The 67,749-nt window shown below is 34.4% G+C and overlaps 2 protein-coding genes across 4 annotated transcripts; both read right to left on the bottom strand.

The window, feature by feature from the left end:
- Positions 1-37,168: 37,168 nt before the first annotated feature.
- Positions 37,169-47,401, bottom strand: LOC133790807 (phytyl ester synthase 1, chloroplastic). Its single transcript, XM_062228586.1, has 13 exons — positions 46,707-47,401; positions 46,479-46,530; positions 45,935-45,990; positions 45,104-45,262; positions 44,887-44,991; positions 44,378-44,484; positions 43,860-43,981; positions 43,406-43,514; positions 43,001-43,134; positions 42,241-42,610; positions 41,951-42,064; positions 41,462-41,547; positions 37,169-41,370 (listed from the first exon to the last, which is right to left on the bottom strand). Exons 1-13 carry the CDS (start codon positions 47,131-47,133, stop codon positions 41,070-41,072), a joined length of 2,142 nt encoding a protein of 713 aa, XP_062084570.1. The 5' UTR covers positions 47,134-47,401; the 3' UTR covers positions 37,169-41,069.
- An 11,048-nt stretch (positions 47,402-58,449) lies between these two features.
- LOC133790806 (uncharacterized) lies at positions 58,450-67,307 on the bottom strand. Of its 3 annotated transcripts, none has more exons than XM_062228582.1 (19): positions 67,151-67,307; positions 66,578-66,687; positions 65,571-65,729; positions 65,294-65,359; positions 65,079-65,168; positions 64,598-64,903; positions 64,325-64,422; positions 63,793-63,828; positions 63,552-63,672; positions 63,174-63,410; positions 62,948-63,043; positions 62,775-62,840; positions 62,521-62,559; positions 62,309-62,443; positions 61,769-62,130; positions 61,399-61,492; positions 60,695-60,886; positions 60,343-60,466; positions 58,450-59,047 (listed from the first exon to the last, which is right to left on the bottom strand). In XM_062228582.1, exons 2-18 carry the CDS (start codon positions 66,674-66,676, stop codon positions 60,368-60,370), a joined length of 2,295 nt encoding a protein of 764 aa, XP_062084566.1. In that variant the 5' UTR covers positions 66,677-66,687; positions 67,151-67,307; the 3' UTR covers positions 58,450-59,047; positions 60,343-60,367. The 3 variants fall into 3 exon arrangements, with proteins under 3 accessions (XP_062084566.1, XP_062084568.1, XP_062084569.1); XM_062228584.1 differs by having other exon boundaries at positions 66,578-66,755; positions 67,151-67,282; XM_062228585.1 differs by lacking the exons at positions 58,450-59,047; positions 60,343-60,466 and having other exon boundaries at positions 60,722-60,886; positions 61,399-61,473.
- Between the last annotated feature and the right edge of the window lie 442 nt (positions 67,308-67,749).

Here is a 67,749-nt window from a genome sequence, read left to right as displayed (position 1 = left end):
TCCTGTCATCGACATCAGTCTAAAAATCTGAATCGGTGTAGCCTACAGGGTTCAGAACACCACCCTTGTAGACTAACATATAATCCCTAGTCCGTCTCAAATACTTCAGGATATGCTTAACTGTTATCCAATGTTCTGGTCCTGGGTTTGACTGATATCTGCTCACTACTCCCACTGCATAGCAGATATCTGGTCTAGTACACAACATGGCATACATCAGACTTCCAACTGCAGATGCGTAAGGAACTTTTCTCATTGCGTCTTCCTCTTCAGGAGTCTGGGGAGACTGCTTCTTTGAAAGATGAATTCCATGTCGGGACGGTAGACGCCCTTTCTTGGAATTTTTCATTGAGAAACGTTCAAGCACTTTATCTATGTAAGCTGCTTGAGATAGAGCTAAGAGTCTGTTCTTTCTATCCCTGATGATCTGGATACCTAGAACATAACTTGCTTCATCCAAATCCTTCATCTGGAATTGAGTGCTTAGCCAATTCTTCACATCTGATAATTTCTTAACATTGTTTCCAATGAGAGAGATATCATCTACATAAAGAACCAGGAATACCACTATTTGATTTGCCTTCAGTTGGTAAACACAGGGCTCATCAATATTTTGTTCAAAGCCATAGGTTTTGATTATTTCATCAAACCTAAGATTCCAGGAACGAGAAGCTTGCTTAAGTCCATAGATGGACCTATTTAACTACAAACTTTTCCTTCTTGTCCAGATACTTTAAATCCTTCTGGCTGATCCATATAAATGACCTCATCAAGCTTTCCATTAAGAAAAGCTGTCTTGACGTCCATTTTCCAAATCTCATAGTCGAGAGCGGCTGCTATGGATAGGAGGATGCGAATGGATTTGAGCATGGCTACCGGACTAAAAGTTTCCTCATAGTCCACGCCTTCTCTTTGGGTATAATCCTTTGCCACTAATCGAGCTTTATAAGTCTCGATATTTCCATCAACACCTCATTTCTTCTTGTAGATCCACTTGCACCCAATGGCCCTAAAGTCACTAGGTGCTTCCACAAGATCCCAGACGGAATTTGAGTACATAGACTCCATTTCCTGTTTCATGGCTTCGAGCCATAGTTCCTTTTCAGGGCTAGCCATTGCCTGTTTGAAAGACAATGGATCATCATCACTAGTGTCACCAACAACCATATTGGTTTCACCATCCAAACCATAGCGAATTGGGTTTCTAGAAACCCTCCCACTACGACGAGGCTCCGTGACTGTTTTCTCAGGAACAGTGGTACTTTCTTCATTTAAATCGACTTGCGTCGGTTGTACATGAAGAGTGGGAATTTCATCATCAACACGCGTTGATGACGATGGAACATTGGTTGGAGTCAATTCTTTAACCATCTCCTCTAAAACTACTTTGCTGCGAGGTTTAAAGTTCTGGACATAGTCATTTTCCAGAAAAGTAGCATTTGTAGAAGTAAACACTTTCTTTTCTGAATGACTGTAGAAAAGTCCACCCCGAGTACCTTTAGGATAGCCAACAAACATGCAAACTTCAGTTCGCAGTTCTAGCTTTCCCTCCTTTTTCCTCAGGACGTGAGTGGGACACCCCCAGATTCTATAATGGCGTAAACTAGGTTCACGACCATTCCAGCGTTCTAAAGGTGTTTTGGGGATTGATTTTGATGGCACGACATTGAGAATGTCATTTGCGGTTTCAATTGCATGTCCCCAGAATGAAGTTGGTAGAGTTGAGTAACTAAGCATGCATCTAACCATTTCCAATAAAGTTCTGTTTCGGCGTTCCGCTACACCATTTTGTTGCGGAGTACCGGGGCAGTAAGTTGTGATAAAATCCCAAGTTCAGTTTAATGATCTTGGAACTGCATATCCAAATATTCTCCACCCCTATCAGATCGCAAAATCTTTAACCTTTTACCTAATTGGTTCTGAGCCATTGCTAGGAATTCCTGAAACTTTAAAAATGTTTCTGATTTCCTATGTATTAGGTAAAGACATGAGTATCTAGAGTAAACATCAATGAAAGTGAAGAAATACTCAAAACCACCCATGGCTTGTATATTCAAAGGTCCACAAACATCTGAATGCACAAGACCAAGTGGTTCTTCGGCCCTATCGCTCTTTGCAGAGAATGGACGCTTGGTCAGTTTGCCTTCTAGACAAGATTCACAAACAGGTAATTCACCTAAGGTGAGTTCCCTCAAAGGTCCGTCCTTTGTAAGTCTTTGAATCCTATCATAGCCAATGTGACCTAGTCTCAAGTGCCATAAATACATCATATTTTTATTATCGGTCTTTTGACGTTTATTGGTCCTAGGTTTAGCTACTTTGAATAAATCATTGTTAAGAGAGAGGGGTTCGTTAGGTCGCAGAATATAAAGCCCGTTTTCCAAACATGCAATACCCAATTGTGATCCATTGAAATAAATAGATATATTAAAACTTGTGAAAGTCATAACAAATTGTTCTAATTGCAACATGGAAACTGAAATTAAATTTCTACTAAAATCCGGAATAAAAAATACATCTTTTAAAATTAAGTATTTATTTCCAAACTTCAGACAAGCTCTTCCTCTAGCTTGGACCGCAATGAATGCTCCGTTCCCAACTCTAAGCTTTAAGCCGCCTTCGTTCACTTCCTCCCACGATTCAAGAAGCTTTGTTTTTCGCTGCTAGAAACTTAGGGCAATCTCGTTTCCAATGCCCCTTCTCTTTGCAGTGAAAGCACTTATCTTTACCTTTCTTGTTTTTCTTGTTCTTCCCCTTAGGCGTCTGTGCACTTGGTTGTGCACTCGTCTTTGCAGCCTTTGCAAGCTTGGGGTTGTTTATTTGTCCACATTTCCTCTTGTTCCAGCTTTCGAAGACGAAGCTTGGTTAGCTTCAGCCTTAGCTAGATGAGCAGCAACATGAGTAGTCTTATTTTCACCTCCTTTACTAGGTCCACCCATGACAGGTTCAATAATCTGAAGCTCGTTCATGAGTTGCGTCAGACCATAGTTGAGTTGATCACGAACGTGCAGACACGGTGCCATCCGAGAATTCACGGTTCCATCACGTTCGTGTGGAGACGGTGTTATCCAAGCATTTACGACGCTATCAAGAACGTGCGGAGACGATGCTCGTTCTAGGGATTCCACAATCATGACGAACTCGTAGTTGTCACCAATCAACTTTATGTTGATATTCTGCTTCCAATTATGGAAGTTTTCTCCGGTGAGTTTCTCCATCGAAAGTTGAGAAAGGATGGGAGTAGACACTACTTAACGTAAAACTACAAATTATCAATAAAGTAGAAATCAATCACATTTGCTCAATAAAACTTCTAATCACACAAATTTCAAGAAATAGCACAACATATACCAAAAATATGAAGATATGAGAAAAAATACCAAAAACAATCATATCTCTATTTCTTTAGGTTTTTAACTAATCTATGATATCCTTGTCCTGGTTGGCGAGAGTCAAAAATACCACTAGTTAAATAGAGTTGTAAACTCATTTAATAATGGACACCATTATTAACAACCTACTATTCGATCAAAATAAGAAAACAAAATCTCTTATTTTATGAGCTAGACCCACGGTTTCAATAATCATAGATTTAGTCCTAGTAGTCACCGTAGGGGTGAGTCTAGTAGAATTTGACCTATAATTATCTATCTTTCGAAATCTAACCTTGTCAAAATAACTAATGAACACCTTCCGTAGGGGGACGAATCAAAGCGCCTCGAGGCCCCATTAAGCTATTGACTATGTTAAACCAACGGTGGAGATCGAATAAAATTCTTAAAATGAGCTCATTATAAAATTAAAAATAGTATTTTTATTATTTATTTTTAGAAAATTAATGACTATGGTTTTCCAAAAAAAAATTAAACAGATTAAAATTTTTAAAACCAAAGTCCTATAATTTCTTATTAATTCTAAAGTGTCACATTGAAACAAATTCAATTAATTTAGAATTAATTTGTTGTCAATCAATATTTAGGTTTAACTAATATAATGAACCTATACAATTAAGTCTAACTCAGGTAAATGGGCCTTAACAATTGGGTTTGTATGGAGGAGGGCTGGGTCCAGTATATCGTTCCCACTACAAAGGCCCCCTATCTTCCATACAAGGTCCAAAAGACAGGAATTTAAACCTTCATTTTATTAATTGTTATTAATTGATTAGGCCCACTATAGTCATGCAAAGCAAATGGGCCTTCACAAGTGGAATCACCCACAAGAGATGAATTTAAACTTTACATTTTCTAATGGGCCCAAATAAAACCTATCATTTTATGAATATTTTATTTGGCAAAATACCATATATCTAACAAACATATGGGCCACTATATGCATCTAAGCCCAATTGCAAAAATACCACATATAGGGCAAACAGACATGTTATAATTGGATGGGCCTAATCATGTTACTATATGAGCAATTCTATGAATTTATGCAAAAATACCACAATTTATTTCATTTGCAAAAATACCACAATTAATTATCTAGAATTTATCAAAAAAAAAATCAAATTAATTAAATTTTTACAAAAATAAGTCAATTTAAATGAAATTTATCAACAATTAACAATAGTTAATTTAAATTTCATTTATCAACGATCAACTTGGTTTTAGGTTAATTTGATAAAAAAAATATTAATTTAATTTAAATAGGATTTATCAACAATTAACCAAAGTTAATTTAAATCCCATTTATTAAAAAATATTTTTATTAATTGGTTGAAAAAAAAATTGATATTTTTCAAAATTTAACCAATTTTAAATTGTAAAATCAATATCTTAACTATTTTCTATAATATCTTGTGTTGTTACAACTATTATCTAATATTTTAACCATTTAAAAATAATAAAATACAAATAGTTATAACAAGCCTAAAATATCTCAAATAATTAAACAAATTCAAATATCCATAAAAATATCTAACTAACAATGTTCAAATTTCAAATAATTTAAATATTAAAAACTATAGAATAAAAAGATATTTATATTTTCAAATAAAGATTTAATAAAACAAAATCAAGAAATTAAATGAAAATATCTTAAATATCTGATATCATAATTCTAATATTTAATATATTAAAAGATTTAAAATTAAGTTGTTAGTTTATTTTTAAATTTGAATTTGAATGTTTGTAGAAAATATCTAATTATTTAAATCCCAACTAACAAAAATATCTTTATTTAAAAAAAATTAAATGATGAAACAAAAAAGATATTTTTGGTTTTGATTATAAATAATTTATTTCTACAAATTTTAATTATTATTTTTTTTTAATTTTCAAAAAAAAAAAAGGATGAATAGTACCCGCGGTACTGTTCACCGGTACTGTTCACGCGTGCATGCGCGCGGGTGGCGCGCTGTAGAGTCCAAGAACTTTACTTAGCTAATTGTTCAGTAGTATTATAGTATGTTTAGTATTATCTTTGTTACTGTGGATTTTTTGTTCAGACCGGGAATTATTTGGACACTCATAGTAGTACTTATAGATTTTCTAAGTTTAACCTATAGTTTAAGAATATTTAGTATAACCTAAGGTTTGATTAATGTGACTGATATTAAATATTATATTTATTATATTATAAGGTTTAGACATCAACCAATAGGATTTTAAGCACATGTTATGAATGGTGATTAAGGATTAAAGATTTTTGAGGATTTAATTTAATAAGGAGTAAAGTTTGAATGTTATAGGGTCAGTCAGCAACTTTGAATACGTTGAGGGCTTAGTCAAGGCTGTTTACTCCATTCAAACTTAGCTAAAAATGTGTAATTTCGTGTTTAATTATTCAGCGTGTGCCGATATATCGCTGCTATAGGGGGCGATATATCGCAGCACGTAAATACGGAAAACACGAAACGATGCACGGTCGCCTCGGGCATACTGGCCCAGGCGATATATCGCCTCCTCCAGTATGTTTTCAAACGTTTTTGAATTCATTTCCTTTCAGCCATTCAAACTCCTTCAACAGTCCAGCATCTTTTGAACGAGTCTTCAGCCTCTGCTGAACGATTATTCAAATGATTTTCACCTAAAAAGCCATTATTTTTATTCAAGTAAAATCAAGATACTTTCATTCCCAAACTCTATAAATAGGACCTAGTGCCCAGCCATTATTCACCTTTTTCTCTAAGTTCAGAAGCTGCTAGTGTTAAGTGAGTGTGAGAGTGTAAACACCTGGTTTGGGAAAACTATAAGCTTAAACATCATAAGCTTATCAAACACTTTGGGAAGTGAGTTCTATAGTATTTCGGTTGAGGTGTAGATTGGTCTTTCAAGTCTTTGAGGTAACCAAAACTCTAGTTCATTTTTGTATTATGTTATTTTCTTCCTCATAGTCTTCTACTCAATCTCTAACCTTAATCTTCATTTTGGTTAGGGGATCTAAGTTCTTGAAGCACATAAGTTTGGTAAGTGTGACTTTTAATGGTTTAGTCTTTCCATCCCTTTCATTTCATCTCCTTTCTTCTTTAGACTCACTCTTTCTTATGGTTTTAGGAGTGTTCCAAAAAGTCCCAACTCAGTCCATTATATCCCGGTAACTTTGGTAAGGAAAATAGGCTAGAATCAATATGTTATGTGCTTATGTTATCTATATATGTTTTATGTTATTAATGTGTTATGATATGTATGTATGTTTGTAGGCTTGGGCATATGACCCATATGACTAACAAGACCCCAAATGGGTTATGGGCATATGACCTACTTAGCTAGTAGGACCCCACTAATCCCATGGACATATGCTTGTTTAGTCTATGGGACCCCAAGTAATAATGGCCATTATAATAAGTGTATGTTATATGTATTATGTTAAGTCTTTAGGTTTTCTTATGAAATTATGTATATGACTATGTGTTGGATTTTCCTTGCTGGGCATTAGGCTCATTCCTTTTTGTTTTATGTGCAGGAAAATAAGCTTTAGAGGCGGAAAGGTTCGTGACGCTTAGAGGATGTGTATCGATGATGAATGGAGTCAAGGGGCCGAGCGTTATTCGATTCGAGGATGTAGTTTCGGTTTTATGTCTTTTTACATGTATTTTCCGCACTAATTATGTAATGTCTTATTATTTTAAATTATGTTTTTGTTTTAAAGACAATGGGATCCCATATCCGTTTTGGTATTTACTTTGTAAGTAACTCTTATTTTTATAAGTTACTTAATAAAATTATGGTATTTTCGCAAATGTAAGTTCTTTTAAGGATTTTATGTATAGTTTCGTTAATAGTCCAAATAGTCTAGAGTAGTGGGTCATTACACGCGCGGAGGCGCGCGGGCGTGCGCGCGGGTGGGCAGCCAGGCCAAAAATTTTCCAAAAATTTTTTTGAGCAATTTTTCAAACCAAAACAATTTTCTAATTAATGTTTACCATGTTTTACACAAAATAAAGCATATATAAAAATTAATAGCATAGAAAATACAACAAAATAACCTAAAAATTGCTAAAATTCACATAAAATCAATATGTTCATAAAAACATGAAAAACCATCCAATTATTCAAACATATCAAATAATCCAATTTTAAACATGTTCATGCATGAAAATAAAGATTACCAAAGGCTCTGAGGCCAGTTGTTGGAAAAAGCTTATACAGGATCTTTATTTATTTTCATGTATATCTAATATTAAACAAATTAATACGAGATAGCCTAAAACATGTTTCTAAAATCGAATTCAAAGAGAAACAAATAATATAATACTTACAGTATACGCAGCGGAATTAAGAGTCATTCCTTCAGTTTCTCTAACTCTTGTATCCTTTCTGTCGCAGAGTATTATCAAGAAACTGAACCGATCTTCTATTGTCTTCACGATCTTCCAATGTATCCTTAGAACCACCTAGACTAGTGTGGGTAATTCTCAACACATGAGATAGATATAGAGAGAAGAAAAGAAAATAACAAAGAGGCTTAGAAAAGGACTTGTGTTTAGAGAGAATATAAAACTATCAGAAAATCTGACTTATCAAAAACCCCTGTTTTGACTTCTCTATAAGCACTCCTTTTATAGACTCAATTAGGCTATTTAATTTAATTAAAAAATCAATAAAATAACAGCCATTTTGAAGCCCTAGGTCGAAATTATCATGGGCTATAGGCCCGTGAAATTTCCCATTTGATTATAAGCCCATTGGACTTAAAATCAAGGCCTGTGTTATTTTCTATTGATTTAATTAATTAAATAATTATTTAAATCCTTTATCAAATTAATTATTTATAATTTGAACCTTGATTTAAATTTATTTATTAATTTAGATACCAATTTATCTTAATTAATAAATCTACCATAATTTCTCTTTTCTTCTCAAAATTACACAACTCTGTGAAACTATCCAAAATTGACCTGGTCAACTTTGATAATTCTAATTGATGATTAAATCAATTAATTGAGACTATCTAGATGATTTTATCCAAGGTACAATGGGGACCATGGGCCTATGAAATCAAGCTCCAATAAGTTTTCATAAATCTAACAAATAAATTTACTAACTTATTAATTCCTCGTGACTCCACTATAGACTTGGAATTGCACTCTTGAATTCATAGAACGCTCTATAACAAATATTGATACGCTATTAATTATCCATTTTTACAACCATAATTGTCACTCAATCCTCTATAGACGGTCTACAATGAGACAGGACTAAAATACCGTTTTACCCCTCATTGTATTTTATCCTTAAAACACTTAGTTCCTTGTAAATGATATTTCAGTAAACTAATTTAATTACTGAAATGAGATCTCTATCATTTAACATCTTGAACCAAACTAAAAGGAAACCATCGTTTCACTTCTTCATCAGAAGCTATAGATGTTCATATCTATGATTAACACTCCCACTCAATTATACTACTGAGTTCCCAAGATGTAAGTATGGGCTAGTCCGTAGGGTAAGCTGGTAACGAACAAGTCAAAGAACTCAAATAATACAATCAGTTAGAATACTAACCACTCAGAATTGAGATTGAATTGACCTATGGTCAACTATATGATATGACTAGAATAGATAATAACGGTATGTTTACTTATCTTATCAACTGTCAATATCGGTCCTGTCCGATGTAACAAATACATCCGATCTTATCTACTTTGCTAATGTTCTGGAAAGAACATAACATTGTAATGTGTAAGTAGATCATATCGTAGATTGGCAAGTCAGTGTAAATCCGGTGCACTGACTAATCTTAGGACTAACTTATTTTTGAACATATAATCATATTTATATTCCACTGTGATTACGTCACTATAAATAAGATTAGTTATATGCTCGGGATTTAATAGAAGTTTATATTAAATAAATAATCATGAAAATAAAACATGTGAGCAAAGTGATTGACCAAGTCAAAAAAATGATTTCTATTCTTTTATTGATAATAAAATGAGATTACAAAGAATTTGGGTTTTAATTAGGGCATAAAACCCCAACAATAACACCCCTAATATTTTATATTTTTAAAATTATATATTTTTCCTTCTGTTAAAATACAAATAGAAGTTATAAAATATGGGGAAAAAATAGCACAAAATAAGGTGAATTTTGTAAAAAAAAAAAAACTTATGGGAATTACATAAAATATAAAAAATGGATTACTATGTTTTTATCCAAAACTCTCTCACACTCCCTCATCATCTCCTCTCTCCCTCGATATTTTTCTTCATTTTCTTATTTTTCCATCACTCTTTCTCCACTTGGTTCTTTCTTCTCCGCCCTCCACCAGAGACACCACCTCCGCCATCTGCCAATGACGCAACCCCCACCCATTCGGCGATGATGCAACTCCACCCCCTTTGGTTCTTTTTTCTTCTTATTCTTCTTCTTGTTGTTGTTTTAATGTTATTCTTTTTGTTGTCCTTATTGTTCTTTTTATTTTTCACATTTGATTTTGCACTTTAGATCTGATTTTTTTTCTTCCAACCTTAAAGTTACCATCACGATTTGTTTAGGTTTTTTTGTTTAAATTTTTTTTAGACCTACTTAAGTAATCAGGTACCATCGAGACTGATTCATTTTATTCATATTTGAATTTTTTTCAGACTTAGCTGTAACACTTACGATAACGATCAATTTAATTTTTTTTGTTTGAATCTGATTTTCTTTTCACACTTAACTAAGTAATCAGGTACCATGGCGAATGGTTCTTTTTTTTCATACCTAATTTTTTTTCAAACATAGCTATAACCAGTTACGATTAAGATCAATTTAGCTTTTTGTTAGGATTTGATTTTTTTCCAGGTCTGGATAAGTAAATGGTTACCATCGCAACTGATTCTTTTTTTTCAGATTTTTTTTTCAAACCTAGTTGTAACAGTTACATTCAAGATCACTTTAATTTTCTTTTTTCATTTCTATTTTTATTTCAGATCTGACTAAGTAATTCGTTACAATCCAGTTGTTATTTTGATAGTGGTACATTACTAAAAAATCAAAATTATTTTTATAGTTGTAAAAAGTTACCACCACATCACTTAAAAAATAAAAATGATTTTGATAGTGGTAACCGGTCACCACACATCATTTAAAAAATACAATGTCATACGATTACTACCACATCAAAATAAAAAAAGAATCAAAAATTGTGTTTGATAGTGGTAACCAATTACTGCGAAGAAAATGTTGAAGAAAATAAAAAATGGAAGAAAACAAGAAGAAGAAATGGGAATAAAAAGCATGTTGAAAAAGGTCTTAGTTTTTGTTCTTCAAAAAATAATGTGGAATAAATGTTTAATAAAATATGAATGATAAAAAATATTACAAATAGATTAAAATATAAAAATAACATCAAAACATATTAAAACTAACTACTAAAACTGTATAATTTTTTTTTATATTCATCTATTTAGGGCGCAGTTCCCCAGAGAGACTTATTAGTCATCTATTCAGGGTGCAATTCCCCAGAGAGACTTATTAGTCATCTACTCAGGGCGCAGGACTCCATAAACATTTATTTTTACTTGCCTGCATGCATGAATAGGGTTATTACTGCTAGGCATGCTTATTATAATTTGGTGAGATGTTATTGTTTGCTTATTAGCATGTTTGAGTTTTCTTGCTGAGCTTCGGGTCACGGGTGTTATGTGGTGCAGGTAAAGGTAAAAGAAAGTTGGACCATCCTTGAGTTGGAGAGCATAGGTGACGATGTGCACATATGTGGCTGCTCAACCACCACGGCTGAGAGTTTAAAGAGGAACTAGGGTTAAACCCAATTTTGTCGCTTAGGTCTGCTAGTTGTAACTCTTTTATTGTAATTAACCTTTAAAATATATGTTGGGATCCCAAAGTATACAGTAAATGTTTTAGTGAAATGTTGTATCTTCAACCAAAAATTTTAATCCTTAAATCATTAATCACATTTAGTTACACGATTATGGCCAAATGACTCGGTTAGCAAGTTTAGCACTGTTTAAAAAAATACACAGCGTAACGGTCCCTGGGTAGTAGGCCATTACAACTTGGTATCAGAGCAAGCCAAGATTAAGGGTTCCTGTAGACAAGCTGGGCATGTACACTCATCACTAAAGACAAGCTTCACTCAGGGTATGGTAACTATTTATGTGGTTATGTGCTTAACTACTTAAATAGGATGTAAATGCTTTACCTGCATGCCTTATTAGGGAGCATGAGAATCTGTTAGGGCTTAGCCCTTGAATATTGATATGATTATATGATTACCTGCTCAATGATTGTATAAATGTGTTATTTTCATGCTAGAGTTGAGAGCGTGGTATGTATATTGGAAAAGCAGGGGTTATGATTGATTCATGAATGTTGTGGGCGTGTTTTTAGCATTGCAGTGTTATGAGAATGTGATGTTGTGTGATTGTTCCCATGGGGTAGGCTTTTGAATGTGCTTATCATGATTAATGGATCAAGTTATTGACTGCAGACTGATCAGAAGTTATGTACCTAAGGCAGTTAATGAGATCCGGTGGTAGTTATACTGAGGATGGGAATTACAGCCAGGGCTTTATTTCTTCACCTGCCCCTCAGAATTTGTAGCAGGTGTTTACATATATGCAATTAAGATTGCAGAGGCAAGAGAAAGAGATCAGGTGTTTAAAACAACAACAGGTTCTGTCAGGAAACACCCCTTCCTTTGCTATGCCAATAGTGGCACCAGTATTGGTTCAACCTAAGGTTGAGAACAGGTGGGAATTTCTTTGTGGTAGATTCCAGGTATATTACCCTCCAGTTTTTGAGGGAGGCCTAGATCCATTCAGAGCTGAGCAATGGATGGGCATGATCAGTTCCATCCTAGACAGTCTGGGGGTGGTAGGTCACGATAGGGTGATCTATGCTACATATGTGTTGCGGGAAGATGCCCAGACATGGTGGGAAGTGGTATCCCAGACACGAGATACAACTGCGTTGGACTGGAAAGAATTTAGGTAGCTATTTAATGAAAGATATTACTGTGATGTAGTTAAGACTGCTACGACAAATGAGTTTCTGAACCTGGTTCAGGGAAACGCAACAGTAACCGAGTATGTTAATAGATTCGATGGGTTGGCCAAGTTTGCTTTTGATTTAGTACCCACGGATGTAGCTCGGAAGGAAAGGTTTATCCAGGGATTGAATCCCAGAATAGCTTAGGGCGTTAGAGTCACCCCAGTACATGAAATCTCTACCTACGCTCAGGTAGTAGGGAAAGCTCTTGTTGTTGAGAGCACAGGAAATGAGATTGTGAAGAAGAGTGTTGGAGAGCATAGTGCTCAAGTAGTGATACCTCCATTGGTTGGATCAGGTAGGGGAAGAGATCCCAGTGATCAGGAAAGAAGATGTACTTAGTACCTCTAGTTTAGGAAAGGGGTTCTGAAGTGCTACGGTATGCCATCAAGGCAAGGACGAAAAGTGGAAATGTTACCCGAAATGCACTCGGTGCAAGAGGCATCATCTGAAGGAATGTTGAGCAAAGTCATGTTTCTTTTGTAGAATGGTTGGGCATCTCATTAAGGATTTCCCAGGACTGAGGACTGATGAGCAAAAGGTGGCGAACAGCTCGATTCCAGCTTGAGTACTCGCTCTGACGTAGTCAGGGTCAGAGACTGAGACTGAGGCTAAGGTTGGTTCCTCAGTAGTGGCAGGTCCGCTTCATAGTTCTGATTTTTTTATTATGTTGACTAGTTTTGGTGTTGTTTTGTTCTTTGCTTTGTTACATTTAGAGAGGCCTAGACTTGATATGCAGGTGTAGAGTCCAAGAACTTTACTTAGCTAGTTATATAGTAATATTATAGTATTAATAGTATTATCTTTATAACTGTGGATTTTTGGTACAAACCGGGAATTATTTGGACACTCATAGTAGTACTTGTAGATTTTCTAAGTTTAACCTATAGTTTAAGAATATTAATTTTAACCTAAAGTTTGATTAATATGACTGATATTAAGGATAATATTTATTATACTATAAGGTTTAGATAAGGACCAATAGGATTTTAAGCACATGTTATGTATGGGTGATTAAAGGATTAAGTATTTTGAGGATTAAATTTAATAATGGTAAAGTTTGAATCTTGTAAGGTCAGTCAGCAGCTTGGAATACGTTTAAGGGCTTAGTTAAGGCTGTTTACTCAATTTGAATTAAGCTAAAAATGTGTAATTTCGTGTTTAAATAATCAGCGAATGCCGATATATCGCAGCTATAGGGGACGATATATCGCAGCACGTAGATACGGAAAACACGAAACGATGCACGTTTGCCTCGGGCATATTGGTCCAGGCGATATATCGCCTCCTTCAGCTTATTTTGAAAGTTTTTGAATTTGTTTTCCATTCAACCTCTTGATAAGTCCAGCAACTTTTTGAACGAGTCTTCAGCCTCTACTGAACGATTATTCAAATTATTTTCACCTAAAAAGCCATTATTTTTATTCAAGTTAAATTAAGATCCTTTCATTCCTAAACTCTATAAATAGGACCTAGTACCCATCCATTATTCATCTTTTGCTCTAAGTTCAGAAGCTGCAAGTTGCTAGGTGAGTGTGAGAGTGTAAACACTTGGGTGGGGAAATCATAAGCTTGATCATCATAAGCTTATCAAACACTTGGGAAAGTAAGATTTCATAGTATTTCGGTTCGAGGTTTAGATTGGTCTACAAGTCTTCAAGGTATTTCTACACCTTAGTTCATTGGTTTTATTTTATTTTAAGTTCTCACAGTCTTCTACTCAGCCTTCAACCTTAATCTTTATTTTGGTTAGAAAATCTAAGAACTCGCACATAAGTTTTTGGTAAGTATTTTTCTCAATGGTTTAGTCCTTCCATTCCTTTCAATTCTCTTCTTCTCTATACTCACTCTTTTTCAAATGGTTCTTAGGAGTGTTCCAAAGTCCCACCTCTGTCCTCTTATCCCGGTATTTTGGTAAGGAAAATAGGATAGAAATTCATATGTTATATGCATTATATGTTATCTTATGTTTCTTATGTTATGATAAGTGTTATGATATGTATGTTTGTAGGCTTGGGTATATGACCTGCTTAGCTAGTAGGACCCCACTAATCTCATGGGCATATGACTTGTTTAGTCTATGGGACCCCAAGTAATAATGGCCATTATAGTATGTGTATGATATAAGTGTAATGTAATGTTATGTTATGTTCTTATGTTTCTTATGAAATCTATGTATATGAACTATGTGGTAGATTTTCCTTGCTGGGCATTAGGCTCATTCCATTTTGTTTATATGTGCAGGAAAATAGCTATAGTGGCAGTAAGGTTCGTGGATGCTTGGGGATTGTGTATCAGTGATGAATGGATTCAAGGAGTCGAGAGTTTGATTTTCGAGGATGTAGTCTTCTTTTTATGGTTTTACATGTATTTTTCCGCACTTGCTATGTAACTCCTTTTTTATTTTAAATTATGTTTTGTTTTAAAACAATGGGATCCCATATCCTACTTGACATTTTATGTAAGTAACTCTTATTTTTTTTCAAGTTTTCTAATAAAGTTATGGTATTTTCACAATGTAAGTTTTATTAAGGATTAGTATGTTTAGTTTTAGTTATTGGTCCAAAAGTCTAGAGTAGTTGGGTCATTACAGCAGGTTACATGGTTATGTTGTGATGAGAAGGTGATACTCTATTGGCAATTTTAAGAGATGAGTTAGATTATGGTGAGAGAGGACTCATCAGTTGATTTGATAGGGTTGGTTATGACTGACTTTGATATGATCCTGTATATGGATTGGTTATCCAAGTATGGGGTAATGATAGATTGCAAGGAAAGGATGGTAGCCCTTGGGTTTGAGGGTGAGAAACCCTTGTATTTGTTGGCACTATGCATGGACCTCGTATGTTTACGACATCTGTACTTAGAGCTAGAGACCTATTGCAGGAGGATGCATAAGACTCTTAGCCAGTGTGGTGGATACCACTCAGGTCGTGCCAGTGGGACCAGGACAAACTGGATTAGTCTGTGAGTTTTTGGATGTGTTTCCAAGGGATTTTTCAGGGTTACCTTTGCATAAAAAGATAGAATGATGATTATGTTGGTGCCAGGGAAGGAACCAGGCCTAGGACACTGTATTGAATGACTTCAGTAGAGCTGTAAGAACTAAAGGTTCAGTTATTGAGTAAGACGGTATTCTTTAAGGTGGATCTTTGATCTGGTTATTACTAGCTGAAGATGAGGGAGAAGGATATGCAAAAGACATATTTTTATATTAGATATGGGCACAAGGAGTGCTGAGTTATGTTTTGTGGATTTGATTAATGCCGAGTTGTTTTGATGGATTAGATGAACAGGGTATTCAAGATTATCTGAATTAGATTTGTGATCATCTTGATCGATGGTATTGTGGTATACTCTCATTTGGAGATTTGCCGAGGTCAAGGAATGCCTCAGAGGACAGGAGCTTCCTTGGACGGGTAGGATATTACATGTGCTTTGGGGAAGAGTTCTGAGTCTTCTTACAGATCAAAACTAGTTTATAAGTTATCATGGTATCTTATTGACAGAAAAAGATAATGCCTATGTATCATGTTAGCTCATGGATATGACTGGAACTAAAACAGAGTTACTGGTGGGCCAGTTGGTCAACATTATGCTTAAGTTTACTCCTGCAGAGGGGATCAAAAGAAAACAGTTGAGAGAACCATGTTTAACGCCCAAAATGTGACTACCCCTAAGCGGTAGTTGTAGTCAAATCGGGCGGTCAATCCACAAGGAGGTAACCTAAAATCAAAAGATTAGTAGAAAATAACACAAAAAGTTAGTAACATGAAATAAATAAAAAAATGGAAATGAAAAGAGATTTGAGATTTTGGTATTGTCTTTTTGATGAAATGATAAAGTGAGATAAGTGAAATAAAAGTAAGGTGTAATCAAGAATTTGAGAAATAGAAAGGTTTCAAGAATCATCCATATGTTTGTTTGGTTACTTAGTTACTTGATTTACAAAAATACACAAGTAAATAGTTCACATCCCAACATTTACTTGGAAAATCTAACATTAAAGCCCATATTCTTTTCTAACAAAAATTCATTTGAGTTATAAAGTTCTTTACTTTAGGAGCACAATGTTAATCTTATGAAAAATCTAAAAATGACAAAATACCCAAGGGCAATAATGCAATAGAAGATTAGACATAAAATTATGTATCAATATTACTTTTACTAATTATAAGCACATAGAAAGAGCGTGACTAATCCTACATACTATTAGCACAAGTAAATAAAGATAACAAAATAGAGATGAGGATGAAAGAACATAAATAACTCAAATACATTACATTAACAACATAGTAAATCAAAGTAGCAAAATAACATCACTAGCATATGGAATCATCTCTAACCTTCCTAGGAAGATTAGGCCATTATGCTCATGATTCTCATAAAATTCTAAGAAAATATGAGAAAAAAGTTAGTAGAAATTTTGCTATAGTTTCTTTACTCTAAAAATTACATACCAAATGTGAAAGAAGAGTCTCTATTTATAGAAAGAGGAAATGACTAAAAAGAAATTAAATTACAAATGGGGTCTACAAAATAAATTTGAAATATTAATAATAAAATATGATTTTAAAAAATTAAATCGTATTATTAATATTAACCTAGCTATTTTAATGAATGGTTATTTTGCCATTTTTCTAAAACACCACAAAATATGAGCTTAAGAGCTCAAAATGGAAAGATGCAAGACCAAAAACCCACAAAAATTGGGTTGAAAGGTGGCTGAAAGTGTTGACCAAGTGCAGCCAATAGAGGCGCGCCACATGTCCAGGTGGTGGCAAGCTTGGGCTTAGGCTTGTTTGGGCTCATTTTGGGCCTAATTCCCTTCAAAAATGCCACTTTTTCAACTCTTTTTTTTAGTTTTGATTCTTTCTTTCTTCTTTCTTCTTTCTTTTTCTTTATGCCAAAATGCAACTTTAATTCCTACAAAATAACAATAAATTAAATCATAATCAAATATTTTTATTTATAAAATAAATGATATTAATTTCATGTAAATATTAATTAAAACTTAATTTATTTTGACTATTAAAATCAATAAATGTGTATATTTCACCACTAATCACAACCCCCAACTAGCTTATTGCTAGTCCCTATCAATTCAAGCGAAAAATAAAATTATCAAGTTGAATAATCAAGTCAAACCAAGTAAAATCATCTAAGTATTTTCAAAGTATCAGCAAGAAGTCAGAAATTACTATCTAAACTACTTCAGTTGCAATTCCAGAGTTGTGTGTGTGTGCACAAAACCATATTCTTTTTATCGCAAGGCATAACACAAATAGTATCGAAAAATCTCAAAAGTATAAAGGTGTAACGCCCCACGTCACTATGGTTGCTTTCTGGAATGATGACTGACCCTACAAACCAACACGAGTCTTTCCAGCGTGCTTTGTCCTCACTCGCACGCTTCCTGGGAAAACTTCCTAGGAGGTCACCCATCATAAAATAGCTTCAGGTCAAGCACGCTTAACTTTGGAGTTCTCAAGTGATGGGCTACCGAAAAGAAGATGCATCTTGTTGGCATAGGTAGTACCCATCAATCCATTTAACCCATCTTCAATTGTGTAGTCCCATACCTACAAAGTCTTAGAATCATTACACTTGACATTCCCCAGGCGATGCGGGATTGCACAGCTTTTTACTCGGTCTTTTCCCTTACGGATCACAGGATTCTGACTGTCACAATCACCCACCCTTAGGGGTCCGACGTCCCCGTCGGCCATACTTCCGACTAGGTCAAGGCTCTGATAACATTTGTAACGCCCCACGTCACTATGGTTGCTTTCTGGAATGACGACTAGCCCTACAAACCAACACGAGTCTTTCCAGCGTGCTTTGTCCTCACTCGCACGCTTCCGGAGAAAACTTCCCAGGAGGTCACCCATCATAAAATTGATCTAGGTCAAGCACACTTAACTTTGGAGTTCTCAAGTGATGGGCTACCGAAAAGAGGATGCATCTTGTTGGCAGAGGTAGTACCTATCAATCCATTTAATCCATCTTCAACTGTGTAGTCCCATACATGCACAGTCTTAGAATCATCACACTTGACCTTCCCCAGGGGATGTGGGATTGCACAGCTTTTTACTCGATCTTTCCCCTTACGGATCACAAGATTCTGACTGTCACAAAAGGTCTCAACTCCAAATTCCTCACGGACATTGAAAGTATTTGTATGGGAAGGATTACACTCTTGGAGTTGGAAATGTAACAATTTACGCTCAAATGAGAAAAGATAAACTTTTTAGGACAAACAATTTGAACAAGTATTGATCACAAGATAGGCATATCAACTTATGGAATTCAAATGACAAACAACATTTGGGATTTACATGAGAAAGCTCAAAAATAAAATGACAACTAACTAGAAATGATAAATAAGAAAAGGAAACTATTAATAATATATATTTTTTATTATTATTATATTATATATATATATTTACAATTGCACAAAATAAAAAAATAATGCTAGAAAGATTTTTTTTTCAACAACTACAAAAACAATAAAGGAAAGTGTTGCTCTTGTTCTTTTTTTTTTTCTTTTTTTTTCTTTTCTTTTTTCTTTTTTCTTTTTTTTTTCTTGACAAGAGGCAACACAAAAATGAAAGGAAATTACAAACAAAATAAAATAAATTGAACATAAATTTAAAAATTATTACAAAGATTCATTCTTAAATTAAAAACATCCCTCTAGTAAATGTCATGTTTTAAATTCCAAAGATGTGACTTTACCAACTCAAATGATCAATAAAAGTTCAAAAAGTTATTTTCTCAACTCTCACAACTCACCAAGAAATGAAAAACTTTAAACTCGAAATTTCTCTCAACTATTTGTGTTAACAACCAATTTATCACATGTTTGGAAAGTGCACAAAAGAACTCTGAAAATCTCTTCTTAATAGCTACACATAGTAAAAATTGACTCAAACCAAAAAGTTGTACTCATGCTTGGATAATTTAAAAAAAAATGACTAAAAAAAATTCAACTCGACAATAAGATTTTCCAAATGAATGCTCACCACCCCCAACCAAAAATCAGACAGTGTCCTCAATGTCTAAATGAGTAATCAATGAAAAAGGTAGGGAAAGAGAACACCTGGATGATGACCATGTCCATGAGGCAAGAGTAAATAGCCTGATAACAATACCCCAAAACAAACAAAATACAAAATCAAAAAACATACAAAAATAAAAAGAAAGATAAAAGAATGAAGATAAAAAGAAAAAAAAATAAAAAGAACAAACAGAAAAACCATTCAAAACTTCAGAGTGTATAAATTGGGTCCTTAAGAAGGACCTCTTCAACATGACTCACACTCTCAATGTAATGCTTCAGTCTTTGGCCATTGACTCAAAAAATTCTCCCATCGATTGGGTCCTCGACCTCAACAGAACCGTTGGGAAATACTTGCTTCACTACAAATGGACCAGTCCATCGCAATCGCAGTTTACCGGGGTGCAAGTGCAAGCGAGAATCATACAGATGCACTTCCTGATTTGGCTCAAAGTTTTTTCGCAGGATTTTTTTATCATGAGCTATTTTCAATTTTGCTTTATAAATCCTGGAATTTTCATATGCATCGTTTCTTAACTCCTCAATTTTGAACAATTGGAGTTTGTGATTTATACCTGCAGCATTCAGATCAAAGTTTAGGGCTTTGATAACCTAATACACTTTATGGTCGAGCTCAACAGGTAAATGAAAGGATTTTCCAAAGACAAGCCGGTAGGGAGACATCCCAAGAAGGGATTTAAAAGCAGTGCGATATGCCCAAAGAGCATCTAGAAGACGTGTAGACCAATCTTTGTGGTCGAGATTTACCGTCTTTTCCAGAATGTGTTTTATCTCCCTATTGGCTAACTTAGCTTGACCATTAGTCTGTGGATGATAGGCATTTGCAACTTTATGAAGTACACCGTACTTGCGCATAAGAGCCTCAAAGGATCTGTTGCAAAAATGAGTGCCTTGATCACTGAAGATAGCGCGAGGAGTACCAAACCTTGATAACACATTTTCTTTCAAGAATTTGACAACTGTAGCGTTATCAGTGGTTCGACATGGTACAGCCTCGACCCATTTGGAAACATAATCCACAACGAGAAGAATGTAAAGGTAGCCAAAAGAAGGCGGAAATGGTCCCATAAAGTCTATCCCCCAACAATCAAACATTTCGATAACAAGAATTGGGTTCAAGGGCATCATGTGCCGATGGGATAAGGAACCTAACTTTTGGCACCTTACACAAGAACGATAAAAATCATTGGTGTCTTTGAACAGAGTGGGCCAGTAAAGACTGCATTGTAAGATTTTTGCAGCGATTTTCCTCACAGAGAAGTGACCACCACAAGCATCATTGTGGCAAAAATTCAGCACACTAGATAGCTCATCGTCATGGATGCATCTTCGCATGATTTGGTCGGGGCAATACTTGAATAAGTACAGGTCATCCCAAAAGAAATTGCGCACCTCAACCAGAAATTGGTGTTTGTCTTGTGAACTCCATTCAAATGAGAGTTCACCTGTGTTACTAAGTAATTCACAATGTGAGCATACCACGGTAACTTAGCAACAGAAAGAAATTGTTCATCGAGGAAATCATCATGAATAGGTGGACCATCAGCGGGATCGCTGAATTCAAGTCGGGAAAAGTGGTCCGCGATGAAATTTTCAACACCTTTCTTGTCTTTGATCGTTATATTAAATTCTTGCAAGAGAAGGATCCACCGTACTAATTGCGTCGTAGCATCCTTTTTGGAAAGGAGATACTTAAGGACGGAGTGATTTGTGAAGATCGTAATAGGTGATCCAATCAAATAAGATCAGAATTTGTCAAGGGAAAAGACGACGACAAGCAACTCTTTTTCAGTAGTGGAATAGTTTATTTGAGCACTATTAAGAGTTCGACTTGCATAATAGACAACAAAGGGTTTCCCCTCCCTTCGTTGTCCTAGCACAACTCCCATAGCTCCAAGATCTCGAAAGGAAGACTCCAATCGGGTGACTAAAAGATGGGAGCGGAAGTGAGTGAATTTATAAGCATTCGGAATGATTCCTCACACTTAGGTGTCCACTCAAAGGGAACATCTTTGGCTAGGAGGTTGCTTAGCAGACGAGCAATCATTGAAATTTTTTGTATGAACCTCCTATAGAAACCAGCATGAGCAAGGAATAACCTAACGTCTTTGACAGTCTTAGGAGTAGGTAGGTTGGAGATAAGGTCGACTTTGGATTGATCAACCTCAATTTCTCTTTATGAAACAATGTGGCCTAAGACTATGCCAGAAGACACCATGAAATGACATTTCTCCCAATTGACCACAAGTCCTTTCTCAATACACCATTTTAAAACAGCTCCAAGATGAAGAAGACACGTGTCAAAGGAATTTCCAAAAACGGTTAGGTCATCCATGAATACTTCCATTGATATTTAAATCATGTCACTACAGATTCTCATCATGCATCTTTGGAAAGTAGCTGGTGCATTACACAAGCCAAATGGCATACGCCGAAAAGCAAAAGTGCCAAAAAAAAATGGGGGATTCTGGATGAATCTCATACTACCCCTTATTCTCTTCATCCAGGCATCATGAAGAAAGGATCTGAAAGCTTTATATTTGTGGCCTGAGATGTAGAGTGCAACGCCCTAGTTACCCCAGAACAGTTACGGTGATTTTGACTCGCTACCCGAGTCCTTTGGTTAAAAACGTGCTTCTAAGTGTTATTAACAAGCTAAGGTGGAAAACCAATAAAAAGGAAATGATATATTTTATTTAATACATAAAACTGTTCATGGGCCCATAAAAACATTTACAAATTATTTACAACTCAAAATGGTCATTACTGTTCAAATTTACAAACCCGCCGACCTAAGCGGCAAAAATAGGGTAAACCCCCTAGTTCCTCTGAGAACTCCTTGGCCGTGGTGGTCAAGCGGCCGCATATGTACACATCACCACCTAAGCTCTCGACTCAAGGCTGGGTGAGCTTTTCTTTCCCTTTACCTGCACCACATAGCACCCATGGGCCAAAGCCCAGCAAGAAAACACAGTAATGCATATAGATATTAACAACTGATTATTATTATAATCACACAGAGCTTATATCTCTAAACAGATGAGTGATTCAACACTTGAGGTTCTGGTAAACCATACTGAGTGACTGACAAGCAAGTCACTAATTTAAGCAAATGAGTGACTGCTGGGTAAGTCACTAGCCTTAACAGATGAGTGACTGATGGGTAAGTCACTAGCTTAAACAGATGAGAAACTGATGAGTAAGTCTCTAACTTAACAGATGAGTGACTGATGGGTAAGTCACACAAGCGCTTTTAGTTTTCATCGAACTTGAGGTCGGTCCGGCATTAACGCTCTTCTAAGTCATTTAATTCAGATGTCGATCAAATCTAATCTTTATTGGCTTGCGTTGAGCACGCTAAGGCCGTCCTGACTTATGAGTCAGCACTGTGTGACCAGTGCCCAGTACCACTGCCGAACTTGACTAATAAGTCTCAGCTTCACAGTTGATACTGTCACCTTTGCCAAATCTGACTAATTATTCAGTACCATGTACAAGTGAGCAAGATTTGCTAAGCGTTCAATAATTAATCCACGTCCACATTTACACATTCAATATGCCTCATGAACAACCATGCATGTCACATATGGGGTGCAGTTCTCTTACCTCTGGTTCGAGCGAGAAATACAATAAGAACAACTCCTGAGAACGATTGACCTTTTGATTCCTTAGTGGTTACCTAATCACAACCAATTATAACCTCCATTAATGAAAATCAAAAATGAAAGGGTCTTAACCTAAACCCCACTCTCGGGACCTCGAAACATGCCCGCACGGTGAGTAGATTCAATCCCGGGCCTTAAGGATTGAAACCCTGAGTCAAAAACCCTTAAAAACATTCAAAACGGGATTCTGGAGGAACAGAGAGCGCTACAGCACTGCTCCCTAGCGCCCAGCGCTATACTCAAAACCCCCAAACCGCCCACAGAAATCCTGTGTAGCGCTATAGTGCCCTCTGATGGGCATTGTAGCGCTACCCCCAGACTGATCCTCCCCTGAAACCTCCTTCTTCGACTCATTCAATTCAAACCTGATTCCAATGCTTCCAAACCTCATTTTTGGTGCCAAATGAACCCAAAAACCATCCTCACATACCCCAAGCATCACACCCACAAGAACCCTAGCCAAAACTCCCAACAAAACCAATCATTCAACCTAGAAATTCCAACTGAAAACCATAACTAAAACAGAGCAAACCAGGGAATTTAATGGCTAGAAGCTTACCTCAAGCTCAGATTATGATGCTCTTCAATGGTGGAACACTCTCCCAAACCCTCAAGACTTACTTCCCAAGCTTGAATCCTCAAGAATGGCTAAAAAATCACAAAGAAAACTGAAGGAGAAAAGGTGCGGGAAAGCTCTTGAACTATACTCTATTTTCCTCTTCTTTCTACAGCCTTAATGGCTTATATCTATCCTAGGGGTGAAAAGACCAAAATACCCCTAGGTCTAATAAGGGTTTCTAAAGGCTCCCAAGGGCAGAATTGGTATTTCCCACCTATCTTGTTAATCATAATTAACGCTCTCCAATTCCCGCTATTCTCGATAATCTCAAACACCAATAATTCATATCCCGTTACCCTTTAATTCCCGGCAACACTCTAATCATTAAAATCACCCCGAGACTCATCCTGAGCCCCAAACTTAAACCTGTTATGACTAGACCGCTAATCAATATTCCAATATCGTCTCATGTAGAATAGGTCGAACAAACCCACATTATAATGTGGTCTCAACAATATGTCACCAACATGCATACAAATATACAATTATGCCCTCAACGGGCCAAACTACCAAAACACCCCTGTAATTAAATGTGGACCCACATGCATGCATTTAACATCATATTATAATATAATTCACATAAACATGCATATAATAATTTAATGGCATAATTAAACAGTTATGGCCCTCCCGGCCTACTAATCCAGCCATTAAACCGCATTAGGAATTTCGGGGCATTACATAGAGGGACGTGACTAAATGTAACGACCCAAATTTCTTAATAAGGCTTAGTGCAACGCCCTGGTTACTTCGAGACGGATACAATGAACTTTGAATTGTGCTTAACTCGCTAATCGAGTTCTTTGGTTATAAACGTGCATCTAGGTGTTATTAATAGGCTAAGGTGAAAAACCAATAAAAAGGAAAGGGTATATTTTATTCAAAACATAAAATTGTTCATGGGCCAATAAAAATGTTTACAAGTTATTTACAATCCAAAATGGTCATTATAGTATAAAGTTTACAACTCGCCGACCTAAGCGGCAAAAATAGGGTAAACCCCCTAGTTCCTCCGAGAAACTCCTTGGTCGTGGTGGTCAAGCGGTCGCATATGTACACATCACCACCTAAGCTCTCCACTCAAGGTTGGGTGAGCTTTTCTTTTCCTTTACCTGCACCACATAGCACCCATGAGCCAAAGCCTAGCAAGAAAACTCAATATTGTATGTATATAATATCAAATGATGATCATGATGATCATGATAATCATCCAGAGCTTATAGCCCCAAAAAAATGAGTGAATGATGTTGTAAGTCACTAATGTGGGTTCCGCACCCTTGGTAATTGAGTGACCGAGTCACTAGCTTAAACCAGATGAGTGACCGATGAGCGAGTCAATAATGTAACCCAAATGAGTGGCCATGGAATCACTAGCGTGGGTTCTGTACCCTTAGCCATGTGACGATGGAGTCACCTGGGCCTTCTGGCCCTGGCTCTAAGTGACTAGTGATGGAACTAGGCAAGCGCTTTTAGTTTTTCATCGAACTTGGGGTCGGTCCGGAATTAATGCTCATAATGAGTCATTTAATGCTGATATCGATTAGATATAATCTTTTCGGCTATGTGTTAATGATGCTTATGCCGCTCCTAACTCATAGATCAATAACATACGACCAGTGCTCAGTACTAGTGTCGAACTTGACTAGTAAGTCACATCTTCACAGTCAGTTCTGATAACATTGCTGATTTTGACTAATAAGTCAGTGCCATCACAAGTAAGCAAGATTGCTAAGCATTTGATATGCAATCAATGTCCACATTTAAACATTCAACATGCCTCGTGAATAACCATGCATGTCAAATATGGGGTGCAGTTTTCCTACCTCCGGTTCGAGCGAGAAATAGTAAAAGAACAACCCTTGAGAACGATCGGTCTTTTGATTCCTTAGCGGCTACCTAGTCATAACCAATTATAACTTCAATTAATGAAAATGAACAATAAAAGGGTCTTGACCTAAACCTCACTCCCGGGACCCCGAATTGTACCCAAACGGTGAGTAGATTTGATCCCGGGCCTTAGGAATTGAAACCCCGAGCCAAAAACCCTTAAAAATGCCCAAAACAGAAATCTGAGGAAACAAGGTAGCACTGTAGCACTACCCCCCTAGTGCCTCAGCGCTCTAGACAGATTGAAATCCCCCTGAGTAGCGCTGTAGCGCCCACTTGCGGGCGCTGTAGCGCTACAACCAGCCAGTTTTGCCCTGAATCTTTCCCCCTTCGACTCCATCATTTCCAACATGAAAAAAAAGCTTCCATACCTCATTTTAAGTCCCAAATGAACCCAAAAACCATCTACACATGTCCTAGGCATCACAACCCAAGTAATCCTAGCCAAAAACTCCCATCAATTCCCTTTAACCAACCTAGAAATCCAAGCTGAATTCCAAACCAAAAACTGAGCAAAGCTAGAGTTTTAATGGCTAAAAAATTACCTCAAGCTCAGTTTAGGATCCTCTTCAATGGTGGAACACAATCCTAAGCCCTCAAGATCCACTTCCCTAGCTTGAATCCTCAAATGAAGCTCAAAAATCCAAAAGAAAAAGGAGAGATGTTTTTATGCTATGTTTTAGCTAACCTTCCACAGCCTTCAATGGCTTATACATATCCTAGGTATGAAAAGACTAAATTGCCTCTAGGTCATTTAAAGTTTTCTAAAGGCTCCCAAGGGTAAAACCATCATTTCCCGCCTATTTCGTTAATCATATAATTAACACCCTCCAATTCCCGTTATTCTCGATATTCTCAAATACCAATAACTCATATTCTGTCACCCTTTAATTCCCGGCAACGCTCTAATCACAAAAATACCCTAAGACTCACCCCGAGCCTCGAACTTAATCCCGTTATGACCAAACCGTTAACTTGAACTCAAAGATCGTCTCATGCCGAATGGCTCGAAAAAATCCACATTATAATGTGGCCTCATCAATAATTCACCAACATGCATGAAAATACACAATTATGCCCTCAACGGGTCAAATTACCAAAATGCCCCTATAATTAAATGTGGACCCACATGCATGCATTTAACATCATATTATAATATAATTCACATAAACATGCATATAATAATTTAATGGCATAATAAATAAATTATGGCCCTCCCGGCCTATTAATCCAACCATTAAACCGCATTAGGGATTTTGGGGCATTACACTTAGAGCCTTGATTAGGGGGCCAGGATGGCAAATTTTGGGATTATATGATTATGTGATATTTATGTGTATCATTATGTGATTATATGAGTTATATCATACTATGACTTGATATGCATTTTTAGGTGTATTAAATGTGCATGTGGACCAATTTCTATTTAATTCGTCCATTTTCATAATTTTGCTCGTTTTGGGTATATTTGGCATATATGTGGTATGTGTGTGGTGCTTTATTATTATTTGGTTATGCATGGGTTACTCAGCACGAGACGATCCTAGGAGGCAATCCAGTGGGAAAGCCACAGCAGGATCCATATTTAACTCGGAGTGAGTCAATGGGTATTTAGCACATTATCAGAATATTGGGTAATAGGAATAAATATTTGATGATAAATTGGGAGTTAGTGAGCTCAGGGGGAAATTCTGGGAATTTTGACTATTTTACCCCTGGGGGCGCTTTTGGGACCCGAGCATTAGGATTTGCTTGAGGTTACTTAAGCTTGAAGTAACCTGTCAAAAACATAAAAAGAACGTTCAGAATGTTCTCTCTCTTTCCTGTTCCCTTTTTGACACCGATCGCATTTTTGAAGGAAACTCGAGTTTTAGGACTCGGATTCAGGCAAGGATCGAGGCGTAGCAATTCTAGGAAAGATTAGATGCTTATTAGCCAGAGGATTTAGTTGGGAAACAACCCAATCGGAGGTAATCCAAGTTTTAAGTTTTCAAGTTTTTAAGTTTTGGTTGGATTTTATGTTTTGATGAGTTTTTCGATGATTTGAGATTTGGGTTTTGATGTTTTTGGATAATTGGGATGTTTGGGAACTTTGATTTTGGGATTTGGATATGTTTGGATAGGTTTTTGGAAGGTTTTTAAATGAAGAACACGAGGTTTTTGGCTGGGTTCGTGGTCAGGCTGCGACCCTGTTCTTGGGCACCGCGGCCCAGGCTTGACGAAGAAGGTGAAGTTGGCTAATGGACAGTTAGGGCCGTAGTGCAAGGTGGCGTGCCGCGGCACTAGGCACAGGCAGAAATGGGTTCGGCCTCTGTTTGGAGGCGATCCGCGACACAGGTCTGGTGTGGGGTCGCGGCGCTAGAGGGCAGTTTTTCCCATATTTGGTTTTTAGCCGTGGGAACTTAATTCTAAGGGCTTGGGATCGATCCTACTACCCAGTTGAGTAGGAATCAACATCTTGGAGGCTAGGTTTGGGTTTGGAAGTATTTATTTACTCATTTCGATGAGGTTTTATATTATGGTTGTGACTAGGTTATCGCTAGGGGCTTGGAAACAGGATCTTGCGTGAGGGTCGTTTATTGGTAACCTATGTTGGACCAAAGGTAAGAAAACTGCACCCAGTATGTGATGCATAAGATACATGTGATTAGTGCATGGCATGAATGTTGAATATGAGATTGATCAGAGCTTGAGTCTCTATAAATGTGCATGATCATAATTATGCTAGCAAATGTTGAGTAAGCATGTTGAATGCCTTATATTTGGATATTTGACATATGATGTATGCCTCGGTGCATTGCTTACTTGTGAGTGGTACTAACTCATTAGTTAGAGGCGGCACGAGTCGTATGGAATTGACCTATGAGTCAAGAGCGGCATAAGCGTATTGAATGCAGAGCCGAAATGATTAGATCTAATCAACATGAGCATTAAATGCTTGACCGACAAGTTCGATGAAAACTAAAAGCGTTTGTCTAGTCTAAAGGCTAGTTACTTAGAGTCAGGCCAAAAGGCTTAGGTGACTGTAACGTCACATGGCTTAGGGTGCGAAGACCAAGTGCGTGACTCATTTGTCACTTATCTGATTAGGGTGCGGAGCCCAAGTGCGTGACTCATTAGTCACTTATCTGATTAGGGTGTAGAGCCCAAGTGTGTGACTCATTAGTCACCTATTCAAAGATGGACACATTAGCCATCTATTCCCAGATTGACTTGATAGTCATCTATACATGGGGCAGGGCCCATAATCACTTATTTGGACTTGTCTATATGCATGAATAGGGCTATTATTGCTAGGCATGCCTATTATGATTCATTGACATGTTATTACCTATTCATGAGCATATTGAGTTTCTTGCTGAGCTTTGACTCACGGGTGCTATGTGGTGCACATAAAGGCAAAAGAAAGTTGGACCATCCTTGAGTTGGAGAGCTTCGGTGACGATGTGTACATATGCGGCTGCTCGACCACCACGGCCGAGGGTTTAAAGAGGAACTAGGGTTAAATCCTATTTTGCCGCTTAAAAATATATTTTGAGATCCCAATGTATACAGTAAATGTTTTAGTGAAACGTTGTATCTTTGACCAAAAATTTTAACCCTAAATCGTTAATCACATTTAGTTACACGATTATGGCCAAATGACTCAGTTAGCCAGTTTATCACTGTTTAAAATCCACAACATAACGGTCCCTAGTAGTAGGGTGTTACACTGAATACTTGGCAAAGTTCCTAACCTATTAGCAAGTCAAGACAGAGTATCAAAAACTAGTAAGGTCAGTACAGCCTTTGTGTATTCTATAGTAGAAGTAAGGAAACATCGCGATGGATTTTGCGGTGGGGCTGCCCAGGATAGTGGGCCAGCATGATTCGGTTCGGGTCATTATGGACAAGTATACAAATTCAGCTCACTTTTATCAGTAAGGACGAGTAAAACAGTTGATCAGTATACAGGTCTCTATGTGAGAGGGATAGTATGCCTTCATGGAATTCGAGGTCTATCTTATGAGGACCCTGCTTTTACTTCCAAGTCTTGGGGAAGGTTACAGAAGGCGATGAGTATACAGTTGGAGTTTTGTACAGTTTATTATCCTCAGATTGATGGAATCAGAGGGAGTTATCCAATTATTGGAAGGGCACATTATGAGATGTTGTAAGGTAGGGAATGTATATCGCCCATTCACTGGGATGATGTAGTGTCCCAGAATTTTACTTAGCTAGATAGTAGTAGTAGTAGTAGTAGTTAGTAGCAGTTTGTAGTATGTTAGTTGTCATGGATTTTGGTTCAAGCCGGGACTTAGTTGGAAACTCATAGCAACAGTTATGAATTTTATAAGTTTAACCTATAGTTTAGAAATATTAATTATAACATAAGGTTTAATTAATATTGCTGGTCCTAGAAATATATTTATTACAACCTAAGGTTTAGATAGAACTATTAAGAATGTGACACTTGTCATAATCATGTTTATTTAAGGATTTGAGTATTTTGATGAATAGTTTAATTAAAAGAAAGATCTAGAAGCTCTAGAACCTTCCAACAGCTATTAGGATCACGTTTTGACTCAGTCAAAGTTGTTTAATCAATTCAAAATATGCTGAAAAAGTGCAAATACGTGTTTGATATATCAATGTATGCCGATATATCGCCTACGGAAGATACGAAAAACACGTCGACTTTGCACGAATGTTCGAACGGGGCTCAGGAAAATGGTCTAGGCGATATATCGCCCCTGGTAGTGTATTTTTTAATCTTGAGGATTTTTAAATTTAAAATAGCCTTAACCACTTGTACCTGCCTTTGAACGATTTTGACCGAGTTCTGGGCATCTGTTGAACGAAAATTCAAATCTTTTTCATTTTATATTCATTTATTTCTTCAAATTAAAAGGGGTTAGTTTCACTCCTTGAACTCTATAAATAGGACCTAGTACTCAGCCATTTTCTTCATTCTTCAAGCATTTGTTCAGAACCTCCAAGTTGCTAAGGTTACTATAGAGAGAAACACTTGGGTTTTTGGGTTAAAATCTTTATCATTCTAAGCTTTTCTAAACACTTGGGAAGTGAGATATAGTGAGATTTCGGTATCGATGTTTAGATTAATTCATAAGATCATTCAAGGTATTCTTATCCTTAAGTTCAGATCTTCATGGTTCTTTAGTTTTCTTTTATTTTCTTTCAGATCCTAACTCTTATTTATGATTCTTGATTAGGTGTTTAAGTTTCTTGAACCTTAAGGTTCTTTTCGATAAGTTTCTTCTCAAGTTTGGTTCTCTTTTCATCTTTATTCTTTAGAAATACTCATGGTTTTGCTGTTGGTTTTTAGGAGTGTTCCAAATCTTGTTCTTGTGTCTCAAATATCTCAGTTTTTTGTAAGGAAAATAGGTTAGCTTATATGTGTTTATATGTTTATGCTATGATATTTTTATGTTATGATATGTTTTATGCTATGATATGTATATGTATAAATATGTTGTAGTCCTTGGGCATATGACTTGCTTAGATAGCAGGCCCCAAGAATATGTTTTGTAGTCGCTTGGGCATATGACTTGCTTAGATAGCAAGCCCCAAGAATTTTTATCATTTTCATGGTTTAGAGTTATGATTTACCATACCTCGATTAGTAGACAGAGGACCTAGATGGGTTATCATATACTACCATGTGATCTAACCTACCTCGATTAGTAGACAGAGGACCTAGATGGTTTATCACATGCCATGTTAATGAGTTAATGGCCATTAATATTGTAGTCCTATATGTTATATGTTCTTATAGTCATATGTTTTATAGTATATGTATATGATATAGTCTTATGTTTATGATTTATGTTGTTAGTAGATTTTCCTTGCTGGGCATTAGGCTCATTCATTTATTTTTAGCTTGATGCAGGAAAATGATTATGGAAGGCGGAAAGATTCATGGTAGCTTAGCTTGTGTGTTGAGGATGAATGAATTGAATGGACTACGTGAACGATCGAGGATGACGTTATTTTTAAGTCTTTTGAATTATGTTTCTTTTGTAATTCCGCACTTAGTTTTTTTAAAACAATTGATTTAAGTTTATTTTTTATGTTTTTATGTATTAAACAATGGGTACCCATACCATATTTTATATTTCATATTTTACTTTGTATTTTGCACAATATTTATTTTGGGGTTTTAAATAAAGTTATGTTATTTTTTATATATGATTCCCAAAATAGTAGCTATGTCTAGTAGTTTTTAATTGTCCAATATCTTAGAAATAGTTGGGTCATTACAGATGAGATGGGTGAGATGTTATATTTGGGTCTTGAGATAGTTTAGGGGACCATTGAGGCTATTGAAAAGGTTAGAGCTCGGATGCTCGCTTCTCAGAGTGAATGGAAAAGTTATGCTAAGTTGAAGTGCAGGAACATGGAGTTCCAAGTGGATGACTGTATCTTCCTTAGATTATCACCATGGAAAGGGATGAGGAGATAAGGGCAAGTTGAGCCCTAGACTAGTAGGACCGTTGGAAATCCTCCATAGGATTGGTCAGGTTGCTAATGGATTGGCATTAGCTTTGGCAATGTCGGCCATATACAATGTATTTCATATTTCCATATTGAGAAAACATGTGTTAGATGAGACTCATGTGTTGAGTTATATATGAGGATCTGGAATTAGAGGCTAAGTTATCCTGTGAAGAATAACTAGTCCAGATATGAGACAAAAAGAATAGAGTTCGGAGGAACAAAGTTATACTTTGGGTTAAGGTATTATACAGAAACAGTAAGGTCAAGGGAGCGACCTGGAAACTAGAATCAAATATGCGGGATTGATATTTCGGGCTATTCAGATAAAATTTCGATGACGAAATTTCTGTAAGGAGGGGATAGTTGTAATATCTCAAATTTCCTAATAAGGCTTAGGGCCTTTATTAGGGGGCCAAGATGACAAATTATGGAATTATGTGATTATGTGATATTTATGTGCATCATTATGTGATTATGTGAGTAATATTATAATATGACTTGATATACATGTTTAGGTGTATTAAATATGCATGTGGGCTCATTTTTGTTTAATTGGGCAATTTTCATAATTTGGCCCGTTTTGGGAATATTTCGCATATATGTGATATATGTGTGTGTGAGACTACATTATTATGTGAGTATGTTTGGGTTACTCGGCACAAGATGATCCTAGGGAGCAAGCTAGTGGAAAAGTCACAACGGGACCCATACTTGACTCAGAGTGAGTGGAGGGGTATCTTGGGTATTTAGCACATTACCGGGATATTGGGTAATGGGAATGATTATTTGATGATATATTGGGAGTTAGTGAGATCAAGAGGGAATTCTGGGAATTTTGACTATTTTACCCCGGGGGCATTTTCGGGACCCCGAGCATTAGGATTTGCTTAAGGTTACTTAAGCTCGAAGTAACCTGTTAGAAATATAAAAGAACGTTCTCTTTCTCTATCTCTCTCTCTCCTGTTCCTTTTTTGACACCAATCACATTTTTGAAGGAAACTCGAGTTTTAGGACTCGGATTCAGGCAAGGATCGAGGCATAGCGATTCTAGGGAAGATTAGAAGCTTATTAGTCGGAGGATTTAGTTGGAAAACAACTCAATCAGAGGTAATCTGAGTATTAAGTTTTAAGTTTTTGAGTTTTTAAGCTTGAATTGGATTTTATGTTTTGATGAGTTTTTAATTTGATTGAGACTTGGGTTTTGATGGTTTTGGGAAATTAGGATATTTTAGGAACTTTGATTGTGGGATTTGGATATATTTCGATAGATTTTTGGAGGATTTTAAGTGGAAAAAAACGTAGGAACTGGGTGGGTTCGTGGCCAAGCCGCGACCTTGTTCTAGCAAGTCGCGACCTGAGTGAACCCAGAACCAGGAGGTGTCTGCCTGGGAGGCGTGCCTCGACTCAAGAGGGCCAAGTCGCGACCCGCAACTTGAAGCCCAGGCAGAGGACTCTCTATCAGGGAGGCAAGTCGTGACCTGCCTGTGCATTTTTGGCCAAATTTGGTTTTTATTCTTGGGAACTTAATTCTAAGGGCTTGGGATCGATCATGCTACCCAATTGGGTAGGATTTGACAGTCCCGGAGGTATTTATTTGCTCATTTTTTATGGGATTTTATATTATGGTTGTGACTAGGTGATCGCTAGGAGCTTGGAAACAAGATCGTGCTTGAGGGTCATTTATTGGTAAATTGTGCTTAGAACAAAGGTAAGAAAATTGCACCCAGTATGCGATTCATGTAATGCATGTGGTTAGGCCATGACATGAATGTTGAATATGGAATTGATCAGAGCCCGAGTCTCTGTAATTGTGCATTGATTATGATTATGTTTGTGATTATTGATTAAGCATGTTGAATACGTTATGTCTGGATATTTGACATATGATATATGTCTGTTGCATTACCTCATTGAGGAAGCACTGACTTATTAGTCAGAAACAACAATGGTGTTTAGTGCTGGTCGGGAAGCTCAGACTTATCAGTCATGATTGGCAATAGTATTGAGTGCTGGTCGTATGAAATTGATTTATGAGTCAAGAGCGGCATTAGCGTTCTGACCGCAGGCCGAAATGATTAGATCTAATCAACATGAGCATTAAATGCTTGACCGACCTATTGGTCGAAGAAAACTAAAGCGTTTGGCTAGCCTAAGGCTAGTTACTCAGAGCCAAGGCTAAAAGGCTCAAGTGACTGATATGTCTCATGGCTTAGGGCGCAGGATCCCAGAGAGACTTATTAGTCATCTATTTCCCCAGATAAACTTATTAGTCATCTATTCATGGTGCAAGACCCCAGAGAGACTTATTAGTCATCTATTCATGGTGCAGTTCCCCAGAGAGACTTATTAGTCATCTATTCAAGGCGCAGTTCCCCAGAGAGACTTATTAGTGATCTATTCAGAGCGCAATTCCCCAAAGAGACTTATTAGTCATCTACTCAGGGCGCAGGACTCCATAAACATTTATTTTCACTTGCCTGCATGCATGAATAGGGTTATTACTGCTAGGCATGCTTATTATGATTTGGTGACATGTTATTGTCTGCTTATTAGCATGTTTGAGTTTTCTTGCTGAGCTTCGGGTCACGGGTGCTATGTGGTGCAGGTAAAGGTAAAAGAAAGTTGGACCATCCTTGAGTTGAAGAGCTTAGGTGACGATGTGTACATATGCGGCTGCTCGACCACCACGGCTGAGGGTTTAAAGAGGAACTAGGGTTAAACCCTATTTTGCCACTTAGGTCGGCTGGTTGTAACTCTTTTATTGTAATTAACCTTTAAAATATATTTTGGGATCCCAATGTATACAGTAAACGTTTTAGTGAAATGTTATATCTTCAACCAAAAATTTTAATCCCTAAACCGTTAATCACATTTAGCTACACGATTATGGCCAAATGACTCGGTTAGCGAGTTTAGCACTGTTTAAAAAATACACAGCGTAACGGTCCCTGGGTAGTATGGTGTTACAGCATGACTATGTAACTTAATAAGAAATTAGAATAACATTTATCTTCTATCAAGAATAAAGAAGTTTATTCTCCAATCATTGATGTATGATTTAGATAAGGTAGTTTGTGATCTAAAATGTTATCGTATTTTTTTAAAAAAAATCATAAACAATCTTCTTGTTTAATTTTTCTTTTAATATGTTATATTATTTTTTTATATATAATATTATTTATTTATTTAAAATTTATATGATAATTATAAAAACTTAATAAAAATAAATTTTCTAAAGAAAACTAAGTAAAGGACAGTAAAAGTTGCTTGCACCTAGTGGTATGATAAGCTGGTAATGACCTATTTAAAATTATTTATTTATTTTTACTTTTTTTCTCTAAAATATTGTTAAATATATTTAAATTTTTTAGTAAATTTTGTAATTATTTTGAAATATTTTTTATTTTGAATTGATTTTCTAAATAATAAAAATAATTTAATTATTTCAACCATTTACATGATAAAATTTCATGGTAGAATTAACTCGCAATGTATGTATAAACATCGTTTCAATGTGGGCTAATATTCTTATTAAATTGTGGCCGTTTAAATATCTTGAGCATAATTATTGTTTTAGGTAACGGAAAACACATTAATCCAAAATGAACATATATGAGAGATAAAAACACTAATCTGCTACAATATGTTTATTATGTTTGATATATATATATATATATACTAAAATATAAATAAGGTGTAATATATATGTTTGTTTAGTTTTATTTATAGAAATTATTAATTATTTTTATTAAATTTATATTAATGTCACATAATTTTTGAAATAAAAATCCTATTTTAATTAAATAATTTATTTATTTTTGTTTAAGTTTATGTTTGTTCTAGTTTATAAATTTGGGAGTGACAGTAAGAGATTATATATTATATGTATAATGTAATATTAAATATTATACGTGGATTTTAAATTTAAGTTTTTTGGTAGTTTTTTTTTTAAAAAAATAATTTGTTGCTAATTCATAGTAGATTATATTATATGTTTAATATGATATTAATCTAATAAGTGAGTTTAAGTTTAATTAAATATTTATTTAAGTTATAAAATATATGATTTTATTATTTTTAAATAATTATTATTGTAAAACATCTCAAAAATATCATATTTTAATTTATTTAATTATTTATTATTTTAAAATAATTATCATTATAAAATATTTGAAAAATATCTTATTTTTAATTTGTTTAATTATTAATTATTTTTAAATAATTATCATTGTAAAATATCTCAAAAATATCATATTTTAATTTTTTTAATTATTTATTTTATTTTATTTAAGTTTAAGTGTTTAGAAACTACCGTTAACTATAAAAATATTCTGTTAAAATTAACTTTAAAAAAATATAAAAAAAAACCGTTAAAACTAAGAATTTCCGTTATCTTTTTATTATATGGAAGAGATATATAATTTGCAAATCTATATTCTAAGAATTATCTGTTAGAGTGTTTGGATAAACTTTAAAAGTATTTTTATGTGTTTGAAAGTTCTTAAAAATAAGGTTAGCTTATGCCAACTTCTTTTTTTTAACAAATAAAATTACTTTGAATTTAATGAAATTTTTATCTATTTTTTAATATTAATTTTTATTTTATCTTTATTCTAATTAACCAATAAAAATATCAAATAAAACATTGAAATAAAAAAAAAATATGATTTGAAAATTATTTTAAAGATCTAAATAGCAACTAAAAAAATAATAAACAAAAAATTATACCAAACTCGCGGGATTAATTACGAGAGAATGTCGATTATTAAATTTTGTTAGAGAGAAACTCATAAGGTAATAAGCAATAATATCACAAAAACTGTTGCCTCGTTAAGAATTTATTTTAATTTTTGTTTTCCAGATATTATTATCGTTTCTAAGTTGGTTTATGCTTTTTGTTAACTTTATAAATAAATAAATTGGCACGCCTACAAATAATAAAATTATAATATATATATATTTACACAAATAATTATATATATTAATAAAACTATCAAATCCATTTTATTTAAATGTTTTTACCACAATATAAAAAGACCACACCAACTCGTTCATATGAGAGTTGCAACGTACGTAAGCTTTATATTTATGGCAAACCCAATTTTTCCAAACATATATATATAAAATCCAGGAGATTATATATCACCAAATCCCTGGAAAGTAAACAGTCTTATTCTTAAACTTCACCATTAGATATATATATATATATAATTATACGACGACTATAATCCACCTCTCGATGATGATGATGATTAGGTTCGCACCACCTTACCGTTAAACCTCCTGGCAGCCTCATAACAGTCCATCACCGCCCCGTGAGAAGAGCCAGTAGTAGTAGTAGATCCCCTCGTGTATGTCGACGCCGCCGTGGGCTTATTCATGGTTGTCCCGTACGCGCCGTACGGAGTAGCAGCTTCTGTATAATGACCAGTATTGGGTTGGTGCACGTAGGGCTTCACATCGCTACTGATAGCACTAGATTTCAAGTAATGTACAGCCTCCTCAATACTATTCGTCGGCATGCTAAGCGGTACTCCGGCGCTCGCGTGATGACCATGAGTGCTTACCGGCGACCCATAGCTTCCTTCTCCGATGGTGGCTTTGCGGCCGTGACCTCTGTCATAAATACTATGCTTTCCCACAGGTTGAACCGATATCGTGCGCCCAGGCTTGTAATAATCCTCTTCTCTTTCGTAATCCTCCTCATCATCGCTGCTATAATCCCCGCTGCCATACCCAGAGCTTTTGTGGTGGTAGTCATGATCTTTCTTGTACAGGCCGCCACCGTGACCAGGAGTAACCCCGACGGAGTGAGTCGTTGGGCGGATATTAGCCACGCCATGGCCAGTTGAGGGACTGTACCTGTGAGGAGAAGGTCTGCTAGCTTCGACCTGAACTCCGGTGAGGAATCGGTCAATCTCCTGAGGATGACGCCCGCCGTCGTGGTACGGACTCGACGGCCTGCGGTAAGTGTCGTGGTCTCCGTACGATCCGTAGTTCCTGACCGGCTCAAGCTTCTTCGGCGATCCGTAGCGGTAGTCGGAGGTGATCATAGGCGAGCCGGTGCGGATGCGCTCGGTGATCTCAGTCTCGACGACGTAGCTTTCAGTGTCGTATGGGGAACAGCCAACGACAGTCTTTCTTCTGCCGTCTTTGTCGAATATGACCGTACGACAGAGTTGATCGCTGTCGTTTCCGTAGTCATCGTAGTTGGAGTGACCTTTGTATGCGTAAGCATGATCTCCACCCATTTTTCTTTCGCTGTTTTTTTCTTCTTACTTTCTTAGTGATAAATAATGAAAATTTTATATCTGTTTTGTTTTTCTCTTTGCAGATTTGAACGTGTTGAGACTCGTATTTATATGGAAAGATTTGTGTGTTCTTTAGTAGCTTTTGCTATTGGGGAGAATCAGGTACTATATTATTTATATTATTATTAATTGGAGATAGATATTTTAGTTATGGAAAATGACCTCCATTATTATAATGTCCATTAGATGAGAGTTGTTATAGATGGTTTTCTCTACGTTGAGCTTGGAGTTGGGAAAACGACACTAATTATACATGAGAAGCTACACTAAATTCTCTATGTTTGGTAAGAGGGAATATAATGAGAAGTGGGAATGGAAGAAAAAGTACGTACGTGTTCATAGAAAGTGAGCAAGATCTATTTTTTTAGTAGTTTATATGAAAGATCTGAAATGATCATATATGGATGGAGTAATACAAAACAAATTTGAATTATTGATTCTTTTTTTTTTGTAATAAATTTGTTAACCTCAAATTCATAAATTTTAACTTTAGCAACCGTATATCAATTGTAACTCTAAGTACAAATTAATTTTTTTTTGTTCTTGTCTACCAAACAACAAAAAGAAGAAAACAAAATCTCACATGTTTTTAATCACTTCTATTTTCTTTCTTCACCATCACACTATCAAAAACAAACATAATTTATCTTTTGTTGCATATGGTAAATTACTAAATAGTCCCATTTTAACTTGTGCACCTTGGATGCTTGACTACACTAGTACATTTGATATTACGGTGATGTTTGGTTGAGGGTAATGGAATGAAAATGAATTAATTTTTATTCCATTATTTATTTGTTTGGTTGTATTTTAGAGTATTGGAATATCATATCAATGAAATAGTTTTTCCACCACTTTGGTTGATTGACTATTCTATTTGAAAATGGGAAGAAAAATCATTCCAATGTAAGATTAAAAAAAATTATAATTATTTTAGATATTTTTACAAAAAATACTTAATTTTGCTAAAAAATTTACCTTTTTTCTATCAAATATTTTTTTCTTTCAATTTTAAGTTTCAATTTTAGGGAGATTTTCAGGTTGTTTTTAGGTTTTTTTTTTTTTTGTTGATGTTTTGTTGTTCTCATATATATTGTTTTTTTTTAGTTTATTTTAGGTTGATGCGGTCAGTTGTTTTTCCTAATATCGTATTTTTGTAATTATGAAACTTTAAAGATCGTATTTTTAAAAACTTGAGGATATATTTTTTTTTTTTAAATTAAGAACAGTAAAAAATATATAGGAAAAAACCCAAAAAATTAACTTTATTTATTTATATCAATTTTTATTCAATTTCTATTTCATTTCTCATTCTTATTACTCATTTGTCATTCTAACCTCATATCTGGCTAGACATGGACTAGATATGTCTATACTCAGGGTCTAACAATTTGATTTCTGACCAGTTAGAACTGTTAGTTTTAAATAATTACAAATAAGATCTTATAATTTATAAATTAGTAAAAAAAAAGGTATCATGACTTAAAAATTTGAACTCTTTTTTTTTCCTTTTTTTTTTACTATTTTCTCCCATAATTTGAGTTTGTTATAATTGAGAGAATCTAGATCTTTTAGTTTATTGTTGACCAAATTAGTTGATGGCATGCTTTTTTAACCAATTTATAAAACCAAGTATAAATTGTAAATAAGTTTATTTGTAATTATTTGAAACTGAATGTCCACATCTGATATTAAAAAAAACTGAAGGACTCATATAATATATCCGGGGAGTATCATTTCTGGAGGGATAAATAAAAATAAAAACTGTAGATAAGCTTACAGAGTTTCATTTGTTGGTGCCTAAAATGACATAAAAGTATCTTACCTTTCATTACCTGACATGCATGTCATTGTAGTCCAACTTGGGCATATAAGCATGATGAAATTTCTCAAGTATCAAGGACAATACCACCATTTTCTCCCCCACAAAACCCATATTCTACCTTTTGAAAAAGCTCTCTGAAGAATCTCATTCCACTTTCTAATCAGATTAAAACAATACTCTCTGCGCTGGTTTCCAGTTTCTATTCATGTAATACTACGTACTCAAAGTAGTAAAACAACCCCTTTAATGAAACAAACAGTTTAGAGATAACTACCAACACTTATAAGGTGCTTTAGGACAATGCTTCAAATATCAATGCTTAGTGTGTGGCTCATAGTTTATTATGCTTTGAGGTTGACACAAACGAAATGTCCTCATAGATGCCATATTCAAATATACATGTATAGCTGGCTCTTAACAGAAAGAATATTATCTTGCCAGGAGGAACGCATTCATACACATTCTTATCAACCTTTGCTCCTCTTTCGTTTTTTTTCATTGTGAAACATGGCTAATAATCTTAAAAGTAGCTTTACACTGTACCAATATATTTATTTTTATGATAAAATATGAGTACTTCTGTACTTGTACATTATCAGAAGATATATATATTTTTTTTTTTTCTTGTCTTAGAAGATATTTCTCCTACTAATATACACCCAACTTCTACCAAGGAAGAGGGGAAAAAATGGCTTGCTACTCCTAGACAATAATAACACTTGCCTTGCCTGCTGTTTTCAAGGATCAAATCCTGGGACATCTTGGGAAGGACCATTAATTGCCTTATAAATTGTTCTATCAATGACATTCCTATAAGGATCTTTCTCTCGCTTCTTGAGTAAGTATGCTAGACAATTTTCAACTTCAGACTTTACCTGCAAGTACATTTCATTAGCATTTTCTCTGTTTTTCAAGCTCTCTTCCCTTCCCTTTGTAAATATAGGCTTTCCAAACAAATAGTAATATCGCCCGGGTATCTTGGGCAACAGCCCAGGAATAAAGAGATCCTCCCTATTAATTTCTTCATCTAATCCATCCCTACAAACCAGAGCCAATTCCATATCAATACAAGAAACTCAGTCTCAAGAAAAAAATACTACTAAGTGGTTATGTAACAATGTAATTTTACCTCACTTTCACTGCATTGCGATTCACTTCTCTAATGTAGTCATTTATCACAGGAATCTTTTGCAGGTCATGGTAATCAAGAACCAACTGCCAAATCCAAATTAATAACCACAGGATAATTAGGATCATATGCTAATTGCAACTGAAAGCTCGAGAAAGATATGAACAGGGTGGCATGTCTTTTTTGTCTTATGATTATGTTTTGATTTAAAACAAGTTTCATAAGCTGCAGTTCAGAAACTTTCAGTTAACAAAATTAAGTTTAAAACCACCCAAGAACAATTAGTAAAAAATAGATTTTAACTCTTCTGATCCAGAATGGTCAGTATCTTTGAATTATTTAGGACCCCAGACAACTTAAAAACAGCCTAAAAAGAAAATGGAAACCCGAAATTATCAGCCATTCTAGAAAGGACAATATAAGTAATTGTCATGAGAACAAGGTTATTTTACTGAAGAGTTATCTGTCAAGGTAGTGTATTAAGCTTACTTCTACTAGATCATCTTCTCCCACGGCTCCAAATGGTACAATTGTTGCTCCAAATCGAGCTGCCATTCTCACAAATTCTGGTTGACTAGGCCAAAACAGCTTATACGCTTCACCCTATGAATGATAATAACACCTTATAACAGTGAGCATAATTATGAATAAAGGAAAAAAAAAGATGATGAAAAATACTTCAAAAATATCTGATTGGAAAGTAAATTTGAGAAATATAAAACAAAGCAAGCAAATAAATGATTTGAAGCCATGAAAAAATAAATATAGAAACAACAAACCTTTGAATGTAGAGCCTCACGTGCACCACCAGGATAAAGGAGGACATGGGACTTTGATGAAAGCAATCTGAATAGATTACTTGGTGTGACTGGTACAGAACCAAAAACTCTGAACCAGTCATTCATAGAAAATTCAGGTGATGAGCTTCCTGAATCGGCCACAAACAGTTGAGGATGTGCTACACCTCGAATTACAATATTTTTCTCACGCAAAAACTCTTCAACTAATGGATATAGTTCAAGTCCCATTAAGTTGTGATATCCTACTAACAATACTGGACCTTCACTCGGAACCCCAGCAAGACCTTTCACTATCTTCCCATCTTCTAGAGTAGAGTAAGCTATGGAACTTGTAGCAATGCGAAGTAATCTGCAATTCAAAGTAACTTGGTTAATGTTCGACACCTTACCAGAAAATGTGTTAAAAGACCATGAAAAAATAGGTCTTGATTAGATTTTTAGTGTCATTTAAAAATGCAATTTGCAGCATCACTAAACCTGAAATCTTGATGATAACAATCATAAGTCTTTGTGCTGTATAAAATATTGGAAATTATATCGAAATTGAAATACTAGTATCCTACTTATACAATTTTAGAACTAAAATCACAATTAATAAACTAGAATATGAACATGGACATGACATGGCTTGACACTGAAAACAATCTTCATGCCAACAATGAATCAAATTCAAGTGAGTTGCAAACGTGGAAGTGTCTTGTTAAGGAAAGAAACAAGATAAATGTTTCAGCTCACTTACCCTACTACTTGTTCAAATGCATAGTTGATTTCTGTTCTACTAGGAGGCAGAAAATCCGAGACAAAATTGTGCCTCCATGAACGACGGTATTTGCTAGTGCCTTTTATAATCGTCATCAAACTAATGCCATCTTCCTGGCACAGTAACCAAAAGGTGTGGTCAGTTATGTCTGTCCTGTTGCAAAAAAAAAAAAAAACCAGCTAAAGGCCTAAAACGATTAGTTCGTCCTTGATAATAAGAAATTTGCTCTGAAATCAGGTCCCAGGCCTAGCAATAATAGAAACAAGATTCTACTAACTTGAAAACCCAAAAGGGAAATCAGAGTGAGTTGATTGAAGCACAATTGGGTGTTATTAAGCATGGCAGGAAGAGAAAAAATCTTTGATTATACTTAAATTGACTTACCAACAAAAAGGTATGTCCATTGTCCTTGAAATGACGAACAGTGCAGTTCTGCAGCGATTTCTTTAATCTTTCTGCTTCTTCTTTGCTAGGGACCATGTTATCCTTACCACTGAAACGAAATTTACAACAACAATTAACATTTCTTCTGACCTCCTATAAGTATCATAGTTCTTCCAATTTAAGTGTGCATAATTTTGGGGAGAAATTACGTAAATAAATAATTTTCTTCTGAATACTCGTCATGTCAGTCTAAACTCTAACTATCATAGCATGTGTCTTAAAAGTCAATAATGATTTGACATTAACAGGCTTATTTATACAACTTCACAATAGTTAGGTAAAATCTTCAACCGAACATCTACAGAAACTAAAAATATTCAGAGAAATCAAGAAATATTATTATCAATAGAAGCCAAATAAAAGGGAACAATCTACTAATGTGGTGATTAAAAACCTGGCGAGGATCAGCACTTCAGCTTTAACAGCATGAAGACGGGAATTAGCATAAGCAGCAGCTGATTTAAGCAGCTTCAGCTTCCAAAGAAGAGTATCCCTTGGTATAATATCAGCTAAAGACTGCAAACCAAAGTGAGAAGTAAATTTTAAATTATTGCCTCTAAATAGTCCCCGAAACTGAACTATTCTTAGATAGATTTTGAGAGAAATAAAAAACACAATCAGGAATCAATCTAACCAAGCAAATATTATGGTTTCTTGCTTTCCATGTGAAAGTGAAATACGCACTTGCATTTCTAAAGAGTATAAATAAATTAAGGGAAAAAAAAGAGAGAGAACAAAAGAAATATGTATTATAGACTAGACAATTACCAACCTCAAAGCCCAAAACAGAAACCTTTATGCACAAATGCCAGCAAGCCAAAGATTGCAAGAGAATCAAGGAAGAAAAAAAAATACTAGTTTCACACACTAAGGATGTGCCATACTAAAAGAAGATGATAGCAAAGTTCTTACAGCAAGGCATGGTAGCAAAGCAGTGAGGTTTTGAGACATTCTCTCATATCTCTGCATAGGAGGAAGCTTAGTTTCAACATTAACCATTGCCATCTTTGTTGGATCACCTGTGTCATAAAATAAAAAATAGAAATTTAGAGCTCATACTTCTAGAGAACATAAGAAAACTGAAACTGAAAATCTGATTGTCATTCTTTATGATAACAAAGAAGGTTTAAAAAAAAAACAAATACTGTAGTTGTAAGTGAAAACTTCATTGAAATAACCACAGTTCCCCATAAACAGAAGTTGTAGAACATTGTCATAAGTTGCAAATAAATGCTACATTAAAAGAAAAATACCAATAATAAATGTATATTGATTAGATTTTAAAACCAAAGAAATAAGGGAAAGAATTTTTATATGATCTTCACTTCAGATTGGCAGCATATATTCCTCTGATCAGTTCTTATCATTATTATCTGTAAAGTATAAAGAGTGTAAGATCTACATCAACAGATTATATATACCCATAATGTAGCTGAGAAGGAAGGGAACCGTAGGGTGTAATACATCAGGCATAGCCTCCAAAATAGGGAAGAAGGGCTGCAGCTGAGACCGACCGAATGATGTAGCTAAAACGAAACACCAAAAGTGTAAAAAATTTATGAGGTATACTGAACTGCATGTCTAAACCTGTGAATGTATAATGAAGAAATAGATTGCACTGCATGTCAAAATACCTACCTGGATTGACTAGTACTAGTACTAGGTCGATGGAACGATTTCTAGAAGCAACAGCAAGAGATAAGCATCCCCCAAATGAATCTCCAACCAAGTAAATGGGTTTCTTTGGAGAGGAAGCATGCTCAAGTCTCACAGTTTCTTCAACGAATTTCACCAGTTCTACATACAAAGAAATCCCTCAATTTAAAAGATCAATAGTAACATTATCTATTAAACAAATGAAATGGTACAAAACCATTGCTTGCTTTAGGGTGAGTCACTCTTGGGTGCATGCACAAGCAGAAACACACACACGAAGCTTGTTGATTGAGAACTAAACTATCCAATATTCCATTGGAAAATTTGAGAACCAAAAATCTATACAAGATGAATAATTTGACTTCAATGTTGACATAATCATAGTTTTTTATTACTCTCCATTCTTCATTATGCATACAATATTAAAACACAACATGAAAAATAGAATCAATTCATAAAAAATTAGAACTGATTAATCATAGTAAAGTAGTGATAACTTGAGGAATAAAGGGTTTTGCATTAATCCAGGAATGCTTTAGATAAAAATTCTTAACAAATAATAACAACTGTATAAAAGTCAGGCAGCTGAGTAATTCCAGGTCTAGTAGACATCTTAGAGTTTAAATTTTTTAAGGAGAAATAAGTTGGTGATAGCTTAGCTAATTCTTAGAGTTTAAATTTGCCAGTTAGTTGCAACTACATATAACAACAAGCACTAAAAGCTATTCCTGGTATGAGTATTAAGAATCAAAATCAAGGAAAAACTCATAAAGAACCCAAGATGGCAATCACAGGCATAGAGAAGATTAAAACCTTCAAATGTTGTTCGATCGTAAACAGGAATATGAAGGCACCAAACTTCAAAAAACCTGCATTTTGTAGAGGACTATCAGAATCCTTTCATATAATGACCCCAAATCTGAGTGTCAGAAATGATTTTCAAACAATTTCAATTTTCTATTAACAGGGAAATGATTCCTCATAACTGGAATTATCACCCCACTTTGAGTAACAATAGAATTATTCCCATATAAAAATCATTATGCAAACTTGGATGTAGATGACAAAAGAAAAGAAAAAGTGATACAAGGTAGGACCATGAGTCCATGACCATTGAAAGGATATCACTCATGTTTGGTCCCATTGCACTAACATAAACATTGGAGGGGTGTTTTGTATATGCTCTTAAGGTTTCACTATGTGAAAGAATTTATTGTAAGCTCCGAGGATGCTACTTATGTTTATACCAAACTTTGGGCTTACCATTACATATGACATTTCAAAAGTTGTTTACCTAAACAATCACAGAAGACCCATTACTCTAGTCTCTACTAAAGATACAATAAATGTAACTTACTTTCCAAGAGCTTTGTGATGCAAGGTGAGTCCCATCCCAGTACCATCCATTCCTGTGATCATAAGCCAAAATGAAAATTTTAAAAAATAGAGGTAATTTCAAACCTCATAGCTTCGTTTTCAGACTTATTTCCCAAAATATGGCCACCTGCAAACACCCCTTATATGTATATAAAAGAAAACTTGAAATCAACTAGGAGTTCATCATCCATGGCGAGGCAACAAATACCAGGCAAAAACAGAAGAATTGGGGAATCTTTTAAAGGACGCCCACATGTAGTGGGGCTAAACCACCGTGGTGGACCACCATCAGGCTTAATCATCTCCTGCACAGCATCAAAGTAGTCCTTCACAGTCTCAGTCCCATATCCATCATCCCAAGACGGTTCCAAATTTTCTTCAACAACATCCTCCACAAGCTTCTTCTTCTTCTTATCCTCAACTTCAGGCTTTAACCTTCCATTCCCATGATTAATCTGAAGCTCTCTTTTCCCAACTCCAGAGTGAGAGTCCCCATTAACCACAGCCAAATCAGAAAACAACACAGCTGGATCCCCTCCAGCCGAATTATGGACTCGAAATCGATTGTGAGGTCTACTACTCTGTGAGTTCAACTCAAAAAAATGTGGTAACCTGAAGCCTGTGACCGAAGCCATGGCCCCTGGAACTAGAAGCAATAATGGCAAAAAGCTTCAAACTTGAGCAAAACTCTTAACTAGTGAAGTGCAGTAGGAGAGTTCTCAAAGACTTCAAGCCACTTTAATTAAATGCAACGAAAAAAAAAGACATAATGAGCATAAAAACGAACCAAAAACCCAGTTGGCAAAATGAAGGGGGTGGCCTAAACACACGTAGTACAGAGCTAGAAGACAAAGCGGGCAAAGAAAAGCTTTTTATTTAGAGAAAATGAAAACGTTCAAATAGAAAAGCATTTACATAAACATGAATGATATAGAAAAGTAAGAAAAAGAAATAGTGGAGTGTGAAGGTAGAGAATGATGGTGAAACTAACTAACTTTGTCGTTTACCTGATGTGGGTCTGAATGGTTATGGTTACTAGGATGGCCACCAATGTCTCTTCTTTCACTCCGCTCCACAAAATTGTTTACTTTTTTATTTTTTCTTACAAATAATTATTTTTTATAGTAAAATTTTTAAATTGTCCTTTTCCAATAGTTCAACACTTAAATTTTTTTTTTTCAAATTTCTCAATTTTGTATACTCTCATAGTCTCTTAATATGTTATTAAAATAAATATAATTTATTTGTTCAAACTTTTAAATATAAATTATTATTATTCTTCAATTTTTTTTGTCAAAAATTATAATGAAAAACTTGCTCTATCAATTAATACTAATAATTTTATATATAATGCAATTTCATTTAAATAATTAAATAATAAACTCACCGATTACATTTTTGTTAAATAAAAAATTTGTATTGCCAATAGAGAATATGAGCTCATAGATATTTTACTTTTATTTTACTAAATTGTAAGCTCGTTGTTTGTAATTTCATTAAAATAAATAGTAAAGAATAAACTCGTTATTTACAATTTATTATAAGTAAATAAAAAATTATTTTCTCCATAAGCATAGAATCTATGATAATGAAAACACTTGTTTATAATTTCAAATTTAAACATAAATATATTTTTGAATTTCTATTCTAATAAAAGTGATTAATTTTTCAATTAAAAAAAACACAAATGATAAACAAAAACATAAACATAAACTACTTGTTTACAATTTCAAACCAACTTAAATATAAGTTGTAAAATACCCGTTTACTATTTCAAATTTAAATATAAAGTAAACAATTTGTTTACACTTTTAATTTTTTAAGGAAATCATAAATTATTGTTCTTGATTTTTGTTTACACTTTCGAATTTTAAGGAAATCCTAAACTACTTTTCTTGATTTTTGTTTACATTTTAAATTATTTTTTTAAATGTAAAAAAAATAGATTTATAATTTTTTGTGTGTATTTTTACTTTAAAATAAATAAAAATTTGAAATCTTAATTCAATAAAAATTAACAAAAAAATTTAATATATTTTTTTATATGTTAAGACTATTTTAGTCAAATATTCTAAGAAAAAAGGTATACATCTCATTTTTTGAAATGATAACTATGTGTATTAAATATGAAGAAATGGTATTTATGTGGTAATCCCGTTAGTAGGGTTGTGCAAAAGTTTTTGCAAACCGTCCAACCTAACAAAACAGACAAAAAATGTAATCTGAATAACTCAACAAAAATTCAAATCGCATAATTATTATACTGGGTGGTTTGTGAATTAGATCAACCCGCTCAATATAATCTTAATAAACCGATTAAAAAAAATCATTTATACATACATATACTACGTATATTATTACATATTTTTTTTTTTTTTTTTTGAACAAAAGGAACAATTCAAAAACCGAACAAAGAATACAAAGCAAAAAGCCAGCTGCAACAGCAGCGGCTCAAAAAGAACTACCAGCTTTCAATGAGATTCAATACATAATGATCCCCCCTTTTAACTCTAGTGTTGTTACTACCCAACACTCTAATCCTGACAATGTTTTTAATCTCTCTACTAATAGCCATAACAGTGCTACTCATACAATCAAAAATACACCTATTCATATTCTTCCACAACATATAGATTGTAGCTGCCAGAACAGCATTAATCACCAGCTGCCTCAGATCGTGGAGATTCTTCGAGCACCATTCCTGTAGTTCAGTAAAGTTCCTCGGCCAAAAATAACACCCCAACTAGTTTTCAATCTCCCCAAACACCTTTCTAGTAAATATGCAGTCCATAAAAAGGTGGTTGTGTGTCTCATCATCAATCTCACAAACAGGACAGCAACTAGAAAGGATTGGCATGATTTTACCCAAATGATCTCTAGTTAATAACTGGTTATTAATAGCCTGTCAAAATATAAATCTGTGCTTTGGAACAATTAACTTGTGCCAAACCGTATGAGCATATTCTACTTTATCAACAGACAGTAAAGAGTTGTAGAATTTTTTCACATAAAATTTACCTCATCTCCCTGCTTGGTGGAGCTTATCCATATCTACAATCTCTCTAAGCTTCAACAGCTTCTTAAAATACCAGCACATATCCTGTTTCACTGATAAAGACCAGAAACTCTGCTCCTTTAGGTAAATGGAGTTGACTCATTACCTATATTATATGTAATATTAAATACTGTTTTTAAATTCTTAACAATAAATTTATAATAATGTTTTAAAGTTTCAATTTCGAATAATATTTCTAAGTTTGGAAGATGTATACTATATTTTTAGTTTATTGAATATAATTATTTGAACATTTAAAAATATTAAAATTGGTTTTATCTGGTTAATCCGATCAAAACACCTAAAACATTGGATGAGTTAAATTATTTTTATTAGACAGATTAGAATTGAATTTGTGCAACCCAAATTTTATACTAAGTTGATTAAAATATATTATTACAGGAATAACCCAATAAAAGAACACCCCTAATAGTTACTACTAGTAATTAACTAGCGGCTAGCAACGTGCTTAAACCTGACTTTTCTGGCTTCTGAGTATGATTGGGCCACACATACACATACACACATGTGAGATCTGCATCCATTTATATAATATATATATATATATATTATATATATTTAATTTGGATTTAAAGACGTATCCCGGTGGGAGATTGGATTGTCACTATCATTATTTCATATAATTCGGGAGAATTCACACCACCGTGGAATCTACATCTAATGTCGCATTATTTTCTTTTCAGAAACGAAAAGAAAGAAGTTATTTTGGATCTCTTTTCCCGGTTTTGTATTTCTCCATCTTTAATTATTCACTCATAATAAAATAACACCACATGTTTGGGATCCCCTTAAATAATGAACTAATTTAAATTTTTTTTTAAAAAATACTAATATTAAAGAGTGAGAGAGACCATTATATTAGGCACTCCAATACTTACAATAAAATAAAATATTATTATTATAGCAAAAGCATAACCACACTATATTTCTATAATCAAATGTTTTGTTTTGAGAATGCAACAATTTTTTTCAAAGGGGTTGGCATATTGACCGTTAAAATACATATTAAATTATTCAAACTAATAAATATTGTTTTGGTCAATATATTATGCAAAAGTTTTAACTATTTATATTGTTAAATTGATTTTAGATCTTGTATTTTGTAAAATAGAATAAAATAGTATTTTGAACCTAATTTCACTCGAAATAAATTAAATATAACTAAAACATCCTCATATTTTTTAATTGTTGAATTAATTAGATAAGTAAAAATATATATTATTTAATTAAAAAATAAAAAATATACAGTTAAAAACCAAAAATCAAAATCCTACACTTAAAACCAAAAATTAAATGATAAACCTTAAAACTAAAAAAAAAAAAAAAATTAAAACCCAAAACCCAAAAATCTCTAACAATTACATCTATCTTCCTTCTTATTCTTCTTCAGATTTGGCTGAAACTATGGTGGTTGGCAGTGGCGGAGCCAGTACAATAGGGGCAAAAAAATAATTACTGTTATAAAAAATATTGAGAAATTCCCCTCTAGAAGGGGCTACTGATATACCATTTGTATTTTTAGTAGTAGATAGTTAGAATCTTAATTGTTTTTATATGATTGTATACATTGTAGTTATACACATGCACATCACACAAATTTTCGGGAAATTATAAATAATTTAAGGTACCGAAAACAGGGTTCAAACATTTATGTTAATACATGCGTTTGTTTTTTTTATACACAAGTGCAACAAAATATTTGAACTGTAATTTCGACACCATAAATAATTCAAAATTTCCAAAAAAAGAATATATAAATTTAAATAGGATTATAATTATTTCCTAAAAAAAATAAGTCATTAGAAAGTAAATGTAAATAAACATTAAAAAAGAAGAAGCATTAAATAAGAAGAAACCACAAAATTAGGTGAGATATTTTTAATTTTGAACGGTCTCATAATTCAACTTTATACCAACATATAATAATATTGGTTGATCAAAGTTTTTGTTTATATACCAAAAACCAAAATACTTATATATATATATATATATTGTACATGTATATAATATATTTTTTTTAACTTATATGCAAAGTAGACAAAATTGTTTATTTGACCTCACTATAATTTGTGTATATGTTTCGGGGTGAGTTCAAATCCCACTTTAAAAAAAAATTATAAAAATTGAGTGGGGGCACATGCCCCCACCTCCCTCCGCCACTGGTGGTTGGGGCTTCGACTGGTCGAATCAAGAGTTGGGCAGAAAGGACAACTTCGATCTAGAGCACACTTAGCGGGAGGCGAGGTGGCTTAGCGCGCGGTGTAGTCAACTAGGTCAGAGATTTGGGAGGCGCGCCGGAGCTCTCGTAACAATGTACGATGAAGGCAAATGATTTGTTCTTCTTTATATCTATCTTTGACACTCTCTCGTTGTCCACTTGGGCTAGACGACAAACAGATTTAGGCAAACGCAGACACTTCCAGACCTGGGCAAGCGTGCGGTAGATCTTGGCAAACCTTCTAGGCTTTGGATGTCATTGACCTTCAAGCACGAGTGAAGGCAGATTCGGGATGTTGTCGACCTTCAAGCACAAGTGAAGGCAAATATGGGATGTTGTTGAGATTAATGAATTTGTATTTGACAAACTATATTTAGATTTTAGACTTAATGCTCAAGCATAATCAGATTTATGATTATTGAGATTAATGGGTTTGTATTTGATAAATCTATATTTACATTATACATGTTCTTTGTAATGCCCCAAAATCCCTAATGAGGTTTAATGGTTGGATTAGTAGGTCGGGAGGGCCATAATTGATTTATTATGTCATTAAATGACTATATGTATGTGTTATGTGAATTATATTATTATATGATGATAAATGCATGCATGTGGGTCTATTTCATTATAAGGGCATTTTGGTAATTTGGCCCGTTGAGGGCATATTTGTATATTTTCATGCATGTTGGTGATTATTGATGAGGCCACATTATTATGTGGATTTGTTTGAGCTATTCGGCATGAGACGATCTTTGAATACTAGTTAGCGGTTTGGTCATAATGGAGTCAATTTCGAGGCTCGGGGTGAGTCTCGGAGTAATTTGATGAGTGCTAAAAAAAGAAATCCTATGTTGTTTCTGATTATTATGTCTTTATCTCATTGAACAGATCAAATCCTGAATACATTTTTGGTATTCAATTGGAATTTGGAATACGGAATATCATAATAATGGTAGAAATTGAATCACTTTTTGTTTTGATTGCTATTCTATACAAAACTCCCTAAGTCTAAGTGGAATTTATCACCCCCTTTCCGTTTGTATCTATTGCAAATTCCGATTTGAGAATAAAATTCTCTTTATTCCTCCGTTCATACATATTGCTCCATCTATTAGTGCATTACCGGGAACTAAAGGGTAATGGGATATGATTTATTAGCATTTGAGAATATCAGGAATAACAAGAATTTGAGGACGTTAATTATAATTAACGAAATAGGTGGGAAATAACGGTTTTACCCTTGTTAGCATTAAGAGGGAATTTAATGACCTAGGGGTATTATGGTCATTTGACCAAGGGTTATATATCAACTAGAAAGTTGTAGAAAGCTTAAGAAAAACAGAGCACGTTACTTATTCTTCTCTCGATCATCATTTCTCCTTCTTCCTTTGAATTTTTGAAGTTCCAATTGAGGATTCAAGCTAGGGAAGTAAGCCTTGAGGGTTAAAAGATTTTGTTCTACCATTGAAGAGGGTTCCATCTTAAGCTTGAGGTAAGATTCTAGCCATGGAAACTCTGGTTTTTACTCTGTTTTTCATTGATTTTCTGTTGGGATTCTTGGATTTGATAGTTGAGAATTCAAGGAAGTTTTTGGCAAAGATTGATTGGGTTATGATGCCTAGGATTTGTAGAATGGGTATTTGGGTTCATTTGTGAGTTTGATTGAGGTTTGGAATCAGTTTTTGAAGATTGGAAAGTGGATAAGTCGAAGGGGAAAAACCAGGGCTGAATCACCCTGGTTCTAGTGCTACAGCGCCCAAGGGAGGGCACTACAGCGCTGTCGAGGGCAAGTCAGCCCTGCTTGTAGCGCCTAGGCGCCAGGGGGGCAGCGCTGTAGCGCTACCCTATTTTTCCAGGGTATTATTTTGGGCACTTTTGAGGGTTTTTGGCTCGGGGTTTCAATTCCTAAGGCTTAGGATCGAATCTATTAATCGTCTGAGTACGATTTGAGGTCCCGGAAGTGAGGTTTAGGTCAAGAATCTTTTATTGTTGATTTTATTGATGGATTTTCATATTTGGTTATGACTAGGTGACCGCTAAGGGATCAAAGGATCGATCGTTCTCAAGGGTCGTTCTTTTATTATTTCACGCTCGAACCAAGGGTAAGAAAACTGCACCCAGTATGTGACATGCATGGTCTTTAATGAAGCATGTTGAGTGCTCTATATGTGGACTTTGATTGCATATTAAATGCTTAGCAATCTTGCTTATCTGTGAATGGTATTGACTTATTAGTCAGAATCGGCAATGGTGTCAGTATTGATTGTGAAGTTGTGACTCATTAGTCAAGTTCAGCAGTAGTACTGAGCACTGGTCGTATGGTATTAGCTTATGAGTCAATAACGATATTAGCGTGTTTAACGCAAGCCGAAAATATTAGCGTGTTTGATTGCATATTAAATGCTTAGCAATCTTGCTTATCTGTGAATGGTATTGACTTATTAGTCAAAATCGGCAATGGTGTCAATATTGATTGTGAAGTTGTGACTCATTAGTCAAGTTCAGCAGTAGTACTGAGCACTGGTCGTATGGTATTAGCTTATGAGTCAATAACGATATTAGCGTGTTTAACGCAAGTCGAAAATATTAGATCTAATTGAGATAAGCATTATCGTTGTAAGCATGAAATGCTTGATCGACCTTAAGTTCGATGAAAACAAAAGCGCTTGTCTAGTCTAAAGGCTAGTTACTTAGAGTCAAGGCCAGAAGGCCCAGGTGACTGCATCGTCACATGGCTAAGGGTGCGGAGCCCAAGTTCGTGACTCACTCATCACTCACTTACACGCCCCAGCATGATTATTAGAATCTTGATACCATCTGATTAGGGCTACACGCCCCAGCATGATTATTAGAATGTCCATCTGATTAGGGCTACACGCCCCAACATAATTATTAGAATCTTGATATTATCTTATTAGGGCTACAAGCCCAGTATGATTATCATAATCATCAAATGATATTGAATACATGCAATAATGAGTTTTCTTGCTGAACCTTGGCTCACGAGTGTTATGTGGTGCAGATAAAGGGAAAGAGAAGCTCACCAAGCCTTGTGTGGAGAGCTTAGGTGGCGATGTGTACATATGCGGCCGCTTGACCACCACGACCAATGTGTATCTCAGAGGAACTAGGGTTAACTGTATATTTTGCCGCTTAGATCGGCGTGTTGTAATTTTTTATACTGTAATGATCATTTTGGTTTGTAAATAACTTATAAATGCTTTTATGGGCCCAAGTACAGTTTTATGTTTTAAATAAAATATATCATTTCCTTTTGATAGACATTTTTCACCTTAGTCTATTAATAACACCTAGATGCAAGTTTATAAACAAATGACTCGTTTAGTGAGTTAAGCACAGTTTAAAGCTCACAGTAACGGTCTTGGAGTAACCAGGGCGTTACATTCTTGAATTTTTTCTTTTTAATTTATGACTTGTTTAATATTTTTTATTCCTACTTTGATTTTTGCTCTCGAAATGTTATTGATTTTTTTGTTCTTGAACAACATAGTTTAATTTAGTCAATCATTTTTTTATTTATTAATTTTAATTTTTGTAAAATTAAGTATCACAATTTTTAATTTTTAATATTTAAAATTAATTATAATAATTTAAAATTAAATATTCAATAATAATTGAGGGTATTTTAGTCATATTGAAAAATAATTTGACCAAATTCGAGCTCAGGTTACTATTTTATAAAGCTCAATATCTGGATTGTCATTTAACAAAACACAGGTCCAGTCAAATACTTTTATAAAACATAGAAGACAAATTGATATATACCTTTGAAACTATTATCAAGCACATATATAATTATCATTTTATAAATATTAAACCTCAACAAATTAAGCTCTTAAAAAAATCAACAATTATTTTTTAAAATCACATCTGTCTTCAAGGCAAAAATCTGACACAAATAAAAGCTAAAACGAAAAAGTAAATTAAATATTATGAGATCAGTAAAAATTATTCCCATACAACAAGTCTTTGAGCTCATTTGGCTAAGCTTATTAAAAAAAATTACTTTTGAAAGTATTTGGGCCAGATGCCCTGAGAAGCATTATTTCCTTGTTTGTTGGGTTGGTTCACTAGTGTGCAAACGAGCACTGGTCACAACAGCAGGAAACTATGACCAATAGAGTACACACTTAGCTCCTAACAACGCTTATTCCGACAACAACAGAATAATTGTTGGGGATTCGATTACCCTAACAACCTTCTCAAGCAACCTACTCTAGCAGCTCCTTCTGGGCATATCCCACAGTGTATAAGCCCCTTTAAAAATAGGGGCAAGTACTACACGAGCTTTCTTAATAACAACTTTGATTGAATGTGTAGGATGGGTTTAAAAAATTAAAAATATTTTTTTTTAATTCAAAATATAAGTTAAGGTCTTTAGCTTTTTTCATAAGATTTTTTTGAAAAATTATTTTTTAAATTAGAATAATTTTTATAATTACTCATACAAAAATATGATTGATTATCGAAACATTTTAAAAGAAATTTCCATTAAGAAAATATTCATATTACAACTATCCAACAAAAAAAAAGTTAAAGTTTTTACTTGATACAAACAAAAGTAAAAACCTTATCAAACTTGACTTTTATAATTAGGTTCTATCTAATTATTAACAAATGTGGAAATAGAAAAAACAAAACTCAAACTCAAGTCCCAAAAAAAAAAAAAAAACAATTGTTAAAAATTCCACAAAGAAATCCGCATTCATTATTGATATTGACCATAACAACAAATATTAAAAACAAAAGAAAAACCTGATGCCAAGAGAATAAAAACAATTACGACAATCAATTATTTTCTATTTATGTTAAATTTAGGATTTTGGTTCACTTTCATGTGTTTCATATGGGTTCCTTTTTGTTATGTATATATTAAGAGCCTGTTTGTTATACTAGTTTAGGTGAGTGAGAATGGTAAAGTGGTTAACAATATTTTGTTTGGTATACTTTTTAGATTTTTTAAAATTGGGAAAGTAAACTCTGGTCTTTCTTTTATAGGGTAAAGTAAAAACATTACGAAGAGTGAGTTTTAAATGCTTAGGAATCCAATTCTCTATTTCTCCTTCTCTCATCACATTTTCAAAGGTGAGAACTTTTTTTTCTTCTTCATCAACGATTCCATCTGTTTTAAAAAAAAAAATTCTCATCTTTTTTTTGCTCAACAGCATTTGTGGTTTCTATTCCTTAGGCTTCAATTCCTCAAGATCAGGTTGATTTAAAAAAAAAATCAGCATATTTAGGTGAGTTGATTTCTTTTTTTTTTCTTTCTAACTCTGTGAAATTTGTAGAGAATATATATATATATATATATGGTATATGTTTGATTTTTTTGTCTGGAGACCTGTGATTTTTTTTCAAGAAATACAAAATGTTAAGACTATATATATACATATATATATATACTCATATTTATAGTGGTGTGGAGTTTTCTTTCTCCCATTTGCCATTCTTACTATTATATCTATTATATCTATTATCATTAGATTAAATAATGTATTTTATAATATTGTAAAAATAAAATTTAATCTTACTATTATATTTATTATTAATTTTGTACAAATTTTATAAATTTAATTATTTTGTCTAACAAAACATAAAAAAAGCAAATATCATTAAAAATCAAGGTAACATTCCAGTGCACAAACCAAGCACAGAAAACTAATATTCCCATAAATCAGGACATGATTTCAGTACACAACCAAACACAGTAATGTAGTTTCCCAGACAATCAGATGACCTTGCTCAACTTTCCCAGCAAAGTGAAAATTTTGAACTCTACATACCAAATGACCCCCAAGTGGTTTTCTATTACTGCAGATTTTACATTTTCTAATTCAATATAATATTCAGCACCATAATAATCTAACACTATTGATATGGTGTCCAATATGTATGGTGCTCTCCATAAGTGAATTCAAAGAGAAGTTGAATTGCAAGTTCTTCTCTTTTCTAGAAAGAAATAGATTTTAAAGAAGAAAAAAGTGATAGTCGGTGAACTGTCCTCATTTAATATTGTTTGCAATATTATAACTTACAGTCTAATATAGTATAGTTTAACGACAATGGAAAATCAGGCCATTGTTATCACATGATGACTTATAGCATGCGGCACCAATTAGTCAACTTTTTTTTATCAAGAAAACTAACACTTGGATTAACACTACATAAAAACGATCCTTACGTCTCTGTAACTCGAGCAATATCTACAAATAGAAAACTGTATATAAAATCAGAATAGAAACAGAATAATATAAACACTCTTTCTTTATTTCCTAAGAAAGTATACATTAAAATCAAAATCAATAACAAAAGCCAGACCATATACGCATCTGAAAATGAATTGACGCAAAGGAAAAAGAGAAAGAATTGACCCAAAATGCTTTTCTTTTAACGCATCGAGTAGTTTCTTGAGAAACACAATAATTCACAATTTGGATTCATATTTGACATGATGTGACACTGTAATAAAAAATTATAATTATATAAAGGCAAAACGCCCAAAATGTTCTAAGATTTCCATTGACAAAAAGTCACAATCAGTAGTAGAGTAGAATTCAATTGAGCTTGTCGACTGGGTCAATAGAATTTTATTTTTAGTGATGTTACATTGCGTTAAAATATGGGTGTTAAAAATTAAAAAAAATAATAAAAATTGTTATTTACTATAAGCTTAGCACGAGAAAGTTTTAGATGGTAGGAATGTAAATGGAGAATGAATTCCACCAACTTAACAGAAATGGGATCTTTGTCTTATTTCTAAAAATATATTAATTAAATAAAAATCTCACCTTCACAATAGAGAAGAGAACCCTATAGCTATGCATGTATTGTAAACCCAACCCACAAACATAAACCCTACAGTGCTTTTTTTTTCTTTTTTTCATTTTCATCATCATACTTCTAATTTGGCTCTAAGGGAATTTCCAAAGCCCTTTTCTGTCAATTCTCATCCACAAGTCAAAAAAGAAAAAACCTTTATATTCTTCCCACAACGCAGAATATCCACCAATACCCACTTTCCATTGTCCGCCAAATGCCTCAAATAGGAAAACGCTATAGAGGAGCTTTTCTCGGCACATATTGAAGGAGGGAGGATGAACTAGAATTGTACTTTGTTTAAAATTTTACTTGATCCCATGTATTTCTCATTACCAGCGTCCAGAGAGAGACATCATCCTCAGAAGAAGGAAAAAAATTCAATATTTCCCGGAACTTTACAACATTATCACACCTGCAAATATCAATCAGACAAAATTGGCTTGCAATCACAGTCTAGTAAAGATTTTATAAGCCTGTCGAGAATCTCATCAGGGGAAAGAAAAAGAAACAAAATGGGTGAAAATAATTTATGCACCCCACCCCACCCCACAGAAGAGGTGACTAAAAAGAAGAGAAAACTTCACTCTACAAAACCAAACAGACCATCTTACCTATGCATGTTTTCTTTCCAGCTGCTGACATTGTAATAATAATAGTATAAAAAATAGAATAAATAGCATTTTTGTCCCCCAACTATGACCACTGTAGGATTGTGCTCCTTGAATAATTCACGATGTTAAAAATTTCCCCGAACTATGCACGTTACTAAAAATATAAAACTCCTGTTAGATTTCGCCTTATGTAGTTAACGGATTGATGACGCAGTCTGTTGATGTGTCAATACCATGTGTAGAATAATTATCAATTTTCCCCCGAACTTTGACCACTACCAAATTATACATTTTTTATAAAAAATATATATTTTTACCTTAAAAATAATAATTAAATCCTTAATTAATAAAAAAATTTAATTATCAACAAATAACTATTTTTTACTTTATCTTTTACAATATTAATCAAAACTATTTTAGAATGGACATTTAAAATAAATACTAAATTTTTTTTTTCAATTAAATAAGTAGACGATAGACTTAAATAAATAAATAAATAAAAATTTTAATTTAAAAGAAAGAGGTCAAAAGGGAAAAAAAACTTTGTTTTAAAATTTAGTTTTTAATTTTTATATTAAAATATATTTATTTTATATTGTAAAAGAAATAAAAAAGTAAAAAAAATGTTAATTGCTATTAATTAGATTTTTAATTTTGAGTATTTGAATTTTATTTAATTAATTTAAAGCTTTTAGTATTGTTTATTTTCTTAATTTTTTAAAATGATTTTTTTAATTTTTAAAGATTTAATTATCATTTTTAAAAAGAAAAAAAAAATTAGTCTTAATAAAAATAGCACAATTTGGTAGTGGTCAAAGTTGAGGGGCAAAATTTTTATTATTCTATACATGGCACTGCCACATCAAGAGACAAAATGCTACATCATCAATCTGTTAGCCACTTAGGACGAAATCTAACCGAACTTCCATATTTCAGTAACGTGCATAGTTCGGAGAAATCATAATTCGGAGAAATCATTCAGGGAGCACAATCATACAGTAGTCATAGTTCGAGGAGCAAAAATACTATTTATTCTAAAAAATAATACTAGAGCTCATAAGACAAGGCGAGGGAAAAGAAAAAAAAAAAACCTCACCAGTCACCTCCATGGTCGTGCAGAATCACCTTCCTTGTAATACCTTGTAATTTAAAACCAGATCATCAGATTTCTTCCATATATAAGCACGCACTGTAGCTAAGCTCATATCTGGCGACAAAACCTGGGAGGAACAAGAAAGGAGGAAGTAAGCCATACAACTGTTCCAAAGATAAAAATAGGTAATGGTTCAAGATGAGAATCCACCATTTGTCAAACATCAATATTGTGCTACTTATTGTTGTTACCACCATTAGTTTAATGGTTCTAATTGTACAAGACATGTCAGCATTATAAAATAGAACATCAATTTTTGCCAACAAGAATGAATATAAAATGCATATGCACTTGCCTGATTGTTGCAGAGAATCTCTATAGAGGGCTTAAGCTTTTGCCAGGGTTTCATTCCAGTACGAAAAGATCCATCACCAACTGCTGAAGGTTGCAACGGCCCTCCAGCAAGACCAGGAGGAAATGTTGCATCCGAATTTAAACTATCCAATGGCTTGTCAAGAACCATCTTTTCAATAACATAATTGATTACCTATGTAGTGAAAACATCAAGCTCAGTTATTATATAAAAGAAAAAGAAAACTACCAAACTCGGTCACTCATAACATTCAAGATAAACCATGAGAAAGATGCACATCACCAACATCAACATACAGAATAACAAGCAAAAGAGTGCAAGTTTTTTCTTCAAGCTTCAACAGAGCATGTGCCAACTTTATAATGGATTTTTAAATAGCTTTTCATGTCCATGTGTGCAGCATTTTCATGTCCTACCAATAATCTTAACGGTTCTATTTGTCACCATGTACATACATCTATTTTCAAGAATGGTACAGTAAGACTTGATGGCTACAATAGTTAAATTTAGAAAATACGGAAAAAAAAAACTTCAGATAAAATGCGGCAATATTTTTCTTATTGATACCCACCCCAATGCTTTTGATAATTTTCAAACCCATCTTCTAGTCATAACATGCCATCTTCTAATTCAAAAAAGCATTTGCATTTTGCAAATTACATCTACCATGAAAAATAAGAACCTACTTTATGAATTCTCAATATCCGAGGGGCACTCAATTTTCCTTGTGTGAGGATCTGAACAGTTGAACCTTCGCAAGGCTGAAGATAAAAACTACACCTGTGAATATTCCAATTACATCTACAGATTATTAACTGTTTAGCAAAAAAGAAACATACAACTTCTACCTCACATTTTTTTGGAGAAAATAATCTAGACAAAAAGTTGCACCACCTAATTCAATTTCAAGTCTTAATTTTATCATGTTGTGTGTGTGTGTGTGTGTGTGAGAGAGAGAGAGAGAGAGAGAATGAGAACAAATTTGGGGGTGGAGAAAGTGTGTTTGATGCAGTTCAACCATATAAAATAAAATGGAATCCAAGTCAACAAAGTTACTTGGTATTTTCTCTAGGAGGTAAGCGATTATTCAACACACAGTCCAGACACCACCACGGCAATTCCTTGTCGTCTTCAGTTCCCTCTAAATCAGTAATCTTCTTTCTCCAGGGACCTCCCTGAGAGCCCTCAGTAATAATGGAAGGAGTGGATATTATTGAAAATTCAAAAGGAGGATAGACCGCAGAGTCATTTTCAGCAGTAGAATCTCCATCAATTCTTGAATGGGCGTGACTTCTTGAAGTAATTTCCCTCCCAGCCAACTCCCCATTGGTAGAAGAAGCTTGGTTTCCAAACCTTTGTCTTCTTTTGGCTAACCAATGAGCCAAGAGTCCTTTAAGAGTTTCTCGTGCTAGGTTAACCTTCAAAAGAATAAAAAAGCTTAGTGAAACAGAACAATTACAAAGCAGTGATATGTATACATAAAGACACACATAAGAGTAAGCAAAAACCGACAACCACCACCACACACACACAATATTCATATAAATGAAACAAATAAGAGTATGAAAATTCTACGAGCACTGCGAGCACATTTACCTTATCATCCTCGGGCTTTCCCACAATATTCAAATCTGCTGAATACATCTCAGCAGAGAAACACTGAGGGGTATCCAAATGGATAGACAAACTTCCAAGTCTAGTATCCACAGTGAACCATGCAGGAATGCTTACCTGAAGTAGCACATAAATCATGATATAAGTCACCAAGATAGCCAAACTTAAGCAAGCTAAGGGGGACTAGAATATACCATCTCAAACAGCTCTTCTTTTTTCTCTTCAAAAGAAACCTGTGAATTTTGACAGAAAAGTGTCAGTTTGACATATCATTTATACATAAGAATGAAAAAGAGAAGAAACGCAACTATGTAATAATCCATCAAACTACCCTAACCTTGTTCCCCATGACCTTAACCATTATATCATTCCATGAGATAATTAACTTAATAAATATATGTCCACATATATGTTTATATACAGAGAGAAATAAAAGAGCATGTTTGACCTTTCCATAATCCTCAATCACAATGCCTTTAGTAATCTCCCAGAGCTTTACTGATCCAGCAGTATCCTATCAGAATCACATCAGCATATCATATACAGATACTAACAATTAAAAACAGAACCATTCTAACTAGATTTAACAGGTTATTTATCATCGCAATTTATTTCAGTTACCTTTGTCAAGACATGCCTTCTATTATTCAATATCTCATGTTGCACAATTGCAGGAGTTCCAGGAATTGTAAGAATTGGTTCTTTATAAACTGGAACCTGTAGGTGTTGATAAAAATTGAGTACTTCAACGGTAAAAGAACCAGAGAGCCTAACTCACAGACCACCCAACAAAGGCAGCAACAATAAGAGATCCAATCTACAAAAACATGGTTTCCCAAGTACTTACAGGGCTAGATCCTTCTAATGACACCCTTGCCCTTGAGAAAGACAAGTTTCCAGCTAAAAATGAGCCACCTTTTTGAAAAACTTTTTGAGGGTTATGTCCTTCAGCAGGCCACTTAGTAACTGAAGAATCTGTGCTAGCAACCCATATGCTATCGTCATGCAAAGCCAATTGCAGGATAGGCTGCTCCCCAGTGCAAAGTAGAAGACTCTCTCTCGTTGACAAGTCTGTCAAGTATAACTGAGGATACAAACAGAATGGGCATAAAAAAAGATGAGTAGCGTCAAAGCTAAAGAAAAAGGAATGACTGATTAAGATTTAAGATAAGCCAGAGCATAAAAAAGCTAGGTTATACAATAAGGAAAGGTAATGTGAACTCACAGAAAAGTCTCTGCCACCACTATATACATGATTAAAAGTCGGGGTACTGGCAAGTGCCCAAACAGAATCTGTGTGCACGGCATAGGAATGCACACATCGCTGTTGACCAAGATCCCATAGTCTGCAGGAGAAAATAGAATTGTGATCAAACTACATAATTACCCAAGTGCTTTTCATATAACCCAAACAGTTGCATATAAGATGGAATCACTACAGTTACTAGGAAGCTGGGAAGACATACCTGATCATTGAATCAGAGGATCCTGATAAGCAATATCTGGAAAGAAAAAATTTAAATAAATAAATAACCATCAACAAACTTCTTTTTATTATAGATGAACAACAAAAAGGCAATACATTTGCTTAATTGATCTGTTAAGCAAGAGATGTATAGCATGCATTATACGCATGCAATACAATCATGAGTGGAGTTGTTGGCAATGTGAATGTTGCTGCAAAGGCAGGGGTTTCGTAGAACAAAAAAATGACGCCATTCAATTAAAAGAGAAATTAGTACAAGTTTAATTTACAGTGTGGTGTATAATAATATCCACTAATTGTGCAAGTTCATTACGCTAATTCATTATGACTATAGCACATGTCTTAGGATAAGAAAGTTCTCTAGAGCTTTGAAAAACAAAACCCGCATAAGTGAACTTAACATAATGAGTTAAAGTGCTAAACTAATGCTTTCTGAAATTTTTGTCCAAAAAGGAATAATAATGTTCAGGAAAAATTGTTAACAGAAAACCGCGACAAGCAAAACAACAAACCTGCCAGAAGAATCCAGAATCAAAGCCCTGATGTTATCTGTATGTCCTCTAAGTTTCATAGTCTTTATACCACTTCTTGGGTCCCAAACACGTACAACCTAGGCCAAAAGAGGTACTGGATAAAATTAAATGTATTTTAAGAATATCCATAAACTCAATTAAAATAACTTAGGCACAAACCAAATCGCCAGTGGTAGTAGAGTGCAATTTTGCTCACAATATTTGTTAGGTAATTGTCAAGACACTAAAGCAACCACTGATGTCAAAACATACCTTCTCTGTACCACCAGAGACAAGAAGTGAGCCACTATCATTCATTGCCAATGCATAAACTGACTCCTTATGGCCTTTAGCTGCTGTTGGAACATATCCATGTGATTGTGTAGAATGGACAGATATATTGTTGCTTGAGTTGATTGTACGTAAACTTGTAATTGGTAGTGGGTGCCCAGAACCATTAATACCATTTGACGAATCATCTTCCATTGCTTCGCCTGACCTTGAAACTGGAGAAAGTGCAGCTTCAATATCCCATATAAACACCTCCCCTCCAAGTCCTCCAGAGGCAACAACATTGCTCTAAAATGCATGACACTATACAAGGATCAGAAAATGACATTTATAAAGTACAGATCCAAGAAATATCATGCTATCATACAAAATAGGACACTTATATGACAGGATCTTTCTGACAAGAACCATTCATCCATGCACTAATCACTATATATGGAGGAAATTTCAACAAAGAAATTACATTTTTTCCTGCTGAAGCAAGACAAGTGATGTAGTCAGAGTGCTGGCGCAGAGTCCTGGTACAAGTTCCATCAGACATGCCATTCCAGGTCTGGTGCATTAATAACAACAGATACATAAAAACAAATTAATAAACACCAACAACCTTACATTCATCAACAATCTAAAGTAAATTTGCAGTATTAAAAATATTAACAGAAAATCAAAACTATGAACCTTGAGGGTGGTATCTGAAGAACAAGACACAAGTGTATTGTCTCCTGCAATTACACAATCATTGACCTGCACAAGCAGAAGCTTTTCTGTAAGTATTGGAATGTGTACCATCTAAGCAAAGAAGAGGGGAGGCAGATATCCATACCCACTCCCCAAACCTGATCCCATTTCATTTTAAATGAAAAGAACTTAACATTGGCTAAAGATATATTTTCTCATATTTAACATGGACAACTAATCAGTGTTAGCTAACTAGGTAGAGGCAAGAGAAGGGTACCCAATCCACATGAGACTCAAATGTAGCAGAGCAGGTGGCAGCATCTTCACCCAGTGCCCATCTTTTTAGTGTTCCATCACGGCTCCCAGTGAACAGGTAATCGCATCCATCAAATACTGTAGTCTTCAACACAGCCAAACTATTTATGCCTGCACAATGCTGCAGATAGAGGAAAAATCCAAATGCAAAACCGTGAATGCCATAACAAAACAAAAGTTCTCAGTCCCTTATAACCAAAAAAAAATGTAATACTTTCCTCTTTAAAAGAGAAGGGGGAAGCACATGAAGGTATTTAAATTCACAACAGGCTGCTGCCCAAGGAAAAAAAAAGGGTCCCCTTGTATGAGTCCAGAGTTGTTACTTAGTAAATTACTCCAGCCAGATTTCAACAAATACCAGAGGTTGATAGGAGGTAAAAAAACTCAAATGAAAAATATGTAACATAACCGTACTTAGTAAAAAAAAAACGTAATCTTATTCATATCCAAATATGAAACTCAATAACTCCAATAGACAACATATCTCCCCATTAAAGTACTTATTCAAAAAAAAAAAATTAAGTAATCTGTAAGTTGAGTTTGCATTATCAGTAAAGAAACATGGTAAAGAGAAAGACTAATGATGATAAAAGGAAAAGAGAATGCTATCCAAAAACGAAATAGATATCTAACTGATTGAATATATCACAACTGTTATCTGCCTTCCTTGGTCACAGGAACTAAGGATATCAAGTTAATGTGAAGCAATGTTCCCTCGATTAATTTTTTGCACTTTCCATCAAAATAGAAATCGCCCACACTTTACCATTACAATCAGCAAATGGAAAAGTACATAGAAAATTTCACTATACATATATGAGGGACTGTTACACATCTATAAACGCTACCTTATAATAGGCAAGTTAAATTAGATTACAGTGACATATGCTCTAATTCTCTAAAGGGCGATTATAACCATAAAAACACCAAGACTGAAACAAACAATATAAAGTTACAACAGGGGCTCACCTTTGTATCATCGGCATCACTCAACACATATGTTAATCTCTTCTCTTTACGAGGGCGAGTGGAATTGGTTGTGTTTCCCGCGCTACCCACACGGTGCATCGCAGAAGCCACTACAAAAATCCATTAAAGACCAGACAATGAAGTCCACATTTCCATACAATCCATTGACCTACTTAAACTGAATTTAATAATCCAGAACACAGTAATAATTAACAATAAAAATAAAAATAACAACAACACAAGTAAGCATCAAACGTAACGATGCAAACTTAAAATCAACCCAAAAACCAAAAAAAAACACAAAACCCAGCAAAGGTTTCAAATTTCCGAAACCCTCGTTAAAACCAATAACCCAAGAGAAAAACCATTCGATCTTCGAATAATTAACCAATCAGATCATCAAATGTAAGGTTTCATCAAATAAACGATACATAAGCGTATATCACTATAAATTCCCTAAAATTCAACCCCCCAAAATAAACGATCAAGCAACCAAACAATTACGTAACATTAAAAATCAAAGCAAAGAGAGCAAGATGGAAAGTGACAAACGAAACCAGAACAAACCCTAACCTTATCAATCAGTAATGCAAAAACTCCAACTCTTTTACTGCTGGTTTCGTCTTTCTTCTTCTCTACTGCCAAGCTGCTATTTTAGAGAGAGAGATAAAAGAGTGAAAATTTCTCTGTGGGTTTTCGATTTTATTGAGTCGAAAGCTTTGACTCCGTTTTTCGCTGCGTTTTCGTAGAGGGGTATTACCGTCTATTCACCAACAGATAAACTAAGGGCAACGGAAATTTTGCTGTATTCATCCACCGGTCTACGTGCCTACGTGGGATGTGCGTCTCACGCTTGTGAGCCGGCCGAGGAAGCCGTTTTAATCTGGTGTTCTTTTCAATTACCAAAATACCCCTCTTCTATTGTTGAAAGCTTCCCTTCTACTGTTTTTTTAAACCTATTTTTATGCTTTTAATCCTAAATATTTAGCAGTAATATTTGATATGATATAAAATTTATAAAAAAAAATTGTTATTTTACCTATTTATTTATGGCCCCTCAATTTAACAATTTTTATAATTACTCCTTATTATAATTTCTCTCCACACCCAAAATCAATTACAAAATAGATACACTTTTTATTTGGGCTTAGTATGACTTTATCTTCCCTTTA

The sequence above is a fragment of the Humulus lupulus genome, chromosome 7 (assembly GCF_963169125.1).
Source record: "Humulus lupulus chromosome 7, drHumLupu1.1, whole genome shotgun sequence".
In the NCBI taxonomy this organism is placed as follows: Eukaryota; Viridiplantae; Streptophyta; class Magnoliopsida; order Rosales; family Cannabaceae; genus Humulus; species Humulus lupulus.
This window is presented reverse-complemented; position numbering and strand designations above follow the sequence as displayed.

Bases quoted from the DNA above. Each gene is read 5' to 3' on its own strand.
- LOC133790807 (XM_062228586.1), bottom strand. From the start codon at position 47,133: ATGGCTTCGGTCACAGGCTTCAGGTTACCACATTTTTTTGAGTTGAAC. The intron at 44,992-45,103 runs GTAGGTATTTTG...GTTTCGTTTTAG, and splicing joins ACTAGTACTAGTCAATCCAG to CTACATCATTCGGTCGGTCT. The intron at 42,065-42,240 runs GTTTGTTGTTTC...TATCATTCATAG, and splicing joins GTGAGGCTCTACATTCAAAG to GGTGAAGCGTATAAGCTGTT.
- LOC133790806 (XM_062228582.1), bottom strand. From the start codon at position 66,676: ATGCACCGTGTGGGTAGCGCGGGAAACACAACCAATTCCACTCGCCCT. The intron at 62,841-62,947 runs GTAACTGAAATA...TGATTCTGATAG, and splicing joins GAAGGCATGTCTTGACAAAG to GATACTGCTGGATCAGTAAA. The intron at 60,887-61,398 runs GTAGGTTCTTAT...TTCACTACATAG, and splicing joins GGATATTGAGAATTCATAAA to GTAATCAATTATGTTATTGA.